At 36.7% G+C, this 61,094-nt stretch overlaps 18 protein-coding genes and 1 non-coding gene across 25 annotated transcripts; 11 read left to right on the forward strand and 8 right to left on the reverse strand.

Annotated features, from left to right (window-relative positions):
* Window positions 1-1,416: 1,416 nt before the first annotated feature.
* Window positions 1,417-1,488, forward strand: TRNAQ-UUG. Its single transcript has one exon. It is a non-coding gene; the product is annotated as a tRNA-Gln (tRNA).
* Window positions 1,489-1,754: 266 nt separating this feature from the next.
* LOC17881075 (long chain base biosynthesis protein 2a) lies at window positions 1,755-5,445 on the forward strand. Its single transcript, XM_006287551.2, has 12 exons — window positions 1,755-2,110; window positions 2,235-2,300; window positions 2,501-2,589; window positions 2,784-2,929; window positions 3,005-3,129; window positions 3,236-3,329; window positions 3,420-3,583; window positions 3,783-3,944; window positions 4,231-4,357; window positions 4,480-4,646; window positions 4,761-4,868; window positions 5,029-5,445. The coding sequence occupies exons 1-12, from the start codon at window positions 1,985-1,987 to the stop codon at window positions 5,122-5,124; spliced, it is 1,470 nt and encodes a 489-aa protein (XP_006287613.1). The 5' UTR covers window positions 1,755-1,984; the 3' UTR covers window positions 5,125-5,445.
* Window positions 5,446-5,481: 36 nt separating this feature from the next.
* Window positions 5,482-6,868, reverse strand: LOC17881422. Its single transcript, XM_006289579.2, has one exon. The coding sequence runs from the start codon at window positions 6,518-6,520 to the stop codon at window positions 5,663-5,665; it is 858 nt and encodes a 285-aa protein (XP_006289641.1). The 5' UTR covers window positions 6,521-6,868; the 3' UTR covers window positions 5,482-5,662.
* A 770-nt stretch (window positions 6,869-7,638) lies between these two features.
* Window positions 7,639-10,802, forward strand: LOC17881300 (poly(A) polymerase I). Its single transcript, XM_006287430.2, has 14 exons — window positions 7,639-7,824; window positions 7,892-7,985; window positions 8,122-8,223; window positions 8,315-8,412; window positions 8,490-8,573; window positions 8,679-8,815; window positions 8,927-8,999; window positions 9,095-9,140; window positions 9,225-9,334; window positions 9,427-9,534; window positions 9,603-9,662; window positions 9,754-9,815; window positions 9,915-10,230; window positions 10,305-10,802. The coding sequence occupies exons 1-14, from the start codon at window positions 7,744-7,746 to the stop codon at window positions 10,512-10,514; spliced, it is 1,581 nt and encodes a 526-aa protein (XP_006287492.1). The 5' UTR covers window positions 7,639-7,743; the 3' UTR covers window positions 10,515-10,802.
* Window positions 10,803-11,166: 364 nt separating this feature from the next.
* LOC17881322 (coiled-coil domain-containing protein SCD2) lies at window positions 11,167-14,859 on the forward strand. The gene is made up of 17 exons (XM_006287370.2): window positions 11,167-11,701; window positions 11,780-11,952; window positions 12,098-12,179; window positions 12,267-12,308; window positions 12,386-12,448; window positions 12,691-12,740; window positions 12,838-12,865; window positions 12,968-13,042; window positions 13,122-13,232; window positions 13,313-13,373; window positions 13,496-13,612; window positions 13,711-13,823; window positions 13,944-14,004; window positions 14,103-14,147; window positions 14,249-14,289; window positions 14,402-14,531; window positions 14,621-14,859. The coding sequence occupies exons 1-17, from the start codon at window positions 11,390-11,392 to the stop codon at window positions 14,755-14,757; spliced, it is 1,641 nt and encodes a 546-aa protein (XP_006287432.1). The 5' UTR covers window positions 11,167-11,389; the 3' UTR covers window positions 14,758-14,859.
* Window positions 14,749-15,790, reverse strand: LOC17881112 (DNA-directed RNA polymerase III subunit rpc6). Its single transcript, XM_006286495.2, has 2 exons — window positions 15,632-15,790; window positions 14,749-15,551 (listed from the first exon to the last, which is right to left on the reverse strand). The coding sequence occupies exon 2, from the start codon at window positions 15,533-15,535 to the stop codon at window positions 14,843-14,845; it is 693 nt and encodes a 230-aa protein (XP_006286557.1). The 5' UTR covers window positions 15,536-15,551; window positions 15,632-15,790; the 3' UTR covers window positions 14,749-14,842.
* Window positions 15,791-15,883: 93 nt separating this feature from the next.
* Window positions 15,884-20,574, forward strand: LOC17881891 (dual specificity protein phosphatase PHS1). 3 transcript variants are annotated; one of them, XM_006286951.2, is made up of 11 exons: window positions 15,884-16,060; window positions 16,208-16,285; window positions 16,382-16,524; window positions 16,653-16,854; window positions 17,001-17,177; window positions 17,297-17,457; window positions 17,952-19,041; window positions 19,185-19,331; window positions 19,449-19,676; window positions 19,803-19,960; window positions 20,075-20,574. In XM_006286951.2, exons 1-11 carry the CDS (start codon window positions 16,019-16,021, stop codon window positions 20,430-20,432), a joined length of 2,784 nt encoding a protein of 927 aa, XP_006287013.1. In that variant the 5' UTR covers window positions 15,884-16,018; the 3' UTR covers window positions 20,433-20,574. The 3 variants fall into 3 exon arrangements, with proteins under 3 accessions (XP_006287013.1, XP_023635817.1, XP_023635818.1); XM_023780049.1 differs by lacking the exons at window positions 15,884-16,060; window positions 16,208-16,285 and having other exon boundaries at window positions 16,417-16,524; window positions 16,658-16,854; XM_023780050.1 differs by lacking the exons at window positions 15,884-16,060; window positions 16,208-16,285 and having other exon boundaries at window positions 16,433-16,524; window positions 16,633-16,854.
* A 1,219-nt stretch (window positions 20,575-21,793) lies between these two features.
* LOC17884263 (WD repeat-containing protein RUP2) lies at window positions 21,794-23,208 on the forward strand. Its single transcript, XM_006287904.2, has one exon. It carries the CDS (start codon window positions 21,894-21,896, stop codon window positions 23,007-23,009), a length of 1,116 nt encoding a protein of 371 aa, XP_006287966.1. The 5' UTR covers window positions 21,794-21,893; the 3' UTR covers window positions 23,010-23,208.
* Window positions 23,209-24,312: 1,104 nt separating this feature from the next.
* LOC17883894 (40S ribosomal protein S11-3) lies at window positions 24,313-25,745 on the reverse strand. The gene is made up of 6 exons (XM_006288760.2): window positions 25,641-25,745; window positions 25,511-25,551; window positions 25,295-25,395; window positions 24,844-24,988; window positions 24,644-24,733; window positions 24,313-24,560 (listed from the first exon to the last, which is right to left on the reverse strand). The coding sequence occupies exons 1-6, from the start codon at window positions 25,650-25,652 to the stop codon at window positions 24,470-24,472; spliced, it is 480 nt and encodes a 159-aa protein (XP_006288822.1). The 5' UTR covers window positions 25,653-25,745; the 3' UTR covers window positions 24,313-24,469.
* A 374-nt stretch (window positions 25,746-26,119) lies between these two features.
* LOC17884327 (remorin) lies at window positions 26,120-27,835 on the reverse strand. The gene is made up of 5 exons (XM_006288523.2): window positions 27,462-27,835; window positions 27,102-27,143; window positions 26,827-26,914; window positions 26,669-26,750; window positions 26,120-26,533 (listed from the first exon to the last, which is right to left on the reverse strand). Exons 1-5 carry the CDS (start codon window positions 27,745-27,747, stop codon window positions 26,339-26,341), a joined length of 693 nt encoding a protein of 230 aa, XP_006288585.1. The 5' UTR covers window positions 27,748-27,835; the 3' UTR covers window positions 26,120-26,338.
* A 1,187-nt stretch (window positions 27,836-29,022) lies between these two features.
* LOC111830095 (heavy metal-associated isoprenylated plant protein 39) lies at window positions 29,023-30,198 on the reverse strand. Its single transcript, XM_023781198.1, has 3 exons — window positions 30,044-30,198; window positions 29,877-29,955; window positions 29,023-29,377 (listed from the first exon to the last, which is right to left on the reverse strand). The coding sequence occupies exons 1-3, from the start codon at window positions 30,050-30,052 to the stop codon at window positions 29,154-29,156; spliced, it is 312 nt and encodes a 103-aa protein (XP_023636966.1). The 5' UTR covers window positions 30,053-30,198; the 3' UTR covers window positions 29,023-29,153.
* A 213-nt stretch (window positions 30,199-30,411) lies between these two features.
* LOC17883250 (DUF724 domain-containing protein 8) lies at window positions 30,412-33,115 on the reverse strand. Its single transcript, XM_006287221.2, has 5 exons — window positions 32,531-33,115; window positions 31,863-32,396; window positions 31,562-31,622; window positions 31,321-31,472; window positions 30,412-31,170 (listed from the first exon to the last, which is right to left on the reverse strand). The coding sequence occupies exons 1-5, from the start codon at window positions 33,017-33,019 to the stop codon at window positions 30,547-30,549; spliced, it is 1,860 nt and encodes a 619-aa protein (XP_006287283.1). The 5' UTR covers window positions 33,020-33,115; the 3' UTR covers window positions 30,412-30,546.
* Window positions 33,116-33,361: 246 nt separating this feature from the next.
* Window positions 33,362-35,920, reverse strand: LOC17882321 (DUF724 domain-containing protein 10). Its single transcript, XM_006287285.2, has 5 exons — window positions 35,422-35,920; window positions 34,823-35,278; window positions 34,529-34,589; window positions 34,298-34,449; window positions 33,362-34,174 (listed from the first exon to the last, which is right to left on the reverse strand). The coding sequence occupies exons 1-5, from the start codon at window positions 35,890-35,892 to the stop codon at window positions 33,551-33,553; spliced, it is 1,764 nt and encodes a 587-aa protein (XP_006287347.1). The 5' UTR covers window positions 35,893-35,920; the 3' UTR covers window positions 33,362-33,550.
* A 1,375-nt stretch (window positions 35,921-37,295) lies between these two features.
* Window positions 37,296-39,756, forward strand: LOC17884554 (probable amino acid permease 7). 2 transcript variants are annotated; one of them, XM_006286637.2, is made up of 7 exons: window positions 37,299-37,496; window positions 37,586-37,822; window positions 37,998-38,091; window positions 38,222-38,442; window positions 38,634-38,767; window positions 38,945-39,172; window positions 39,323-39,756. In XM_006286637.2, the coding sequence occupies exons 1-7, from the start codon at window positions 37,415-37,417 to the stop codon at window positions 39,728-39,730; spliced, it is 1,404 nt and encodes a 467-aa protein (XP_006286699.1). In that variant the 5' UTR covers window positions 37,299-37,414; the 3' UTR covers window positions 39,731-39,756. The 2 variants fall into 2 exon arrangements, with proteins under 2 accessions (XP_023636948.1, XP_006286699.1); XM_023781180.1 differs by lacking the exon at window positions 39,323-39,756 and having other exon boundaries at window positions 37,296-37,496; window positions 38,940-39,081.
* A 901-nt stretch (window positions 39,757-40,657) lies between these two features.
* LOC17882763 (probable amino acid permease 7) lies at window positions 40,658-43,239 on the forward strand. Of its 2 annotated transcripts, none has more exons than XM_023781753.1 (7): window positions 40,658-40,868; window positions 40,971-41,207; window positions 41,394-41,487; window positions 41,574-41,794; window positions 41,923-42,052; window positions 42,198-42,429; window positions 42,735-43,239. In XM_023781753.1, the coding sequence occupies exons 1-7, from the start codon at window positions 40,784-40,786 to the stop codon at window positions 43,140-43,142; spliced, it is 1,407 nt and encodes a 468-aa protein (XP_023637521.1). In that variant the 5' UTR covers window positions 40,658-40,783; the 3' UTR covers window positions 43,143-43,239. The 2 variants fall into 2 exon arrangements, with proteins under 2 accessions (XP_023637521.1, XP_023637520.1); XM_023781752.1 differs by having other exon boundaries at window positions 40,659-40,868; window positions 41,923-41,981; window positions 42,202-42,429.
* Window positions 43,240-44,101: 862 nt separating this feature from the next.
* Window positions 44,102-46,560, forward strand: LOC17884448 (probable amino acid permease 7). Of its 2 annotated transcripts, XM_006286703.2 has the most exons (7): window positions 44,102-44,221; window positions 44,315-44,551; window positions 44,748-44,841; window positions 44,935-45,158; window positions 45,310-45,443; window positions 45,560-45,787; window positions 46,037-46,560. In XM_006286703.2, the coding sequence occupies exons 1-7, from the start codon at window positions 44,140-44,142 to the stop codon at window positions 46,439-46,441; spliced, it is 1,404 nt and encodes a 467-aa protein (XP_006286765.1). In that variant the 5' UTR covers window positions 44,102-44,139; the 3' UTR covers window positions 46,442-46,560. The 2 variants fall into 2 exon arrangements, with proteins under 2 accessions (XP_006286765.1, XP_023637519.1); XM_023781751.1 differs by lacking the exon at window positions 46,037-46,560 and having other exon boundaries at window positions 45,555-45,651.
* Window positions 46,561-47,032: 472 nt separating this feature from the next.
* Window positions 47,033-50,023, forward strand: LOC17883522 (O-glucosyltransferase rumi homolog). Its single transcript, XM_006287380.2, has 6 exons — window positions 47,033-47,405; window positions 48,030-48,640; window positions 48,733-48,925; window positions 49,031-49,095; window positions 49,175-49,385; window positions 49,490-50,023. The coding sequence occupies exons 1-6, from the start codon at window positions 47,217-47,219 to the stop codon at window positions 49,853-49,855; spliced, it is 1,635 nt and encodes a 544-aa protein (XP_006287442.1). The 5' UTR covers window positions 47,033-47,216; the 3' UTR covers window positions 49,856-50,023.
* Window positions 50,024-51,742: 1,719 nt separating this feature from the next.
* Window positions 51,743-53,748, forward strand: LOC17881521 (tubulin beta-8 chain). The gene is made up of 3 exons (XM_006287676.2): window positions 51,743-52,213; window positions 52,407-52,676; window positions 52,773-53,748. Exons 1-3 carry the CDS (start codon window positions 51,820-51,822, stop codon window positions 53,456-53,458), a joined length of 1,350 nt encoding a protein of 449 aa, XP_006287738.1. The 5' UTR covers window positions 51,743-51,819; the 3' UTR covers window positions 53,459-53,748.
* A 158-nt stretch (window positions 53,749-53,906) lies between these two features.
* Window positions 53,907-58,237, reverse strand: LOC17882885 (pectin acetylesterase 9). 2 transcript variants are annotated; one of them, XM_023780771.1, is made up of 14 exons: window positions 57,862-58,236; window positions 57,501-57,583; window positions 56,684-56,813; window positions 56,040-56,119; window positions 55,841-55,927; window positions 55,544-55,668; window positions 55,388-55,448; window positions 55,233-55,292; window positions 55,067-55,144; window positions 54,872-54,977; window positions 54,631-54,779; window positions 54,425-54,553; window positions 54,249-54,279; window positions 53,907-54,081 (listed from the first exon to the last, which is right to left on the reverse strand). In XM_023780771.1, exons 1-14 carry the CDS (start codon window positions 58,016-58,018, stop codon window positions 54,035-54,037), a joined length of 1,323 nt encoding a protein of 440 aa, XP_023636539.1. In that variant the 5' UTR covers window positions 58,019-58,236; the 3' UTR covers window positions 53,907-54,034. The 2 variants fall into 2 exon arrangements, with proteins under 2 accessions (XP_023636539.1, XP_006287831.2); XM_006287769.2 differs by lacking the exon at window positions 53,907-54,081 and having other exon boundaries at window positions 54,088-54,279; window positions 57,862-58,237.
* Window positions 58,238-61,094: the final 2,857 nt, after the last annotated feature.

Below are 61,094 nucleotides of genomic sequence, written 5' to 3' on the forward strand. Positions count from 1 at the left end.
GTAATAAGTATCATGAAGATATATATCTTCATTTCCATGATAAGGCAAAAACGTACGTTTGAGCAATATGGTTCCATCCTTTGGCGTTTAGTATAGAGTTGGCCGGCAGCTTTGGTGCACCACCATTTTTTCTTTTCCCTCTTCTTTTCAAAAGTTATATACTATTATCATGCATGTTGCTAATTAAGTTTATCTGCTCTATCAAACTTATAATAATTCAGATATGTATACGAAAATCATCAAAGATTTAATTTAATACTTTTATAGGAAAAGTTGTTTGTTTTATCATTTTATGTCTTTCTAGGTGTATGGACGTATTTAAACGATGCTAATTAAGGTTTATCTATTCCTTGATTTTTGTTATATTATGCAAATTAAATTAGTTATTTATTTGGGTGGATGAAGTATAATCTGGATGATCTAATTTCAATTAATGACAAAAAAAAAATTAATTTGGTTCATTTTTTTCTAAACGTACCGGATCAAAATTGAAAACCCAAACCGTTTTTTCCTACATGTTTCAGTCTGTTGCAGCTTTGCAGATATGGTTGGTGTTCATACGAAGAGTAGTAATTATATATACAATTTGGTTATATTGAATATCAAAACTAGCTAAAAGTCATATATAGTAACAAAATCAAAATAAGAGAAGGAAGAATTGGTTTCTCTTTTCAATTCTCTTGGTTGATTCATATATGCACGATGAAAACATTTTTTTTTTGTTTCCAAAAAACCGATTTGATATTGTATTTATTGGACGGATGCAAGTTATGTAGCGTATCTTTTGATAAAGAAGATATAACTCTTTTGGTGTCAACAATGACATATCCTAATTCTTAGAAATCCTTATTTGCATGGCTGCTATAGAGGAGAAATAATATTTTTCTTTCTTCAGTAGTCATTCCAACATCCACATGTATTCCTTGATGCAACATAATGCCATCGAAAACAGTTTGGTACGTAAGAGGGATTTCTAAAATCTTTTAAGAGTTGTTGTTAATTAGAACAAGGTCAGCTCAAATACTATTAGGGCGCCCTAGGTTGAAAATGTTTTTGGATTTTATTTATATAGTATTAAGTTTTAGATTTCTTTTTGTATGACTTCAAAGAGTACTGAAAAATTATTAGGAGCCCTTTTTTTTATATACTAAATTAGTATATTATATGTTATTTTTAACAAAATTATTATTTTTTATTAGATTTTGTGTTAAGATCTCGTATCGTCGTATTTATCGTTTATATTTTAAACCGTTCTTAAATTAGACATTAAATCTATTACCAAATAATTATTTTTATGATTGATGACAAAAACCCGGAAATTGAAAAACAAAATAATGCTATATCTTATTCTAACTAATACAAGACTCACGAAAACTTAAAGGAATAGATATAATTCTTTTGCTAAGTAAAGCATCCGGTTCTATGGTGTAGTGGTTAGCACTCTGGACTTTGAATCCAGCGACCTGGGTTCGACTCCCGGTAGGACCTCTTTTTCATTTTAAATTTTTAACTTGTATGTTTTCTAGCAAATAGCCATTACATTTTTAGGCCTTGGTTTTGTTATTTTGGTCCAATAATTTTTACAACCATAAAGCTGATCCGATCCATTTAAATTCTATTTAGTTAAGTTAGTGGGCTCTAAGGCCCAATGAATTATTTTGTTTTTAAATATTCCTGAATTATCTGTATTGATTAATTTAAATATATAAGTCCTATGAAGAAAATAAAATAAAGAAATAAAAATGGTTTTTAGGATCCGATCCCTTTCTCTATCTGCCGGAGGGGAAAAAGATTCCAATTCAAATCTCTCTGTCTCTGTCTCTTTCTTTCAACTTTTCAATTCCGGAGAGTCGAAAAATCTCCAGATCTCCTCGCTAAATTCGTTTTCCGATTCGGTCTAGCGACGGCGAGCTAAAGGAGGGAGAGAGAGAGAGAGAGGAGAAGACAAGTTGATTGACCGGAGAAGAAGAAGACGAAAGCCGCCATGATTACGATCCCTTATCTAACCGCTGTATCAACCTACTTCAGCTACGGGTTGCTCTTCGCTTTTGGCCAGCTCCGTGATTTCTTCCGCCGTTTCATTGATTGGTGGCTCACTAGCAATCTCCATGTCTGTTTTCTCCTTACCGTCTCATCTTTCATTTCATTCACAATGTTGTTAGATTAGATGTGGATCAGTGTACAAGATTGTTTAACTATATTTGCTTCCGGTGAATTTGTTTTTGTGACTACAGGGATACGCACCGATCTGTTTGGGGCATGAGGATTTTTATATTAGGCGATTGTATCATCGGATTCAGGTAATCTCATCATCATCATCATCATCATCATCATCATCAAATCCATTTCGTTTCGTGGATTCTGTTTGAAATTTGATTTGATTATATTGGCATTGTAATTATGCAAGCTCTAAGAATTGGGAATGTTTCTGTGTATTAGTTCCGTGTGTTGTTTCGTGTTTGCTGTTTGATGTCTAATGTTAATCTCTGTCTGCTTCTAGGATTGTTTTGAACGACCTATATCAAGTGCACCTGATGCCTGGTTTGATGTGGTCGAGCGGTACTCTAATGATAACAACAAGACGCTAAAGTGAGTGTTTCTATCAGCACTTTTAGCAGCTAGCTTCTTTGGTCCTCTTTTTGGGAGAATATGAAATGAATGAACTCGAAGGAGTGATACTTCTTGAAAATTTTCCCTTTAGAATCTTAATTCTGGGAAGCTTTGAAATCTGCATTAAGAGTATGCGAAGAAAGTTTGTAAACTTTGGTGTCAACTCTGTGCAGGCGAACAACAAAGACTAGCAGGTGCCTCAATTTGGGATCGTACAATTATCTTGGGTTTGGTTCTTTTGATGAATATTGCACACCTCGTGTTATTGAGTCCTTGAAGAAATTTTCCGCAAGTACATGTAGCTCTCGTGTTGATGCAGGTATTGTGTCCTTGCCTATGGAGTCTGGAAGCATTTTTGGCTCTGCTTCCTGACAAACTTGTTTTCTGCCATCAGGAACTACATCAGTGCATGCAGAACTTGAGGAATGTGTTACTAGATTTGTCGGAAAGCCTGCTGCTGTTGTTTTTGGCATGGGTTATGCAACAAACTCCGCTATCATTCCAGTCTTGATTGGAAAGGTATGCAAGGGCTTACCTTTTATCAAGGAAACCTATGTTGTTTGTTTTTCAGAAACCCATGCTTAAATTTTTTAATAAATTTTTGCTTGTGCTCTCTTATACACAGGGAGGGTTGATAATAAGTGATTCTTTAAACCATAGTTCAATTGTCAATGGTGCTCGAGGTTCAGGAGCCACTATCCGCGTTTTCCAGCATAACAGTAAGCATTTTTGTCTGGTGTTTTAGCTCCAGAGGTTATTTCCTTAAACTGGATGGCTTACATGTATATTCTCTTGTTTTTGTTTCTTAGCGCCTTCCCATTTGGAACGAGTTTTGAGAGAACAAATTGCAGAGGGTCAACCTAGGACACATCGACCATGGAAGAAAATTATTGTTGTTGTTGAAGGCATTTACAGCATGGAGGGGGAGATTTGTCATCTGCCCGAAGTTGTTGCCATATGCAAGAAGTATAAGGTGAGCCAATATTCCTGCATTTCCGATTGTGAGAATCTGTTGACAACTGAAACCATTTTGTGTGCAAAACCTCCCTGAAAGAGTAAATTTGATTCACTATGTGCCACATTCAACATTGGCGAGCGATTAAGGAACTCTATCGACTAAATTCGAGCTTTCTGGTGTGATACTTCTAACTTATCTTCTGCCCTCGTTTCAGGCATATGTTTACTTGGATGAAGCTCACAGCATTGGGGCAATTGGTAAAACAGGGAAGGGTATTTGTGAACTCCTAGGAGTTGACACAGCTGATGTGGACGTAATGATGGGAACCTTCACGAAATCTTTTGGGTCTTGTGGTGGCTATATTGCTGGATCGAAGGTTAGCAAGTGTTTACATTTACTGATCTTCTATTTACAAATTTCGGAGGTCTAACCTTGTTTTGGTAAATACTGAGATTTTAGTTAACCTCAAAAATAATTTAGATACCCGTAACTTGCACTCAGATGTCAAAACTTTCTTTGAACCTGTCGAAATGACAAAGATAAGTATATAGCTGACAGCTTCGGCCACGTACATACCATGTGATGCTTAAGTAAGTTGTACACTTCTCAAATTCAACAAAAGGCTAATCAATTTATTATTATTTTATCTTCAACTTCTTTAGGAGCTCATCCAATATTTAAAGCATCAATGTCCAGCTCATCTTTACGCAACATCGATACCAACTCCTTCCGCGCAACAAATCATATCTGCTATTAAAGTTATTCTGGGAGAGGATGGTTCAAATCGAGGTACTCTAGTTTCTTTCTCATTATGTCATTTATTGCACTTTTTTAAGTGAAGTGACTGAGCACAATCTATCTAGTCAGGTATACATTACCTAAACACTAACATACTTTCAAATACTGAACAGGGGCACAAAAGCTAGCAAGGATACGTGAGAACAGCAACTTTTTCCGGGCTGAACTGCAGAAGATGGGATTTGAGGTACTTGGAGACAATGATTCCCCAGTCATGCCGATAATGCTTTACAACCCAGCAAAAATTCCAGCTTTCTCAAGAGAATGTCTGCGACAAAAAGTAAGTTATGTTTACTCAAATCTATGTATCATTTGAGAACTCCAGTATTGCAAAGTACAACACAAAGTAAAGAATTAACTTGTGGGTGCAATGTAACCTTGAAACTCTGAACAGGTGGCAGTGGTGGTCGTGGGTTTCCCAGCTACACCATTACTGCTGGCTAGGGCACGTATTTGCATATCCGCATCTCATTCAAGAGAAGATCTTATAAAAGCTCTCAAGGTAAAACCTTGCATTCTAGTTGTGTTTTTTCTCTCACAAGTACATTCAATCACATAAGTCCTAAAGCACAAAAGCAAAGAAAGGGCCTAACCTGTGGTAGAACTCTGTTTCAATGCTAGTCAAAGTTTTGAATCAATGTGTGTCTTTGTGTTGGACACAGGTTATAAGCAAAGTAGGGGACCTAAGTGGTATTAAATATTTCCCGGCGGAGCCGAAGAAGATAGAACAGACGAAAAATGACATCAAGCTGGATTGAAGAATAAAACAATGAAATAAGAGATGCATCCAGGAAAACGCAAGCAATTGCGGTGTTAAGTGTTAACTTCGGCTTTCCGCACAAATCTGATTCGCAGGGTTCAAGCCATTCCCTCTCTTATCAAAAACCCAACCCTAGAGTCAGTCCTCCTTTCCTCAAGTGTTGACTTGATGCAACGGCATTTATGTGATTCTTCTCCATGTTATTCCAAGAGTTTAATTGTATAGTAATCTCGTTGAATGATGTCAGAGTTCTTTTATAACTCCGAACAACAACTGCTGCTTCCTCCTATGTTTGTTAAAAAGATTTTGGAGAAATGGTCACTAAGTTCCCAACCATAAAAGTACACAATAACAATGAGTTAATAATCCTTCTTCATCATCATCCTCTAATATTACAACAACTAACACTACTATGACTAATTGTTACATCCAAACAAAACATCCAAATATTGAAGAAAATAAAGAGCTTCAGACATTGCAGCTTACATTGCCAATGGCTGTCACAAAAAAAAAACAAAAACAAAAACCAAAACTCTTCATGAGAACTCCCTCCCAAGCTTCTGAATCGCACAATACATCTTCCTCCTAGATCCAACAGCATTGATCCCCATGTCTTTAAGATCCTCCAATGTCAACAATGGTAAGACTTGTTCATCAACTTCATGCATCTCAAACATAGGCCAATATCTCCCTAACCCTAACTCTTGTAACCATATCTTAACTCCTTCTCTTCCTCTTCCTCCACTTTGCCAATCTCCCGACAACTCAACCTCGTACCTTCTCCTATTCTCCTGCGTTTGCTCTTTCATCGGACTCTCCGAATCTTCTCTGCTAAAATCCCTAAACCCTTCTTCTCCCAATTCATCTTCATCTTCTTCTTCCTCTTCCTCTTCTTCTCCACTCATTTTCTCACCTCCCTGCTCTACGCCATCGTTTCTCGCCGCCCAATTCGACCGAGCCCGCTTCGCCGAAGCTGTATTCGTCGCAGCCGTCTCTCCACCGGACGATTTGACCCATTTCTTAACCCGCCAACTCCCAATCGCAATCGGATCTTCATCTAGGGTTCCGGTGTTCTCATACCCGGAGCTCAAATTCGTCATAGTTCTCGTCCTCGACGAAGACGTCGTCCTCCCACTCTCTTTTCTGTTACCACCACCACTCGGCCTCCATTTCGGCCGTCGCACGTGCGGCGAATCGTAAGCCGCAACCACGTGTTGGTGGTACTGGTCGCCGCCGATGTCTCCTAACCTAACGCTAGGCCTTCTCAATCGTTTCGATCCGACTGAAACTGCTGCCGCGGCGGATGTTTCCGGTGCTTCACCGGAGGTTATTAACGCCGGCGGGATAAATCCGCCGTTAATCTGGTGACCTTCTACTGACTGTAGCTCGGCCATAGTCAAGTGAGAAACGGAGAGAAATCGATGAAGCTTGGGAGAGAGATTTTGAGTAGGTCTTACTCAGTTTCTTCTTCTTCTTCTTCTTAGTTTCTTACTCTGGAAGAACCATATCTTGCTAAAATGCGCAGTATTAGGTTTTTTTTTTGTTATCTGGAGAAATTGGATTCGCGAGAGAGAGAGAGAGGATCGTCCTCAGAAGGAAAGCAAAAGAGAGAGAGAGAGAGGAGTTCAAATAGTGGACACGTGTTTGTGGAGCTCTTTGTAATTTCGGTTTTTACTCCTTGTCATTTTATTTTATTTTACCTGATAACACATCCTTAATTACATAAAGTTTATCTTTGTTTCTGTATATGTTTTGACTTTTTTTTTTTATAGATTTTTGTAATGAATCCATTTTGTTGTTTCCATAAATATTTAATCATCAATTAATCATCTGTTTATAGATTTGTTTCCATAAATATACAATTTTCTTATTAATTAGGTAATATTGTTCTAAAAAGAACATTCCCTTTTGACTACTAGCCAATTTGGTTGGTTTATTAACCATCTTCTTTGATAAATCCTGCACAAAATTTCGAATTGAGGATTTTTCTATCAACTCAATTTTAATGAGTTTGACATACATACTTCACCAAAATTTATACTTTACAAATCCATGTATTTGATATTTTTAAAATTGCATTTAGGAGTATTTTATGACAAAACTATGAGTATCTTTTAAGCATAAACACATAACTTTCAATGATTTTTGTTTTCTTCTATATTTAAAAGTTGGTTAACAACATGATCAAAGTTGTGAGATCGATCATTAAAAACAAATTTCTACAAAACAACAAACATTTACAATAATAAGATTGCTATGCTGTTTAACCAGCTTAATACCTTTTGGTAAACAGTAAACACTAACCAACCATTATCATTAAAATATAAGTATTTCCTGATAAACATTTACAAGAATAAGAATTCATAGAAACGACAAGATGTTCTATGGAGTAGCATTAAAACGACAAAAGTTTCTTTTACCAATTGGTCACACGGCGCGTGATGAGTGGCGCGTGGAATCGACCAAAAACCCTTCCCTCTCCGGACCGGCCTCAACCTCAGAAAGTAGAAGAAGAACCTCCTCTTCAAGCCTCTCTCTGTTGCTGCTCTTTTTCAATCCACTGAACTGATAAAAGTTTGAATACCCCATGATGAAATGTTGAATCTTTTCAATTCCCATGGTGATTTCCAGTGTGGGTTTCACTTGCAGATCATACAATTTCCCTGTTCGTACTCTCCAGTACCACCGCTTATGGAAGGTGAACTCAGTAACATCATTTCTAAACATTCGTCTTCTTTCTTAATTCCGGTTTTTTTTGCTCTCAGATTCGGTTCAACACTGTTGCTGCTTCAATTGAGACTATTGATGATGGTTTCACCAAAGACGGTGATCGTCAAGACAAGGTTTCTGTTGGAACAAGTAAGCTTAACTCCATGTTTTTACTAGATTTTGTCATGAATTCATTGTTCTTATTCATTTTTCTTGGAGTTATTCTTAAACTAATTCGATTTGTTTCTTATCTTTTGGCTTGATTTGATTGATTTGGCAAATGAAGGGGACTGTGAGTGGAAGCAACTAAGTTCGAAAGACCTTGGAATAAGCAGTTCAATGATTGCAAAACCCACTAGAAAAGTGCTTAATGGCCTTAAGAACAAAGGTTGATGATAGTTTCCAAAGTCCTTAGTTTTCTCTCTAAGTTTCAAAACTTTATCTAACTATGTATCTCATGTTGTTTATGTAATCTCTAGGACATGATGTTTACCTTGTGGGAGGCTGTGTACGGGATCTTATACTGAAACGGACACCAAAAGACTTTGATATACTCACCTCTGCAGAGCTTAAAGAGGTTGGTCCTCTTTTTTTCTCACTGTTTACATTATCTCAATCTGATTCTAAGTATTCTTTGGCATCGATAACGTTTAGGTGGTTCGGACTTTCCCAAGATGTGAAATTGTTGGCAGAAGGTTTCCTATATGTCACGTATACGTTGGAGATGATTTAGTAGAGGTTTGTGTTTTTTAACTAGTCTTTTTATTTCTTTCAAAAACAATATATGCATAGCAAAAGGGAAAAGCTTATGTTTTTGAATTTGACTTTCTTTCATGTGAGTAGGTTTCGAGTTTTAGTACCTCTGCACAGAATTCCCGGGGAAACATGAGAACTGAACTTAAAGAATCGAGTGGCTCAGATGGTGACGAGGACTGTATCCGTTTGAATAACTGTTTGCAGCGTGATTTCACGATTAATGGGTAATCTTGTTAATGCTTCAGTGATTTGTTTTCTCCTTGGCATCCCAAATTCATTAAAGTTTCTCCTTACTCATGTCTCTTTGTGTGTTTACATTGTTTTTCCTACCTCAGTTTGATGTTTGATCCATATGCCAAAGTGGTATATGACTATCTGGGAGGAATAGAAGATATTAAAAGAGCTAAAGTGTGAATGTATTCCACTTTAATTTGCTTTCAGATTAATTTCAGACCATTTTTGGTGACTTCACATTTATTCTCAGTGTGTTTCTACAATCACAGGTTCGAACAGTTATTCACGCGGGCACGTCTTTTCAACAGGACTGTGGTAAGTTTGTTAAAAGAAGATACAATTTTCTTTGTAACCTGTAGAGTGAAAACTTATCAAGCTCATCATTTATGATATTTCCAGCTCGGATTCTTCGTGCAATAAGAATTGCTGCGCGTTTAGGTTTCAGAATGTCCAAGGAAACCGCTCATTTTGTTAAGAACCTTTCTTTCCTAGTACAAAGACTTGACAAGGTAGTCTCACATTGCATCATATATCCTCCAAAGAAATATATGCTTTGCATATTGTGCTAAGCCTATATCGTGTTCATGGATGATTCTGTCAGGGAAGGATCTTGATGGAAATGAATTACATGTTAGCTTATGGATCAGCAGAAGCTTCTTTGAGATTGCTGTGGAAATTTGGGATACTAGAGATTATTCTACCAATTCAGGTAAATGGAATCAGAGAAGCTTATTATCCTCCAAAGTAATGTTTGTCTATCTAACTTTAATTTTACAGGCAGCATATCTTGTACGCAGTGGTTTCAGGAGACGTGATAAAAGGACTAACATGCTTCTGGTAAGAAAGAAAGTGTCTCTTAGATAGTTGTAGATGTGTTTGTCGTTTAGAACATCGAGTCAAGAAACTGAAGCTAAATTCTCTGATGCAGTCTCTCTTTGCTAATTTGGATAAATTATTAGCGCCTGATAGGCCTTGTCACAGCAGCTTATGGTAATATAGATCCTCATTTGAATTCATGTCTTTTCTTATGAATTGCGCATTCCTCCATTCTTCTTAGGGTATTATATAATATCTGAAATTTTGATACAGGATAGCAATCTTGGCGTTTCATAAAGCACTTGCTGATCAACCTCGAAGTCCTTTAGTTGTAGCTGCGTTTTGCCTCGCTGTTCACAACTGTGGAGATATTCTAGAAGCTGTGGAAATCACAAAGAAGATCACTAGGGAACACGATAGAAGCTTCATCGAGCTAGTAGAGCCCGAGGATAATCTCGACTTCGAAACCCTGTTGGACGAGGTCATGGATCTTGATGTTTCTATCAAAGATGCCTTAAACCAGATGACTGATGGGTATTTTATATCGAAAGCTATGGCAGCTTACCCTCAAGCACCGTATTCAGATATGGTAATAAACTCTTGAAAAATCTTAACAAGTGTTTGAAATTGATGGTTGATATTTGTTTTTCTTTTTTTCCTTAGGTGTTTATACCGTTGCAATTGTACCTTAGAGCAAGCAGAATCTTCGAGTGTGTGAGAAAAGAGGAGACACAAATGGGATTTGAGGCGAAGCAAGGAAGCAAGATCGAGTATGGTTCGTTACTTTCAGGGGATTTCCCGGAAACAAGGCATGTCTTTGCGAGGGTCGTGTTCGATACTGTCTTTCCTTTAAATCCATCTCGAGAATTGTAAAAAAAATCTTTTGAGTCCTTAAAAAAGCTTGGGACACCAAAAGACTTCTTGGGAGGTGGAGAAAGTAACCAGGCTTTGATTTTACAGATATCTTTCTTTCACTTCGAGTCTTCTTCACTTTTTTGGCGCGCCGGAGTTCGTTAGGCCGTTACATGAAATGACATATTAGTCCGTATGATTTGCGTTTGTTTCTTTACCATTTCAAGTTTATAAAACTGTAAATAATTGAAACTCCTACGGTAAAAACAGAAAATTTGCTCCATTCAAATGGATTTTCATAGTTTAATATTGTAATCGTTGCAGATAATCTTTTTCTAGGCCTATTTCTAAGACTAAGGCCATCATTATTGGAAGGCTTTTAAGTACTTGAGATTTGTTAAGAGAAGATTTCTCTTAACCTTAAAAGCATTATTTACCTTAAGAGTTTTCCAATAATAATATGTCTTTACTGAATCCTCCATTAAAGGTTAGGTCTTGTTTCTAGATTGTTGATATTATTTATAAGATAATTTAAGTAAATTACTAAATTATTTTAGATTATGTTTCTTAAAAGAAAATAATAGTTTACCAAACTCAAAAATAAAATGTATTAAAACAAAGAAAGTTTGACATCAATTATTTTGAATCCTTGTCCTAAACTAGTTTTAACTTTTAAAGTACGTCAGAAGTAGTCATAAAGTAACAATAAAATCAAATCTTGCAGTTGACTAATAAAGGGTCTCCCCCATATTTTTCTCCGGCAAATCTTAAAAACGCATGTGTTCTTCTTCTTCTCCGCACTAAACGCCGTCGTTTCTTTAGTCTCCAACATTGTTTTTAAACTGCTTACCAAAATCCCTCCCACACGCAAATCTTACAAAAGCTCTTTTACGCTGATGGATCTCACGAGGGCGAGGAGTCCAGTGTACGCTCGTCAATGGAGCAGATCATCTAACGGAACAGAATCGAGATCGCCATCGATGTCTCCCGCTCACCGGAATCAGCTCGGTGGCGGTGTTGGTGGTTTATCCACCGTTAAACGGACTCAGAACGTAGCCACTAAAGCCGCGGCTCAACGGCTAGCCAAGGTTATGGCTTTACACAACAACGATGATGATGATGATGATGACGAATTCAAATTCGCACAACCTTCTTCTGGAGCTATCAACGGTTCCTTCGCTCGCCGTAATCGATCTCAGTCACCTGCGGTAATTAAAATTTAAGAATCGTTAATGGCGGCTTGTGGGATTTGATTTTTCTCATTTGTGGCTTTTATGATTAATTAGTTAGGAAGAAACATAACAGAGCAAGTGAGTTCAGTGCGTTCTTCATCTACTGGAAGACCATCAACGTTTGGTAGATCCTTAGCTCCGAACGCGTCTCCTGTTTGGATGCCGTCGTTGAAACCTCCGGTGATTATTCCTCCAATTGATCATTCATTTAAGGGTAGAGATCAAAGGTGAAGAAGAAAAAAACAAATTATTTCACTTTGAATTTGTCAAACTTATTGTTGTCTAGCGAACATGAGTTTTTTGTTTTGTCTGAGACTCAGACTCTGAGTCATCATCACTCTTAATTTCACAAAAAAAATATGACGTTTTCAGATATTTTGGTGATTTAGCACCACCCGTAGTAAATTCCAGAGATAATGGGTATCAGCGAGAAGCTTCAGCTCTTCGTGATGAAGTATGTAGACATTTCTTTTTGTAGGTTGATGCTAAGAAAAATTTCAGAAAAATTTGACTTAGAGGCTGACTTTATGTTAATTTGCAGGTGGATATGTTACAAGAGGAGAATGAGATTGTACTGGAGAGGGTTAGAATTGTTTTATATATATAATCTATCCTTCTCTGTTTTTTTCTTTCTTTCATAACAGTTGTTCTGGATTACAGCTTTACCATGCAGAAGAAAAACGTGTGGCAGCAGAAGCCAGAGCTCGAGAGCTGGAGAAACAGGTATCTATTCACTTTTCATTAGTATCTTCACTGATATCAGTATCATAAGATTTAGGGACAAACCAAGCGAAGATGCAGACATTTTTGAGGCCATACATACATGCAAATGCAATGAACTTTATACTCTATGTTTAGGAGAATTAGATTCCATGGAATTTGCATACATTTAACTTGGAATGACATGTAGGTATTTGCATCTAGTGACAGATTCATTTGTTTTTTCTTTTTCCTTGTCCCAAAAGGTTGCTTCTCTTGGAGAAGGAGTGTCTTTAGAAGCCAAATTGTTAAGTAGGTGAGATCCTGTGATCTCTTTTTCTTTATTTTTTCTTTTATCTTTCTCTTATTTAGTATATACGACAGTGCTCATGATAAATTGTGATTTTCTTCAGGAAGGAAGCGGCATTGCGGCAAAGAGAGGTTAATTAGTGTGTAGAGTATATATATGAGAAGTTAGAGATAGACATTCTTTGAAGCCTATAAATTTAGACTGATTGGCTGGAATAATGGTACCTGCGACAGGTTGCTCTTAAGGCTGCTAACGAGAAAAAACATGGGAAAAAGGAGGAACTTGATTCCCTCCGCGCAGAACTTCAGGTAAGGTATACTATTACTTTGGTTTCATAGTATGTGTGTTATTCTAATCTGCATGGTGAACTCATGTCTTTGTGTTCAGAGCCTGAAGGATGAGGTCGTAACAGCAGCCGAAAGGCTTCAAGAAGCAGAGTCAGACGCAAAGGCACTTCGTACAATGACTCAAAGGATGGTTTTAACACAGGACGAAATGGTATGTTGAGAAATCCCCAGTCTATCACTCATATATATTAAAAGATGTCTGATTGTATTGAAAATAAAATGATCATCTAGGAGGAAGTAGCCTTGAAGAGATGCTGGCTTGCCCGGTATTGGGGTTTGGCAGTGCAGCATGGTAAGTGATGAATCCATTTTTATAACTTAGTTTTTCTTTTCCGTGTTAAGTTTCTGAACTTAAGAATGTGTTCTCATGGTACAAAGGCTTATATTTGCTTTTCCTGTGGCTTCCTTATATAGGCATTTGTTCTGACATAGCACTATCAAGGCATGAAAAGTGGTCTGCTTTGGCCCCTCTTCCATTTGAGCTGGTCATTTCTGCAGCACAAAAGGCCAAGGAGTTATCTCAGGATGAAGGCTAGTCTAAATATTTGCTATATTTCTAAACCGGACAAGCTTTTGCTGATACTTTTGTCTGCATCATCTTTACTTACCAGCCTTTGGGATTTGATCAGGTGGGAGTGATCAGAGCAAAACTGCCAGAATTTCAAGTGATCTGACTGGAGAAGGAAATATCGAAAGCATGCTTTCAGTTGAGATGGGTTTGAGAGAACTAGCATCCTTAAAGGTATCTACCATTCTTTCTGAAATAACTGATGTCATCTAACCTTACTACATTTATAATGATGAGGTTTCCCTTGAAATCTCCAAGAGCAATTTTAAGTTTTCATATCACAATTAAATTTAGGTTGAGGAGGCTGTTATGCTTGCATTCGCACAAGGGAGAACACCGAGTTTTGTTCGTCAAGGTTTGTATGCTATATTATCAATTAGTACACAGAGACATAGATAGTCATATTTTTTACTAGTCATGGAGATTTTAAGTCTGTTTTCTCCCATCTCACAGATTCTTCAAAAGGTCATGGAGAACTCAGGTTTGTAGAGACATACGGTAAGTGAAGAAGTCTCCATGAGAATTCAGATATACACATAATATCACATCTGCAACTTAATGAAATTCTTACTATGATATCACAAATTTCTCAAATGCAGAGATAAAAGAAGGGGAACAAGAAGATGTTGCCTTTAAGCAGGTAATTTGTTTAGCCAATAATTTGAAGCCATAAGGTTATACTGTCACATTTAGTTGGTATACAATGGTTGGTAAGTTTATTTATACGTATGTGATTTGGTTTATATATGCAGGCGTGGCTGATGTACTTCTGGGGTAGAGCCAAATTGCATGGTGTGGAAGAAGACGTTGCTGATGAACGCCTGCAGTTTTGGATCAGCCGTAGCGAAGGAAAATCCCCGACTTCTCAGGATATCGTTGACGGTAATAAACTTATTCAAATGAAATTTCCCAATTATCCCACTTTGTGATTCTAACATCAGACTAAGGCTAAAAACATATTCCCTTTTCAGTGGAACGAGGTTTGTTAGAGCTAAGGAAACTAGGAGTAGAGCAACAATTGTGGGAAGCTTGTCGCAAAGAAACCGATCAGCTTCTTCCATCTTCTTCTCCTACATCTACTCTCTCAAATCACAACCTCAACTCTTAATTTATACTTTGTAGATATCAATAGCATTCTATTATGTAAACAAAACATCTTAAAGTATTATTAATCCCCAAAAAAAAAGAGAGAGCTAAAACTCTAACCATTTCTGGAAATAAACACATGTAGTAGGGGAGATAACACCATCAGGTGTACAAAGCCCGATATGCGGACAAGCACCGCAAGGAATCGAAGCGAAAGCTCCACCTCGGGCCTCACCATTACCGGATTTTTTCCCGGTCAGCTTGTAGCAAACTTCTCCAATCCTGGTAGAAGCAAACTCGTTCAATCCATTGCTCTTAACCTCCATGATCTGATTATCCAAAACCAAATTCTTAAGAATCTCCTTAGTCTGATCAACACTCAACTTCTCCTCCTTAACAAAATACCCACACATAACATCCAAAGTAACAACCCTATGCCTATGCCTCTCCAAAATCATCACACACTTGGCTTTCAAATCTTCGATCTTGGACACATCAAGCGTCCCATCAATGTACCATTCCCCACCTGTAAGTTCCTTATCAGGCTCAAACTCCATAGCTAGAAAATGTTTGTGACCTTTGTTGTTCATGGTTGGTATTTCTTTGATGAGACCCTTCTTCTTGAGAGATTGGACTAATCGAGTAAACATAGTTGGTGGGATGGTTTTATCGCCTTTCAACTCGTACATAGTCGCGCCCGCACCTTGCTTGCTTCGAATCATATCCAGAAGCTTCTTCTCGTGTGCTTCGTTCGGATCACGTCCCGATAGTTTCGGGTCTGCACGCTTTCGTTTACTCATCTCTCCCAATGTCACACTGCAGAAACGAAAAAAGGATAAATCTACAAGAAGAAGGTGATAAAATCGATGATTTGGTGAAGATCAGATTCAGTTTACCTCTATTGGCGAATTCAGAGAAACAGAGAAAGCCGTCAGTGATTGGGACAGATGAAAAACCCTAGCTCGATTTTTTTTTGGGTTAATAGGAAAAAAAGATATTTATGGTTTGATTAAATTGGGAAATAAGCTTACGAATAAAACATTTAATTTCCATATCTCAATATTAATTAAGATATATTGCGACTTCCTCTTCATAGATAATACAACATTTTGTGATATTTATGGTTCCATATTAATTTGAGAAATAAGCTTACGATAAAAAATTAAATTTCCATATGAAGATTTAATATCTTGCGACTTCCTCTTCTCTTATACAAAGCTGACATTTGAAGAAAAAGACATTTCTAAAATTAAAATCAAAACTGGTCAGACGAAGCTTTTTCAATGGCGGAAGCTGAGAAGAAGCGAGATCATACATTTTCTCAAGTAACCCTTTCTTTTTCTTTCCACCCTAAATTTAATAATCTATCATTAGTCATCCCCACATTTTTTTCTCTGATTTCGTAGAGCCCAGATTTTGAATTTGTTTTCTCTCTGATTTCGGAGAGATCTGATATTATGGTGATATCGCAGGAGAAAGACGAAGAGAAAGATCTCTACCTTGGTCACGACGAGCACGAGTCTCCTCTTCCACTCACCGTTACTTCTCGTGTAAATTGCTAAGATCCTTGATTCGTTTTAGACCCTTTCAGGGTTATAGAAAGCTTCGTTAGATGATTAAGAAGCTTTTGGAATTTTTTTTATCAGGTTTTGTACATGTTGGGAGATATAGCATCTGGTCCAGCTTATCGGTTTACACAATGGTTGGATTTAGTTCGTAAACGAAGTGCTACTTACGGATCCTCTGGCTTCCCTCACCGCCTTCACCGCATCGATGATATGGTCACTAGGTTAACACTAAACTTTGCTATTGTTTTTGGGATCGTTAGAGTATAAGAACAAGGTTTCTAAATTAGGACATTAGTCTTCATGAGAAGAAGTTTGTTTGCATTTGACAGTTGATAGGCGAATTATCCAGTGCAGGAGAGAGGAATGCTGATCCTAAAAGTCCACCAAGCAAGCAGAGTTCAGAAATTAGTTTATGGGAAAGGCTTGGTAAAGCTTCTATTGTGGATATCGACTCGAGCTGTTTTTCGTGGAACATGTTGTCTTCGCTTCACCATACTGAACATAGTAGTAGTACTGATCATTCTGAAGAGGACCAGAGTAAACCCCTTGAGGTATATTATTATTTCCTTATTATCTTGGATTGGTAGATTGAACTGAAAAAACTTCCATCAACCGAATCATACAAGGATCTTTTGGCATCATATATGTAGATGAATTTCTTATGTATGCGTTGCTTCTTTTCTTGTTTCATGCACAGGTTACTGTGAATTCTGGCGGAGTTGTTTTCTTTGCCCTGTTCAATAGTTCCAGCTCTGAAGATGCTTCTCGAAAGGAAGAAGCAGCCGTTATAAAATTTGCTTCATCAAGGATGGCTACGCAGTCAGAACGTCTAGGTTATGAGTTTTCCAAGTGGCTAGGGGTGCAGATTCCCCAGGTGCTTCTTTTCTTTTATGTATTTCAAAATTTGTAGCATTAGTTCCCTCCTTTCACTTCCTTAAGTTTTCTTTACTACTTTTTCGTTTTTCGTAATGTGGATCTATCATCATGAGACAGGCTAGAGTAATTCATAGCTGTAACCCTGAGTGGACACTAATCAAAGAAGCAACCGAAAAGGCACAAGCCAAAGCAACTTCGGAGGGAGATGAAGTTGGTGAAATGACATGTTCAGAACTTCTGGAAGCCCTTGAGCTCAGCCGTTGTCTTCTCTTAATGAGGTGAACGCACAAGATTCATCTTTATTCTTTTTATCGTTTCTCCATTTTAGACTTCGACCATCAAACATACTATTGACTGTTTTCTTGTTCCTTTGCTTTAGTTTTTTACGAGATAGTTACCCCGACCACGTCCGGTGATTTTAAAAAAGCTTGAATATACCATCTAATTTTAGATTTTTCAGAAAAATTAAAGCTGGTATGTTCATTAGACAAAAACATTATATTTATAAAAAAAAAATATGAGGTGGAATCATTTAATTGGCTATAATTTGATAACAATAGTTTAACAGAAATCTAGTCTTGTCTTAAATGATAATAAAGATGAGAGAAATAATTGAACAGAAATCTAGTCTTACCTAATAGGATAATGTGAAAATCTAGTCCTACCTAATTGGATAATTTAGGCATTGACCTTATTCCACATTTTCAAATTTACAATGTTTGTATAGAGTCCCTCTTTTAAGCACTAGATTCTCAATTTTTTTTTATGGCAGTTATGTTCATGGATGTCCAATGCTGGAGAGCATGAGTAGTTTTGAAACTGAAGAAAAAGCAGAGAGAGCTGCGGCCGCTCTAGGGAGAATTTTGGTCTTAGATCTAGTAATTAGGAACGAAGACAGATTACCTTGTCGTCAGCTGAGGTGGCGTGGCAACCCGGCAAATCTGTTATTAACAGATAGAATTGTGTCCTCCACCAAACATCTTGAACGCTCATTTGAAGAAGCTTTTGATTCCGCCATCAAACGGTACCATCCAAAGGACTACAGATCCATTCAAAGGGAAAGAAGAGCTTCATCCGTAGATAGCAGATCAAGGTTGAGTATCAGTGATCAAATGTTAGTCTCACAGTCGTCTGATTTTTCTGATATAACGGAATCACCTAAATCATATGACACTGGTTTAATGAGTCCAATGTCTGATAGATCAGTAGCTGCTGATTTTCACCTCGTTGCCATAGACTCGGGTGTTCCACGACGGCCTCCTGCTGGAAAACGAGCAAGCGACCAGGAAATTTATCCAAGATTAGTTGAGCTACTCCTCAATAGTAGCCAATATTCTTCAAATTTGTTACATGAAATAACAGAAGGAAATTTAGGACATCCACTGGCTGAAGTTGGTGAAGAAATATCTAAAGTTCGATCAGTAGTAACACCAGTTGTACGTGAGTTCCGAAATGGTTTTCTTGCTGGTGTCAGGGATTTGCAAGAGTTTCACATCTTCCTTGTTACCCTTCATCAGAAACTAGATGTGTTGCTTCGGGCATTCTTTAGTATGATGGACAAAACAATGTATGCAGATTTTGACAGAGAGGATTATGCTGTTCCTGAATCACCTTCACAAATTCATGGGCATGAGATGACTCATTATCCATCTCCCTCTAAAGATCGGGTGCCTAGTGATATTGATCACAGTGAGGCAGATATGCAGAAAGCAGTACCTAGGACACCAACTTCAGAAAACAAAGAAGATGCTTGTTCGCCTAAGTCACGAGAAAGTTGGCATGGAAGATACAATAAAGGTGGAGAATCTCTTAGCAGTCAGCGTTTGGCAGCAAAGCTTCGCGACTTTCATAAATTTGCAAAGGTTAGTCTCTTCGAGCTATGATTACTATGTTTAAATCAGTAGATTTGGTTCAGTTTTTAAAATATAAAAGAGCTTGTCTTCTTGGATGGAAATTCTTAGCAAATTTCTCTTCATTCAGTCTGATAGTTTTCGTGGTGGTTCAGATTGATGCTGAGTCTAATAAAGAACTAGACCAGTGGAATGAAACATTGCGGAACGAAGTTTTGAAACTCTGCCAAGAGAACGGTTTCAACACTGGTTTTTTTGAGGGCAGTGATAATAACAGTTGCACTGATGCTTACGAGCTAAAGGTATGATGGGATTTTGTTATTTCCTTTTTTCCTGAAAGTGATCTTCATTTTAGAATATGTTTTTTGGCAACCGAACTTAAACTTTGTTTCTCTTGTTTGCATTCTCATTTATAACAGGTTAGACTTGAGCATATGCTTGAGAGGATATCATTGATTTGCAAAGCGGCTAACACAGAGAAACCATCAATGATACAAGGTAATCTTTTTATCGGGGGAGGATTAGCTGCACGGTCAGTTTACACTCTTCAGCATATAGGTATAACTCATATTCTATGTTTGTGCGCAAATGAAATCGGGCAATCGGATACTCAATACCCCGATCTGTTTAAGTACAAAAATTTCTCAGTAAGTGAACCTTTCTTCTCTGACGCTTGATTATGTGATTCGTTACCAAGGCATTGCTAAAATGAATTTATAAAAAATGCATCTATAAAGATGAGAGTTCTCTTCTTGTGTCTTCCCTTTGACCAGATAACCGATGATGAAGACGCAAAGATCGAGAGCATCTTTCAAGAAGCTCTCGATTTCATCAACCATGGCGAGGAAACAGGTGGCAAAATTTTGGTTCATTGCTTTGAAGGTCGGAGTAGAAGTGCAACCGTAGTGCTTGCTTACCTAATGCTCCGAAAGTAAGTTTTTGGGGACAATTAGAATTTGTTGAAACATGATTCAAAGTATGAAAATCAACAAAAAATTCTCCAATTCTTCTTCTCATTTGTTTTGCTGGTGGGATTAACAACCAGGAACCTCACACTTTTAGAAGCATGGAGCAAACTAAGAAAAGTACATAGACGAGCTCAACCGAACGACGGATTTGCCCGGATCTTACTTAACCTCGACAAGAAATGTCACGGGAAAGTGTCGATGGAGTGGAGACAGAGGAAACCGACAATGAAAGTGTGTCCAGTTTGTGGTAAGAACGCAGGTCTAAGCAGCAGTTCTCTGAAGCTGCATCTCCAGAAATCTCACAAGAAACTGTCTTCGGGAAGTGTTGACAGTGCAATGAACATGGAGATTCAAAAGGCTTTGGAGGCTCTTCAACTCAGCACTGGCCGTGGGTCAAGTGCTAGCCCCAATTCTTTTCAGTCCCATTCTGGTTAGAGAGTTCGATTTAGTTTGTTCCGGTCAAAGTCTCTAATCGAACATATTTTACTTTCCGAGAAAAAACTGATCTGTTTTGTTTCTTCCTTAAACAGATCTTTGTATTTGGTAAACAACTAAATAAAAAGTAACTTCACCTGAAGTTAACAAAACAAATATTAAAAAATATTCTGTGTAAACAAAACCCAGTAGATTTTTTTTTGGAAAATTTCTACAAAACGAAATAAAATTGAAATGCGAATTTGTAAGTTTTCATTCATCACATTTCATTTCATTAAGTATAAAGTTGTATGTACCCACGTAAACAAAAAGAGTGTAGAAGACCACTTGTTGGTGAGTACTGAATTAATAATTTAGGTGGCTACTCGTTTTTTGGAGAAGTATTAATAAATAGCATTGGAATAGAGAAATCGAATCCAATTCCATTTCCTCGAAGAAGCGTGGGTCCAAAAATTGCAATTCCAGAGCTCAAGTAGTCAAGTGTGTGTGTGTTTTAAAGACGTGAGGCTGAGAAGTAACGAAGAGACAAAAGAAAAAAGAGAGAGGACAATGACCAAAGGTGGTAACATAACACACGTATGACTCCTCCTCACTTTGCTGTCCACAAAATTCTCTTACATTTTTCATTTTCTCTTTGGCTTACAATTCATCGCTATATGATTCGTGTATACGATATGTAAGTTTTAAGCGAATATGTCTACTTCTAAATTTAAAACTTGATTTTGACAAAAACAAATTTGTGTATAATTAAATGCTGTAAAATAGCTAGAGAAGATTGTATAAATGCATTAAATGGTTAGGGGGGAAAATATGCTAACGTCTTTATCAATCACATCGTCAAAAGTTGTATATAGTTTCAAACAACAACCAAATTGAAAATTTACATCAAACAATACAACACCTAACGCCATTGTAGAACCAACTTATAAGATTATCAAAGCTCGAACATCAGTAAGAATCTCTATAAATAATATCTTAGTTTCTTCACCAATCATCACCGCTACATATTATATATATCTTAGTTTATGATGTAGCATAACAATCAATACTAATTAGTTCCACATTTATAGGTTCAGTCGAAAACTCGAAATGTTAACTCGGATTAACGTTATAAATTAACGTCGTTTCGCCTACTAGATGGAATGCATGAATTAAATACAAGTTTCCATGTTTGGCTATATAAGTAGCCACGACGACTCACTTCACATTTTCTTACCTGAAATAGGATTTAATATGGGACCTTCTCTGTCCTCCTTTGTATACGAATGGATAAAATTATTACGTGGATTCGTAAATAAACCCATTTTTATTTACCATATTTATTTATAGTGATACTTTTTTAGAAACTATATTTATAATAAAAAATGTATTAATAAAAAATTCTTTGAATGGGATTGGTTCTCGATTGGTCCGAATCCCAAAGAAGAAGCTTTACAAGAACAGTGATTACTCTGTTTTCATATGAACACTCTTCATCCTCCGCATCAAGAACAAGAAGAAGAACAAGAACAAGAAGAAGCTAGATACGAATGGGATCTTTCTCTCTCCACCGTCGTCTCTTCCTCTTCCTCCTCCGCCTCCGACGTTATCGGTGCTATTGAGTTCGACCCCACTGATAACATCGTCGCTACCGCCGGTATTTCTAGAAAGATTCGTTTTTACGGCCTCCCTTCTCTCTTACGCACCAGCGCCGCCGTCTCTGGAGGAGGAGGAGGCGTTTCTTTCGTCGATCAAGCGACAGCTTGCGAGTATTACATCTGTACGCCGGCGAAGCTCAGTAGTCTACGGTGGAGACCCGGGTCGGGCGGTCGTGTCATCGGGTCGGGAGATTACGACGGCGTAGTGACCGAGTACGATCTCGAGAAGAGAACGCCGGTTTTCGAAAGGGACGAGCACGGAGGCCGCCGCGTATGGAGCGTGGATTACACTCGCAACGGCGGCGGTTCTGTGGTGGGCGCGTCGGGATCAGACGACGGGACTATGCAGGTATGGGATCCGAGGTGTCCGCCGGAGGAATCTGTCGGCGTAGTACGACCGGCGGGGATATGCCGGAGCGCCGTTTGTTGCGTGGAGTTCGATCCATCCGGCGGACCGGCGGTGGCCGTGGGATGCGCTGATCGGAAAGGGTACGTTTACGATATGAGGAAACTCGTTGACCCGGCGTTGACTTTGGAAGGACACACGAAAACGGTGTCGTATGTGAGGTTCCTAGACGGCGGTACGGTGGTGACGGCAGGCACGGACGGGTGTCTGAAGCTGTGGAGCGTGGAGGACGGGAGAGTGATTCGCACGTACGAAGGGCACGTGAACAATAGAAACTTCGTGGGGTTATCGGTGTGGAGAAACGGCGCGCTGTTCGGATGCGGATCGGAGAACAACAAGGTGTTCGTGTATGATAAGAGGTGGGGGAAGCCGGTATGGATAGACGGGTTCGAACCGGTAGGGATGAATTCGGGTTCGGATAAGCGGTTCGTGAGTAGCGTCTGTTGGAGGCAATCAGGTGTGGACCAGTGCACCCTAGTGGCTGGGGGATCTGATGGAGTACTACAGGTTTACGTGGGCAAAACAAAGCCATAGTCTTCTTTTAATATTATTATTCCTCTTCTTGATTTTTATCATTACTATATGTTTTTATGAATTATGATGATGATGATGATAATGTTGATGCTTCTTGATTTCTTTCTTTTTTTTTTTCTTCAAATTTGATTTACTACCTGAGGTTGATTTTTGTATCAGTTGTGAGAGAATTTTATATATCGTTCCTTTCTTTTTTTTCTTGTAAAGGATTTATTTTTCATTCAATATTTTGAGAAATAATAATGTTCATTATTAGCTAGCTACTAGTTTTGTTGGCAGGCATATGATAAATTTTATATCGCATCACGAGATTAGTTATTTTTGCTTTTTTGGGAGCTTCACAATAGAAAGAAAGAAAGAAAAAAAATGAAATTATGACTGATGGAATGAGAAAAGCCTAATCAAAACTAGCAATATGGTAAGCTGTAAAGTCGGATGTCGATGGGAAAGGCCATGTTCCTGTGGTTTAATCCTAAAATAAAATCGTCTTAAAGCCATTTAATTACTAGTAGCTTATTTACAACACAAAATGTGAACATATAATTTATGCATTTGTTGATTCCAACATTCATAATTGAGAGCACGAGAGAATATAGTAATCTACAGTTGCAATCACAATCAACTAAAATATCTATGGACTATGGAACACAACACCAACAACAACAAAACTACTTGCTAATTGTTATGCGAACGTGTAACGCCTTTCTACGTATCATTGTATATACAAGTTCACTATTTTGTATTTAACTGCAGAAACCAAAACCAACAATAATATTAGCTTTGCCAAGGAAAAGTAAACAACGATATTACAGATTCCGATTGTGACAACGGAACAAACAACTTAGAATTGGCAGTGAATGTAATTCTACACAGACCATACTAATTACATTTTCTAATTCTTAATGTTAATGTTAATGGTATTCTAACAGAAATATAATTATTAGCATTTAAATATGTATGTATATGCTGGGTTCTTATGTACATGGAGATCGCATTCACCAATTTCAATGTCTTGATGTCTTCATCCTTTTATCACTGGCTCGTTAGGTTCCTTTAAAATAAAGTTAACCCATATTCAAATACACCATTTCGGTGGCTTGGTTAAACTGATAGCTCAAAACCCTTTTCTTAATGGACCAAAAGACCTCTGTCTTCTTTCTTAGTCATCCTCTAAATTCCTGCTCAGTATCGAATAACACCATTTTGCTGTTGTTCTCAAATAACAACACCTGCCTGCCTAAGTATGAAGACTAAACTTCCGAAGTTCCACTTTTCTACAGACCTTGATTGCGATATGGTGAAATAGTTTTTGCCCAACAAAATTTAGTAGATTTTGGTCAACGAAAGTGCGTAGATTTTGTATTTTCGTCTATGATAATCAAAGTCTCCAAACAAAAAGGGATCATCAAACAAAACATTAAAACATTCCCAAAACCAAAATCTCCAGACTTTGAAATCTCTTAGACTCCAGTGAATGCCTTCTTTCCAAAAGCGGATGCACCAGCTGGGATCACCTTCAGCACATTGAACCTAACAGTCTTAGACAACGGCCTGCAAAATAAACCTCAAACAATCAGATATTGTTTTCCCAGCGTTGCCTACATCTATAAACAGAGACAACCCAAATTTTCTACCTGCATTGGCCAATGATGACATGGTCACCTTCCTTGACACGGAAGCACGGTGAGACATGGGCAGGGATATTGGAGTGTCTCTTCTCATATCTGATTAAAATAAACAAGATAATAATGTAAGTTAAACTTAAAAACCTTAAACCATTTATGCTATACCGAGAACAGAGATCACAATGTGGATTTAGATGAACAAAACTTACCGCTGATACTTCTTCACAAAGTGGAGATAATTCCTACGAACAATGATGGTTCTCTGCATCTTGGCACTGTGGCAAGTACCAGCTAAGATACGACCTCTGATAGAAACAGTTCCAGTGAATGGACATTTCTGGTCAATGTAAGCTCCTATTCCACAGAAAAAAAAACAGAACATGACTTAATATTTCGATCTTAAACTTCAGTATACCATTTCAAATCTCATAACAGCAAGCAATCTGACACAATTCTCTACTCCACCACCAACCAAAAAAATCTATGCCTAAGCTAGATATATGATTATCACAGTTTAATAGTGAAGTGAAAAATGCAGATTTCTAGATAGGAAACCTTAGATTACACACTGTTAGTCACCTAATTACTTAATAGTTACACTAAACCATCCATTTCAGATCAATCAGAAGAAACAGAACAAAGAAAGAAAAAAGGACAAACCTTCAATGGCTTCACGAGGAGTCTTGAAGCCCAAACCAATGTTCTTCCAGAATCGGTTTCCACCCTTTCCAGGTCTCTTTCCTTTCCCAGATTTCTTCGAGCTGAAACACAAAAACACCATTAAAACCTCTCAATCATATGAACCACCAATTCAGAATCAAATGGATACATAATAAGTAAAAAGATGAGATTTTTATTGGTTGTCAAGAATTATACCTTAGGAAAACCTTGGGTTGCTTAAGAAAAGCTTTCTCAGTCTGCAAGTGAAGAAATAAGAAGAAGATTAGAATCGTAATAGAGTAAGAGAGTGTTGAAATGAATATAAAGAGACGGATAAAAAACGAACTTGCTCAGCCATGGCTACTGATAGCTGCTCTCCGCGGAGCTCTGAGAGGGGCAAAAGGCTGTAGAAAATGCGAGAGAGGCAAAAGGAAGAAAGACTGAAATCTCAAGTAATGAAGCTCCTCCGGATGAAACCCTAGTTTCCGAGTTCTCTCTCTTTAGTTGGGTTTGGGCCTTAGTATTTCTTATGGGCCGTGATTTACATTTATTGATATTGTTTAGGGCTCCAATATTGGTTTTTTACACTTACACGAACCAGTGACATTGTTAAATATGTTGTCATAAACCGCTCGATTCGTGGCTTAAATATTTTATTTTGTTTGTTGTGATGTTTGGTATTATCTTATGTTTACATTAATATGATTTGAGTCTTATCTGTTTTTGCTGCAACACATATGAAGCTATGGGACCTTGTTCTTTGTTTTACATATCGTACCACTTATTACCGCATTTAGAATAGGGGCCGGGGAAGGAGATCAAAGGTTACGCAATAAAGAAAGAAAATTATATCATTTCACGTACCAATTCATAAAGCTAGGAATAAGCCTTTCAAGTTTCAAATGAAAAAAGCTGAACAAACAAATACAAATTAAATTAACAAACGCACCCCAATCAATATAAGTTGTTTTCATTTTTGACCTTATAACTTTCTATGTTGCCATATTAATCCCAACAAGTTTTGCTATGGATATGATTTAGAGATCATATGCACCCAAAAAGCTTTTTGGGAGCGGTTCCGGTGGCGCGGTACTTGGCCGCTAATTCCTCGGCTTTGAGGATCTCTTCTCCACGCTTAGCTTCGATCATCGCTCTTTTCTCTTCTGCCTCTTTGTGAATTTGAGCTATTTTGTTCTTCATAACCTCCACATACTCTGCCTTCTTTTTCTCTAATTGCTCCTGTTTTCCAAATTCCAATTTCGCAATTAAATAAAAGTCAGGGCTAATATCAAAGATGTGTCAAAATCTTGGACAGAGTATGCAAAATATTTTAAGCCTAATTTTTAAACACAAATAAGAATCCAGAGTGTAAACCTCCATTTTCTTGAGTTCAGCTTCCACAGCTGCTTTCTTGTTGTTCTCCCATGACCCAATTGAAGAAAGCTTCTTCTCAGCTCTGTTTCAAACATTTGCTTCAAAACCTTAACCATAATATTTATCATGGATTAAGTGATTAGGATGAAAAACGTTACTTGTTCTCCACTTTGCATTTCTCAGCCTCTTCCCAAGCTTTGATAAGTGACATCCTCTTCTCTGTCTCAACTCTAGCCAGAACAGCATCTTCACTCCCAATATTATTTTTGAGCAAATTACAATCACTACTAATCAGAGTTTATATATTGTATGTACGGAAATAATTAAAGACATTGATAAACACAAACAGAACCCAAACGAAACGACCTAATTATTTACTTCTGAATTTGACAACTAATTATTTAATTAACCATGTATTTAGCTCGTTAATTACCTCGATTAACTGATCCTTCTTTCTTTTCTTCCTCTACTTCCTCTGCCACACACGAACAAAAAAATATAAGTACTACTCCTAAAAAAAGAACCTTAAAATTGATATTAATACAGAACTTTCACTTTAAATATTATTAAAGGAAAAATTATGTTCTTAATCTTGAAATAAAGAAAAAATATATTTAAACGTTATCAGTAAAAAAAAAAAAACTTTAAGAAAATCAGGTAATTTTGACTCTTATCAGTTAATTTATAGAAAAAAACAAAGAAAAAATATTTGCCTAAGATTTTCATGATCGTTCAGCAAACTTGACTTATAATCTTTCTATATATATTATGAAAAAAGATATGAGTAAATTACTAGCGACGACGGGAACAAGAGCCTTGGAGTCCTCTAGCTTCTCCTCCACGGGCGCAGGAGATGGAAGAACCGGTGGTGGAGCCACAGGCTTCTCTTGTGGCTGTGGAACAACAACATCCTCGGCCGCAACAACAGGCTTCTCCTGTGGAGCAACAACAACAGGTTTCTCCTGAGGATCAGAGACATCCGTGGCAGCAACTGCAGGTTTCTTCTCCACCGGAGCTTGGGGTGATGGAGCTGGTTCCGTAACGGTCTCTGTCACCTTCTTCGATTCCTCTTCAGCCATGACGACGTTTTAAGTTTCAACAACTAAATATTTACAAGAGAATCAGAATGATTCACAACTCTTTTTTTTGGTTATATAAGAGAGAGAGATAGAAAAAAATATATATATATATATATATATATTTAGAAAAATGAATTGTCGTATTTTCAAGAAACTGAGCTGGGGAAAGAAATGTTTGGTAAGTAAAATGATATATATGTTCTGTTCCTCGTTGTCATAAAATGACTCGCCTCCTTCTTCCCCTATTTATATATTTTAGTTTTCTTCCTTTAATTAGGATCATTGATGCACGATCATTAATCATTTTATAAAATCCATCCAATATGTTATTTATATTTTCAATTTCCACCCCTATTTTCTTTTGAATTACTTCAATGACGTTACTATATGGGGTTCATTTCATATATGCTAATAAGTTTTGGTACTCAGATTGAAATGTTTTCGAAGTATAAGGATTCAACGGCAAATTCACAAGTCTCAGAAATCATATAGGAGTGTGACCTTTTTCGAATTTTGTTGTTTAAAAGTGGACATCAGTAAGACGGAACCGGTTCGCTACTCAGCTCAAAATGTTATCAAACCGGGTTGTATTATAGAAATTTCAAAATTATCATCTAATAAACCGGATAAATATGGGAATTATCTTAAACCGTTTTTAACTTCTTTTTGATTGTTTCACCAACTCCCCCTCCCCATGACGTCATATAAGGTTAATAAAAAATAAGTTAAGAGAAATACAACTGAGAAAAATAAAAGATAGGATACTTTACGTTACGCTACTTTAATTTATATAGATAGCCCTAACCTAAAAGAAACTCTTTATAAACTTGTAACATTTCTTTCTTTGCGCGATTCTTGTTTTCTTATCGAAACCGTAAAGTTTTATATCGTTGGATGTAAATTTGGTAAAAGTTAATTAAGTGAATGAATCCAATTAATCATTATATATATTATAGAATATGCTAAATCAAGAATAATTAGTATTCACAATTTTTATAACAGAAAGGTAGCTAATACTTGCTATTTATAGTAAAAGAAAGGTGCAGTAAACAAAAGGTAAATCACAAGTAAATCGCCATTATCGTTAATATTGGTTTAAGAGTCATTTGATGTTAATAATTGTTTATACGATTTACTAATTAATAATAGTTGATATTTAATTCCATGAGTAATTAAGATTCTGATAGCTTTGAGTATTTTGATTATCACAATTGTAGTACACTTGTAAAAATAGTAAACTTGTTGTACTCGTTAGTTTGGTTGTTCCCTTATAAAAAAATAAAAATAAAATGTCCAATGTACTTTAATTTTATTACAAAGTATTGAACAATTACTTTTACACCATAAGATTATTCAAGATGACAAAAAAATTTAGGGGTTTTCAATATATGGAACAATTACTCATTTTATTTCTTAGGTTCTTCAGCCTTCTTCTCTTCCTTCTTCTCCTCTTTCTTTTCCTCTTTCTTCTCTTCCTTCTTCTCTTCTTTCTTCTCCTCTTTGGCCGGTCCAACCGATATCAAATCGACTTTACCTACCTTCTTCAACTTCTTCACCACCGCAACCGCATCCATCAGACCGATCACCGTCAGTTTTTGCTCCTTCATATCCGCTGCTATCGAATCAACTCCTGCTTAAACACATTCCTCTTTAGCATATACTACAAACTTGTATCATCTTTGATCATTTACACTCGTCTATAGTTTACCAATAAGGCCGACCACAATCACACATGCCCACATCCATTACTAGTGAAGAAGGCCTTCAATCACTAGCCTATCAAAATATGGGCCTCCAAATAAGTGCACCCATTACACTCACTCACACTATTTGTTCTTCACTGCTAAAAGCCTAAAAGCATCTCGTTGACAAAATGTGTCACAAAAGGTCAAATAACCCAAGCTCCCCAAAATTGACGCAATTATATACAATCGAGCCAGATTCAGTAACACGATTGTTTCGTATCGTTTTAGCTAGCAGCAACAAAGCTGTTTAATCTTTCTTGTAACTTTTGAGAAATCCTAAGAATCTATAATAGTTTAGAACTACTAAGGCAATGATACCCAGAAACAAGAATTGAATGTTTTCAATCGAAAAGTAATAAAAGAAGAATTAGTAAGGAGAATCACCAAAGATATCAGCTGCAGCTTCTATGGCTTTCTGTTTGGTCTTATCATCAGTCATGGTTAAAACCTTCAACACCACTTTCTATCAAACCAAAAGTAAAAAAAGATTTACAATTTAGGAGAAAGAGCTATGAATCAATTTTTCTAAAGACTGATATGAGAAACCAAACCTGAGCCATTTGGTCTGGGGATCTTGGAAGAAGTTCAAGAAGAGAAGAGATCGAGAAAGGAAAGAGTTTCTATGTTTTTTTGTTTTGTTCTTCTTTAAAATAAAAGAGAGAGAGAGAGAAATGGGGTATTTTGATTGAGAGAAATTGACAAAAGTTTGTGGTGGCTTTTGGTAAAAGGATTGAGTATGTGACGTATGTAGAAGTCTCAATGTTAATGGACAGCTCTGCAATATTCTTCTTATTACTTTGCCTACTTTCTCTTAAAGTTGTTTTGTCTTTTCTCGTAATCATTCCATTAGTGTCACTAACAGAGTCTTAACCGATTCAGACGTAATCTCTCTTAGTATATTTAAGTACACAGACACAAATTAATTAAACTAGTTAACACTAAACATCATCATTCATCATCAAAAGGGCCAACGAAGTCTTTTCCAATTACATATAATCTAAAGTTTTCATATACATACTAGAGATTAGCTTAGATTAGAGGTCATATTAACTATCTACCATGGAGCTGATGCAGTTGTCTGAATGTCAAGCTTCACATCATCAAGCTGTTGGACAATCTTTGCTGCACATGATTTACTCTCAGCTATCTCTTTCTCCGTGTTTTCATTCAGCCTCTGCAGCTCGCGAATCTTGCGCTCATTCTCAACCAGTACCCTCTCTTTCTCTACAGCTGCTTTCTCGGCACTTTTGAGTTCATCCGTTTTCTTTGACTGCCTATCTCTGAGAGACAGCAGCTTACTGATCCGTAACTGAGGTGCTTTTACATTGAACCCGTGTTTCTCTAACTTGGAGAAGGAATCACTGAGGCTTAATAGTGAGCTTATGGGATCTTCTTGTTGCAGAGCTTTGACTTCATCAAGTAAACCAGAAAAGGTAAGCATCATACCAACTGCAGACATTTCACGGTAATCTTCTCTAGACTCTGCCAATGGGCTGAAATGAGGACTTTGTGGGACAGTTTTAAAAACCTCCATCGACTCTAGTGTCTTCCAAATTGGTAACTTCTTCTCAAAAGGCAAAACCATTGTTGTATCCTTCGCTTTGTCTTCCTCAGCACAAGCAACAGAACAAAGCTCCTCTTCTCTTTTCCTCTTTCGATTAATATCTTCGCTACTTCCCTGCATGGAAGTTGATAATCCCAAATGTGAAATATCATTCAATAGATACATAACAGTAAAGAGGATTAAGATAATAAGTGCAGTGCCACCAGCTAACAAACTACATAGAAAAATGGGAATTATAATGTTAAAGTGAAGAATTAACTTTACATTTTCTTGTATTGACTCGTCTGCCGAGCCATTCTGATTCCTTGGAAGTGTCTTCTTGGGGAGTGCCTTTCTTTGAGTTTCAGCCTCTACTTGTGTCAACTGTGGTGTAGTGATGCCCGGAGGTGGAGTTAAAGGTGGATCAGATTCATTTGCTGGAATTTGGAAAACAGTGACATCACATACAGAAATTGAAATTGGGTTTGAAAAATCCGTTAGATTTCAGAGAGTGTTACCAACTTACCATTCATCACAGAATCACCCGTATCATCTCCTGATCCCTGTGTTAACGACGATTCCCTTGTCTGCAACATCTAAAACAGATCAAAAACCACAACAGGAAAATAGTAATACAAAGACTTCCAATGCAGCCTATCATTATACATCTAAGAAATGCAGTCAAAAGAGCAAGTTTTCTTACTGAAGTTTAAAAGCTGAAATGGCAGATTTCATATTTTCAAGATTCTTTGCAGACAATCCACACTGATTAGTCATTATTGACAATAATATATTTGTCTTGACTAAAAAGAAAACGTTAAAAATACCTTCCAAACACCATCTTCCCACACCTTTAAAGGTCTAAGATCCCAGTGATTGAATGCCAATTCCATTTTGGTAGCCTCTAAAAGCACTGTATACCGTTTCTGAGGGAGAGTTCGCATCACTCGTCCTTGACGCCATCCCATATCACAATGAAACACCTCTACGTGCTCCTCAGATTGATACTCATCAACCGAAATAGAAGGCGGAGTAGGCCTAAGATTACGGAAATCAACGATTTTGTTGGGTCTTGCCTTATTACTCAAGGACTTATCACAGACCCTGATATTGACAATATACTTATACTCATCATCATCATTTTCAGCGTCATGATTTTCATCATCATCAGCATCATCATCGTCATCATCATCATTATCATCATCGTTATTATCATTGGCATCAGCATCACCGTCATCACCCTTAAACTCTTTAATAACCATTGCAGGAAGCCAGACGACTTCAGTTTCATTAATCTTAGAGCTCACTTCCACCATTGTTCCAGGACTAAACATAGGCTGCTTAGCTAACCGCCTCAAGAACTGACAGTAAAGTTGAGTTATTCACACAACCAAAACATACAAAAACATTAGAAACAAAAATAAAACCGATAACATAGGCAAAGGAAAGCAACAAAATTGAGAAGAAATTTCAGACAAAAAAATCGAATTTTTACCTCATTATTAAGTTTTGGTTGTATGAGCCAACATTTGTCTCTCCTCTGATCGAGCCAATCAAGATGAAGCCTCAAATGCTTTCTATCAAACTGAATGACATCAGGCGGTGAAACAAAACACACCAAATAGTTGTCGACATCAATCTTCTTGACTACAAAACCAGTCACCCACGCATTTTTGTAATCAGCCTGGACGATGAAGCCTATACCAAAATCATCTCGGCAGCTTCTGGGAGGAACCGGTTGAATCACTGAAGATATTGTCCGAAATTGCGAAAGAGGAGTAGAAAAATCATCCTTGAGCAACCGAACGCAGAGTACACGGCCTCTAGATTTGGAATTCTTTGGCGCTTCTTTCACGACAGCGGCTTTATACCAAACTTGTTGTAAGATATTTCGACTTCCATGAAGACATTTGGTTTTGGGATAACAAATTTCGAATTTACAATTTTCCACCATAGAAGGACTGTCACCCCGAGCGTACCTCATTGCTTGATTACTTACTCTCAGTTAAAAAGAGAAGGAACAAAAGAAAAAAACCTAACTTCTTTATAGAAAATTATTTGGAACTTTTCTTGTTTTTTTTTTTTTGGTAGAAAAAACCCTAAAACTGAACCCGAAAACCCCAATAGATAAAGCCACTGAAGCAGCTTCTCTTTAATGTGGGAATCACTACCGATGGGAGAAGACAGCGTTTTTTAACAGTGGCAAAACAAAAAAAATGTACGGTAGCCCTTTTTTTTATTTTTTTATTTTAGTTTTGGGGGTTTATTTAGAAGAATAAACAAATTAGATAACTCTTTAAGAATTGAGATGAATAAAGAAGAAAAAAAATAAAAATTTCATCCACTCACAGAGATACATAAACCCCTAATAAGCATAATCATTCCATTTGTGTCACTGAACAACACAAAAAGTTGAGACTAAACATCCATTCATCATCCAAAAGGGCCAACGAAGTGTTTTTTGTCTGCATATAATCTAATTGCATTATAGAGAGATGATCATATAATGCTTTTTCTACCACGGAGCCGATGTAGTTGCCTGGAACTCAAGCTTCACAACATCAAGCTGTTGGACAATCTTTGCTTCACATGACTTACTCTGAGCTATCTCTTTCTCCATCTCCTCATTCAACCTTTGCAGCTCGAGAATCTTACGCTCGTTCTCAACCTTTGCACTCTCTTTCTCTGCGGTCGCTTTCTTGGCGCCTTTGAGTTCCTCCTTTTTCTTTGATTGCATACTTTTAATTGTCAACAGCTTATAGATCCGCAGCTGAGCTGCTTTTACATTGAACCCGTGTTTCTCTAACTCAGCCAAGGACTTACTGACGCTTATAAATGAGCTTATGGTCTCGCTGAGTGGCAGAAGTTTAACTTCCTCAAGTAAACCAGAAAAGGTAAGCATCATACCAACCGCTAACATTTCACGGGATTCTTCTCTAGTCTCTGCCAATAAGCTGAAATGAGGACTTTGTGGGACTGTTTTAAATACCTCCATTGATTCAAGTGTCTTCCAAATTGGTAACTTCTTCTCAAAGGGCAAAACCATTGTTGTATCCTTTGCTTTGTCTTCCTCAACACGAGCAACAGAGCAAATGTTATCTTCTCTTTTCCTCTTTCGATTAATATCTTTGCTATTTTCCTGCATGGAAGTTGTCAAATATCAACCAATAGATAAATAACAGTCAAGAGGATAAGATGATAAGCCACCAGCTAACAAACTACAGAGAAAGTGAGAATTATAAAAGTGAAGAATTAGCTTTACATTCTCTCGTGTTGAGTCGTTTCCCGAACCCCTCTGGATCCTTGGAAGTGGCTTCTTGGAGAATATCTTTCTTTGAGTTTCAGCCTCTATCTGTTTCAACGGTGTTGTAGTTATCCCCGGAGGTGGAGTTACAGGTGGATCGAATTCATTTCCTGTAGTTATAAGGTCAATTTTTTCATGATACGGAAATTGAATATGGGTATAATACGTTGGTTAGTGTTACCAACTTACCATTCATCACAGACTCACCCATCTCATCTCCTGGTCCCTGAGTTGAAGACAATTCCCTTTTCTGCAACATCTTACACAGATCAGAAGCCACAATAGGATGATAATAATAACACAAAGACTTTCAATGCAAACCATCAATACACATCTAAGAACGGCAGTCAAAGGAGCAAGTTTTTTGCTGAAGTTCTAAAACTGAAATGGCAGTTTTCATCTTCCCATTCTTGCAAACAGTTCACAGATTAGTCAATTTTAACAATAATCTAGTGTTGACTGAATCCAGTGAATATAAAATACCTTCCAAACGCCATCTTCCCACACCTTCAAAGGCCTAAGATCCGATTTTTTGAACATCATTTTCTTCTTTGTAGCCTCCATAAGCAATACACACCATTTCTGAGAGAGACTTCCCATCACTAGTACTTGATTTTCCATAAATCGTCCTTGACGCCAACCAATACCATCATTATACACCTCTATGAATTCCTCCAACTGATACTCTTCAACCCGAATGGAAGGCGGTATAGGCCTAAGACTACGCAAATCGACAGTTTTGGTGGGTCTTGACTCATAACTCTTGCCGATCAAAGGCATATCCTTGACAATATATTTATAGTCATCACCATCATCCTCTTTAAACTCTTTAATAACCATAGCAGGAACCCAAACCACCTCATCTCCATTTCTCTTAGAGCTCAATTCCACCATTGTTCCAGGACTAAACATAGGCTCCTCAGCCAACCGCTTCAAGAACTAACAGTAAAGTTAAAGTCTTTCAATAAGCTTCAACAACCAGAGTATCCATACATTAGAAAAAAACAAAACTTTCGATCATAATAGCATTAAAGACAAAAAAAAAATTGAGAAGCAAATCTTCACCTCAAAAACTCCATTACCTCTGAATTTCGTGTTGATTCAGTGAACCACCATGAGGATATCTGCTTATCGACCCACTCAAGATGAGGCCTCAAATGCTTTCTATCAAACAGAATGATATCAGAGAGTGAATCAAAGAACACAAAACACTTGCCATCACTAATCTCTTTGACCACAAAACCAGTCCACCACGCTTGTTTATAATCAGCGTCGACGATGGTGCCTATCTCGATATCGATGAGAGCTTGCACACTTTTTGGGGGAATGGGTCGAATCGAGGCTTTGTGTATGATTTCGCAAAGAGGAGTGGAAGAGTCATCCTTAAGCAACCGAACAAAGAGTTCCTTGGATACAGAACTGGGATTCGTTGGCGGTTTTGCCTCGATAATGGCTTTGAACCAAACGCCTTCAATGACATTGTTATTGTAAGAGACTTCGACTTCACAGCCTTCTCGCAGGGATAGCTTTTCACTTGAGAACAGTCTCCCCATGCTTGATTTTACTCACAGTAAAGAAGAAAAAATCGAAACTTCTTTTTTGTTGTAGAAACCCTTAAAACTGAAGAAGACGGCAAAGTAACTGTGAGGGTAAACTAAAGTTTTGAGTTATTTCGAAAAAGGGAAAAATGTCTAGTACACAAATTTTAAAAAATCAATAAATTTTGTGGGAGTTTATTTAAATACACCGGTTGACTACTCGTTTAATATATTAAATATTGTTGATCAAACCGAAATATATGTGCAGTTAAAAAGGATAATTGAACAATTTCTAAAACAAAATACACCGTCTGTTCCGTAATATAATTTTTTTAGCTAAAAGCACAAAAATTAATAAAATTGTTTAAAATAAATAAATATTATTTAATAATTAACTAAAAATAAAATTTAACCAATCATACAAAAGCCCGCAGAATTTAAAGAGTCAAAACATCAAAACAACATTAAAATCTATCAAAAAATTTGTAAAACATCTTATATATTGATACAAAACAAAATTCCTTAAACAGTTTATATTATGAAACGGAGGGAGTAATAATTAAACAATTAATGTTGTAGTTTAATAGAATATCGTTTTTAGTTTTGTCAACAATATTTGATGTGTAAAATGGTTAGTTAACAGAACTTAGCATATTATATGACATACCACAATGTTTATGAAATTTTAATGACATTTTTTCAATATTATATAATCTTTTGAGACAATATTTTGCAACTAAATAGCATCTCCATCAGCTAGTAATATAGATGGTTTGTCTTAAATTATATTAAAAAAATAAATAATATTAGAAATTAAACCAATAAGAAAATGACATCTAGAATACAAAGTGTCTTCTTTAAAACACTTTTGTCTTCTCTCTTCAAAAGGGTTTTAAAATTATATTTAAACTATAACTTAAGATATTTATGGTATAACCAATGAGATGGTGTAAATATTCTACTGTTTATACGGCAGACAATTCCAATCGACAATCATCTTTCATGAAAAAAACAGTACTTACAAATTCGTCTACCATTCTACCACCGACATGGTCTTAGAACATGAATAATGGTGGGTTCTTAACCTAAAATTTTGTTAATAAAAGCTTTAGAGCCCTTCTTAACAAAATCAAGAGCTCATCATTAAACATATTCACACGTTTTATATTTTTTTCTTTCGATAAATAATCAAAATAATGTTTTCATTTATTTTAGATACCGAATCATGTTAGGCTAAGCTCATTGTTGTTCTTTATGGCTTTTTGTATACTAAACAAAATAAAGATTTGTTAAACCATTCCAATCAAATGACTAAATTGGTAGATGTGATGTGACCATCCATTATATAAACCAATAATAGAATGGTAAATGACAAATTTTCTCTAATGTTTTCTTACCACCGTTCACACAATAATTCTCTTCTCGAGAAGATAAAGCATTTTCATGTCGTCTTCCCCGCATAAGTATACACGTAACATAAAAACTATACATCTTCGTCTTCGTCTTCGTTAACAAACAAAAATCGTGGGATAAAAACATGGACACTAAAGAAGATGAAGAGTCTCGTGTTATGAGTCCGACCGAACTTCAACTTCATGATTCAGTTTCTGTAAGAACTGGTAATTATATCCGTAAAGTTTATCATTTAGTTTGTAATTCAATGTATATTTTTAGTTGCTAATAGTGTTTTCTTGATTATAATATGAAGGAACGTTGTGGACGGCGGTGGCACATATAATAACAGGAGTGATAGGAGCAGGAGTGTTATCTTTGGCTTGGGCCATGGCCGAGCTTGGTTGGATTGCTGGTCCAGCCGCCATGATAGCCTTCGCCGGAGTCACACTTCTCTCTGCTTTTCTTCTTTCCGATTGCTACCGTTACCCTGATTCTGAAAACGGTCCCATCCGACTTAACTCTTACTCTCAAGCCGTTAAATTGTATTTAGGTTCGCTTCAAATCTCATATTCCGACCAAACATAGTAAACTAGTTTAATTGGTCTGATGGTGTTGGTCGAGTTGTACAGCCGTAGAGGATACCTTTCTAGAATGAGCTTATATTTTTAGTTACCAGAAATATATACATAATTGGTAAGTATTCAGTTTGTGATTTCAATTTGCAGGGAAGAAGAATCAGATCGTATGCGGGGTCTTTGTATACATTACCCTTGTTGGTTGTGGCGTTGCTTATACCATTGTGACAGCTACTTGCCTTAGGTAATAGTTATGTTAAGCCTACTATATATACACAGTTTTTCTCTCTTAGACATGTTGTGATTTTCAATATTGATATTTTTTTCTTTCTTTTGGGTGAAATTAATTTTGAGGTTCTTCCATTTCATTACAGAGCAATCATGAGATCGAATTGTTATCATAGAGAAGGACACACTGCAACATGTTCATTTGGAGACAAAAACAACTACTTCATGCTTTTGTTTGGTTTGCTTCAGATCTTTATGTCACAAATACCTAATTTCCACAACATGCTATGGCTCTCTCTTGTCGCTGCGATTATGTCTTTTGCTTACTCTTCCATAGGCCTCGGCCTCGCCTTTGGCAAAATCATCGGTAAAGATAACCATCTCTCGTTTACGGATCAATTTTTGCTTTCTTGCTTCTGACACTAACCAATTATTAAGCGTTAAAGTGTTCATATGTTACTATACATTGTCTATGTAACTATATATCGTCAATTTATTTTGAGATGGAAGATCATTTGAATGATTTAAATCTTTGTTTTGTTTCTGAAACTAATTAAGAAAAACGACAAATTGAGGGAAGCTTAAAGGGAAGTCCAGCAGACAACATTGGTTCAAAAGTATGGTTAGTGTTCCAAGCTCTTGGGAACATTGCCTTTTCATATCCTTTCTCAACCATACTTCTTGAGATTCAGGTAAATAATTTAAGTTCATACACATAATGATGCTAATTAAGTAAGTAAGACAAAAACATTAACTACTCCAAGAGATTCTAAAAATTTGTACATTAAATCACAAGAGCCTAAGAAGTTGATATATACTCTGCTGATCAAGAAACCTTTTCATGTGGACTGAATGAAAATTAAGAACAGGACACATTGGGATCCCCACCAGCGGAGAAGCAAACGATGAAGAAAGCCTCTCTGGCCGGGGTAATCATCACAACATTCTTCTACCTTTGCTGTGGATGTTTTGGCTACGCGGCCTTTGGAGATTCCACCCCGGGAAATCTCTTGACCGGTTTCGGATTCTATGAGCCATTCTGGCTTGTCGATTTCGCCAACGCTTGTATTGTTCTTCATTTAGTAGGTGGATATCAGGTATCGTACAAACAATCCCCTTATTAGTCCCATGCATCTAACCAACACATCTTTTATTGACATGCACAATTTTAATATTTTAGGAAATACTATTTTTTGGCTAATTATATATGCAATTTTTGTATTTTAACATATGGGATGTCATTGTAGGTCTACAGTCAACCAATATTTGCGGCTATGGAGAGATGGCTAACAGAGAAATACCCACAAAACAAGTTCGTCGCCAGATTCTACGGTTTCAAACTGCCAATGTTACGAGGAGGAATGGTGAGAGTGAATCCAATGAGGATGTGTTTGAGAACGATGTATGTGGTTATCATAACGGGAGTAGCAATGGTGTTTCCATACTTCAATGAAGTACTTGGAGTGTTGGGTGCACTTGGGTTTTGGCCTTTGGCAGTGTATTTCCCTGTGGAGATGTGTATATTGCAGAGGAAGATCCGAAGTTGGACGCGACCATGGCTTCTACTTAGAGTTTTCAGCTTTGTTTGCTTGCTCGTCTCTCTCTTGTCTCTTGTTGGATCTATTCATGGACTTGTCGGAGCAAAATTCCGATGACTAACCAATAGCTAATTATTTTGATATATTTGATCTATAATAATAGAGAATTTTTGAGAAATACCCCTTTTGGTGTACCCATTTTTAAAAATACCACTCTTTTCTATCTAATTTCAAAAATACCCCTTTTCAAATATGAAAAATTATAAACTTTTATATGCTTAATAAGGTACATCGAGGTCATCATTACTACTAGAAGACTAAATCCAAATATTTATAAGGTTTTAAAAGGTCCTAAACGGCATTTATAATGTTTTTATAAGGTTTTTAAAAGGTTTACACAGTTTTATAAGGTTTTTAAATGATTTTTAAAATGTATTAATACGGTATTTATAAAATATATATAAAAATTTACACACATATAAAGATAATTTGTGTCTATAAATATAAGTTTACACATATGTTTTTGATAAATTTCAAATTTTATAGTGGCTTTTTGATAAATATAGGAATAAGGGTATTTTTAAAAAGTGATATTGGAAAAGGGGTATTTTTGAAATTTCCCCATAATAATAATTAAATAGCCTATTCAATAAAAACGTGATGGTTTACGTTAACGTATTTTTTACTTTAACATATGCTGGTTGAGATGGGAATAGCAATCAAGACTATTAGAGTTAACTCTAGCAAACAGAATATTAGAAGAAAAATTCCTAAAAGAATAAGTTGATTATAAAGTTAATATCGATGGATACAATTAAAAGTAGTGAGATATATGAACACATATATTATTCTTTTTGCATTCTAAGCAAAAACTAATGGACCACCCAACTGTTTAGCTTCGACCATTTCCAATTTCCAATCAATGTCTACTTAGATGTGGCCATAGACTATAGAATATCTTATATACAATTTACATGAACACGAGTAATATAAATTTAGCTACACGTAAAGTTATAATAGTAGTAGTAGACAACCATCTGTCTTCCAATTTACTTAAACAAGGTTTCTTTCCCCAAGAAGATTAAATGTATTCATATCCTCCTTCTGCATACACCTACTAAATATATTCATCATCATCGTCATCCAAAATATATCAAGCAAACAAAAAAAATGATGGACACTAAAGAAGATAACGAGTCTCGAGTTATAACATCAACCGAAACTCAACTTCGTGATTCAGTTTCCGCAAGAACAGGTAAAATTATTCCCTTTAGTAATCATATAATCAGGTTATATATATAGTCGCTAATAATTAATTACGTTGTGTGTTTTCTTGAATAAAAAATAAAAAAAAAAGGAACGTTATGGACGGCTGTGACACATATAATAACAGGAGTGATAGGAGCAGGAGTGTTGTCTTTGGCTTGGGCCACGGCAGAGCTTGGCTGGATCGCTGGTCCGGCCGCGATTTTTGCCTTTGCGGGAGTCACACTTCTCTCTGCTTTTCTTCTTGCCGATTGCTACCGTTACCCCGATCCTGACAACGGTCCCCTTCGGCTTAATTCTTACGCTCAAGCCGTTAAAGTGTATTTAGGTCAACTTCAAACCTCATACTCTAATTTCATTATGCTCAACTTGCCATGTATATGACAAAAAGCTTTCAAAATCAAGAATTTGAATACATGCAATGTGACAAGAGACTAATTATTTTGCTCCCCTACCAAAGCTATTATGGGGTTCAAGCTTTATATTATGTTAAGATGGTTAGTTTAATTTGCAGGGAAGAAGAATGAACTCGTATGTGGGGTTGTTGTATACATTAACCTTATGGGGTTTTGCATTGCTTATACCATTGTTACGGCTACATGCATTAGGTAAATATATTTTAAACTGTTGTTTATTTCTTTTTTTGGAAAACTTTCTAACTGATATGTATGAGTTTCTTTCATTTTCCTTACAGAGCAATTATGAAATCGAATTGTTATCATAGAAAAGGACACAATGCAACATGTTCATATGGAGACAACAACAACAACTTCATGGTTTTGTTTGGTTTGGTTCAGATCTTTATGTCACAAATACCTAACTTCCACGACATGTTATGGCTCTCTATTGTTGCTGCGATTATGTCTCTTACTTACTCCTTCACTGGCATAGGCCTTGCCCTTGGCAAAATCATTGGTACCAGATAATTCATCGTATTTCGTTTTTTTAATGTTTGGCTGTTGATTGAGTCTTCGCTTAAGATCATTTGATTATGAGATAAAAGACGACCAGTACTTAATTTTTTCTTTTTTTTCGAAATGAAGAAAAACGAAAAATTGAGGGAAGTGTGAAGGGAAGTCCAGCTGAAAACAGAGGTGCAAAAGTATGCTTGGTGTTTCAAGCTCTTGGGAACATTGCCTTTTCATATCCTTTCTCAATCATACTTCTTGAGATTCAGATAAATAATTCACCTTTAGATACATCATTATGATACTAATTAGTAAGACAACTTAAAACATTATTAACGACTCAATTCTAAAAATTGTATGTTATAGTTTCTGATCAGAAAAAATTTATATGGGTTGAATGAAAATTAAGAACAGGACACATTGAGATCACCACCTGCGGAGAAGATAACGATGAAGAAAGCCTCAACGGTTGCTGTATTCATCCAAACATTCTTCTTCTTATGTTGTGGATGCTTAGGCTACGCGGCCTTTGGAGATTCCACCCCGGGAAATCTTCTGACCGGTTTTGGATTCTATGAGCCATTTTGGCTTGTAGATTTCGCCAATGCTTGCATTGTTCTTCACTTAGTTGGTGGATGCCAGGTAATCTAAAAACCCTTGTGCTAATCTAACCAAAAGGTTTGCCATTATCTCAAACGTCAATATGTTTTCCATGACATCTGAATTCACATTTTATTAAACAAACCACAATTTTTAGTATTTTAGACCAAATATTTTTGGCTGGTAATGTATATGTTTTGACATTTTGAGTTACAATGATCAAAACAAAAATGTTTACAATACCAAAACATTAGATTAGATTTGATACATGCTCAAATGCAAACATATAACTGAGAGTTAAAACCATACAATTTCACGTTTGTAACATAAATATAATGTCATTTTAGGTTTATAGTCAACCTATTTTTGCGGCTATGGAGAGATGGTTATCGGAGAAATACCCACAAAACAAATTCATCTCCCGATTCTATGTCTTAAAACTTCCAATGTTACGAGGAGAAACAGTGAGATTGAATCCAATGAGGCTATGCATGAGAACAGTGTATGTGGTGATCACAACGGGAGTGGCAGTAATGTTTCCCTACTTCAACGAAGTATTAGGAGTGTTGGGGGCAATTGGATTTTGGCCTTTGGCAGTGTATTTTCCTGTGGAGATGTGTATAATGCAGAAGAAGATACAAAGTTGGACGCGGCCATGGCTTCTTCTTAGAGGTTTTAGCTTTGTTTGCTTGTTTGTCTGTCTCTTGTCTCTTGTTGGATCCATTTATGGACTTGTTGGAGCAAAACTAGGATGATCAACTAAAACTGCATGTGTGATACATGAAGGGTCTTTGGTAAATAACTGAAGAAAACTTTTGTGTAATCCATTAGCATTAAATATAGAAAGTTAAAAAATTTAATACACCAACTCTATTGAAGTGTGTATTGCACAGAGACACGCTTGTAAGTTTTAAACTTTAAACTCTCTGATTTCATGTGTTCGTGTTTGGCTACGAACGAAGATAAGAAACAGAGCAAGTGGCTAAAAGTAAACGGCACAAGAGATTAATGAGTTCAAATGTCAATTTCACGTCGAGATAAGGACACGTTTACGATACAAACATCGATTGAAAGGTTTGCACATCACATACTAACCAACTTAGTTTTGATATATTTTTATGATTTTTTATCTTTAATCAAAACCTTTTCAATTAAAAGTGATGGTTAATTAACGTATTTTTACTTTTAACATATGGTGAGATCTGATGGGAATACCAATTACAGACCATTAGAATTATTTCTAACAAACAGAATATTAGAAAAAATCCATTCCTTAAGAAAGAAAAAAAAAGTTGATAATAAAGTTATTGTTGATGGATAGGATTAAAAGTATCGAGATAAACACATTGTATTCTTTTTGTATTCTAAACCAAGAAAAATGGACCACTATTCCAATCAATGGACTAATGGTATACGTTGATGTGAGACGTGTGACCATCGACTAAACTATCTTATATTATTCACATGCACACGAGTAATATAAATTACTACACGTAAATTACAATAGTAGTTATAGACGGTTTAAAAATAGAAATGGACAAATCCCATGAGCATATCCAATGAACATAGTCTTAAATTTTAGACTATTGTCCATTACGAACCGTCCAAATATTGTTCTGTGGACACGCCCAATTAGTCCATGGACGACCCCGACACATCTAAGAAGACCCCATTGTCTTTCCAATTTAGTCAAACAAGGTTCCCATAAATATCTTTATCTCTGTCATCCAAAATCAAGAAGAAGAAAAACTAATGGACATTAAAGAAGATAACGAGTCTCGAGTTATAACACCAAACGAAACTCGACTTCAGGATTCAGTTTCTGTAAGAACAGGTAAAACTAAAACCCTGTAGTAATGTTAATCAGATTATATATAGTCGTCGCTTATAATAATTACGTTGTGTTTTCTTGAATTTTCTTTAAAAGGAACGTTATGGACGGCTGTGACACATATAATAACAGGAGTGATAGGAGCAGGAGTGTTGTCTTTGGCTTGGGCCACGGCAGAGCTTGGCTGGATCGCTGGTCCGGCCGCGATTTTTGCCTTTGCGGGAGTCACACTTCTCTCTGCTTTTCTTCTTGCCGATTGCTACCGTTACCCCGATCCTGACAACGGTCCTCTCCGACTTAATTCTTACACTCAAGCCGTTAAGGTTTATTTAGGTTAGTTACTTCAAAACTCATATTCTGATTTCATTTAATGGAAAGAAAAAAAGATTTCAAAATCAAGAATTTGAATAAATGCAATGTGAAAAGACTAATTATTTTACTCTTTTCCACCCGACCAAGGAGATTATGGCTTGGAGCTTATACTATAGTTGTAATTGTAGTTTGTTAAGATGGTTAGTTTAATTTGCAGGGAAGAAGAATGAAATCGTATGTGGAGCTGTTGTATACATTAGCCTTATGGGTTTTTGCATTGCTTTTACCATTGTTACCGCTACATGCATTAGGTAATTAAACATATTTAAACTGTTTTTTTTGTTTTTTTCATTCTTTGGCATTTTTTAATTGATATGTATGAGTTTCTTTCATTTTCCTTACAGAGCAATTATCAAAACGAATTGTTATCATAGAGAAGGACACAATGCAACATGTTCTTATGGAGACAACAACAACAACATCTTCATGCTTTTGTTTGGTTTGCTTCAGATATTTTTGTCACAAATACCTAATTTCCACAATATGCTATGGCTCTCTACTATTGCTGCGACTATGTCTCTTGCTTACTCCTTCATTGGCATCGGCCTCTCCCTTGGCAAAATCATTGGTACATATATATGATTCATTTAGATTATTCTTTCTTTGTTTTGCTTTTCAATATAATTTGATATACTGAGTCTAACATTTCAATAATTATTAATTATTTGATTATGAGATTAAAAAAAAGACTATTGAATATTTATGTTTCTTCAATGAAGAAAAACGAACGATTGAGGGAAGTGTAAAGGGAACTCCAGCTGATAACAGAAGTACAAAAGTATGGTTAGTGTTCCAAGCTCTTGGGAACATTGCCTTTTCATATCCTTTCTCAATCATACTTCTTGAGATTCAGGTAAATAATTTATGTTCATACATAGATGATACTAATTAAGTAAGTAAGATTAATTACTCTAAGAGATCAAGCTAAGAAACCTTTTTTTATGTGGGTCGAATGAAAATTAAGGATAGGACACACTGAGATCACCACCGGCAGAGAAGCAAACGATGAAGAAAGCCTCGATCGTTGCGGTATTCATCCAAACATTCTTCTTCTTCTGTTGCGGATGCTTAGGCTACGCGGCCTTTGGAGATTCCACCCCGGGAAATCTTTTGACCGGTTTCGGATTCTATGAACCATTTTGGCTCATCGATTTCGCCAACGCTTGCATTATTCTTCACTTAGTTGGTGGATACCAGGTATCATGAAAGAACCCTCATGTCCAAACTAACCAAAACGTCTATGTTTTTCTTTACATGTGTACTCACATTTTAGAAAACAAACCACGATTTAATAAATATATAGATGTTTTTGACATTTGAGTTTACAATTACCGAAACAAAAATGTTAAAATACCAAAACGTTATATTTGATTTTGATATAACATGTTTCAATGCAAACAAACAACTAGGGAGATAGTAATAACATATAGATTAATGCCATTTCAGATCTTCAGTCAACCGATATTCGCGGCTATGGAGAGATGGCTAACCGAGAAATACCCACAAAACCAATTCATAGTCCGATTCTACGGCTTCAAACTTCCAATGTTAGGAGGAACAATGAGACTGAATCCAATGAGGCTATGTTTGAGAACAATGTATGTGGTGATCACAACAGGAGTGGCAGTTATGTTTCCCTTCTTCAACGAAGTATTAGGAGTGTTGGGGGCATTTGGATTTTGGCCTTTGGCAGTGTATTATCCTGTGGAGATGTGTATATTGCAAAAGAAGATACAAAGTTGGACGCGGCCATGGCTTCTTCTTAGAGGTTGTAGCTTTGTTTGCTTGATTGTCTGTCTCTTGTCTCTTGTTGGATCCATTTATGGACTCGTGGGAGAAAAATTAAGATGATTAGCCAATACCATGCCTGTGTGATTCATGGATGAGGGATCTTCCTACTCTAACTAGTAAATAAATGAGTGATTCATGTAATCCATTAGCATTTGATATAGAAAGTTGAATTTTTAATATACTAACTCTAAAGAAGTGTATTGCTTTAGAGACATGCTTGTTAGGTTTGAAGTCTCTGATTTTGCTATTGTTTGGCTAAGAATGAAACCAGATTTAGAAAAGAAACAGAGCAAGTGGGTTATAAAGTAAAAGCTACAAGAGATCAATGAGTTCAATCAGATAGAAAAGGACATGTTTTGCGATACAACACATCGATCCAAACTGTATATGAAATATTCAAATTGAATAAATTCGTTAGTGTTACTAAGGATAATAAAATTTTGAATTTATATAGCCTAACACTAATTTAGTAACTTTTGTTAATAAGGATGATCCGAAAATTTTAGAATACCTCAAAACCAAATAAAACTACTAAATTAGTGTTAGGCTATATAAATTCAAGATTTTTTTTAAAAAAATTTTCGTTTCCAAAACCTATTAGGTTTTGGCTTTTAATGTGACTTTTTGAAATTAATATCCCTCAAGGCTTGGGGGAGCACTATTACGAAAAAAGGTAAGTTGAAATTTAATGAGCACTACTACATAACTTCACATTCCTTCCTTAACTCACAAGATTCTCTCTTCGTCTCTTTATTTTTCTTACTTATTGTTGTCCTCCCTCTCTCTCTTTCTTTTTGTCTTTTTGGGTTTCCCCAGCCGGGAAGGTTCGTTTCCGATGAGAAACTCGCCGTCCAAGAACGGTTCATCGGGAGGGCATTGTCGTTACTTCATCGACGCAGTCTGGTCTCCCTTTGTAAAGTCCGGTTTCGGCTCATCTCCCAACAGATCATACGCCCTAGTCTCCCTCATCATCCTTCTCGTCGTCGGCGCGTTTGTTTCCACGCGCCTCCTTCTCGACCCTACAGTAAGTGTCCATCCCACGAAACGACACTCCCTCCTGTCGTTTTCCTTTTCTCAGTCTAATTAATTCTTCGGTGTGATTTGTGTATATTTCTTTATGGAGTTTGAGTTTTTGTTGTGAGACTTTTTGTCACGTGAGAGAATTTTCTATTGTTGTTGGTTGGTTGGTGTTGTCGGCGAATTAGACAGAACACGACACGTGTTCCATCATCGGACCCTATGTATGACTTTTATTTTCAGTTCCATTAGCTGTCTCCCGCTACTGCTCACAAGTAGGCAAATTGTGGAGTTCTTCTTCGGGTTTAAAACTATTTAAAGGTTTTTACCAAAAAAAAAACTATTTAAAGGTTTTTGGGGTTTAAAAACAAAAAAAGATTGGGATTTTTAACCGGGTTTTTTCGATTCCGGTTTAGTTTCGTTTTTAATAGAATTCTCGATTTTGTAATAATGATGTTCAAAACTAAGCTAACTACAGTTCATCAAATCAAAATTAAGCTAACAAAAGTTCATCAAATTATTAAAAATTTGGTTTGGTTTGGTTTGATTGATTATTTTTGTTTTGGTTCGGTTCAGTTTGGTTTAGGTCTGTTAATCTGCTAACTTAATGCAACTCGTTTCACAAATTTAGGTTCTGATAGAGAAAGAAGCAGTGGCGGCGACGCCAAAGACTAAAACCCAAACCAATACGATATCCCCAAAGTACCCTCGACCAGCGACAGTAATTACACAAAACCCAAAACCCCAGTTCACACTACACTGCTCCGCCAACGAAACAACCGGGAATACATGTCCGAAAAACAAAGACCCAACGACGGCGAGCTTCAATGATGACGATACAAACCATCCTCCGACCGCCACGTGTCCGGATTACTTTCGTTGGATCCACGAGGATCTCCGTCCATGGGCTAGAACGGGAATCACGAGGGAAGCACTGGAGAGAGCCAATAAGACGGCGAATTTCCGGTTAGCGATCGTCGGCGGGAAGGTTTACGTGGAGAAGTTTCAAGATGCGTTTCAGACGAGGGACGTGTTCACTATCTGGGGATTCTTACAGCTTCTAAGGAAGTACCCTGGGAAGATCCCAGATCTTGAGCTTATGTTTGACTGCGTTGACTGGCCGGTCGTTAGAGCTGCGGAGTTCGCCGGAGTTGACGCGCCGTCGCCTCCACCTCTGTTTCGTTACTGTGGGAATGAGGAGACGCTTGATATTGTGTTTCCTGATTGGTCGTTCTGGGGGTGGTAATTAATGAAGCACCCTTGAATTTATCAAGATCTCTCAGTTACACCCTAATAGTTTCGAATTGATCAGTAACACCCATGACATTTTGTAGGGCGGAAGTGAATATAAAGCCATGGGAGAGTTTGTTGAAGGAACTAAGAGAAGGGAACGAGAAGATCAATTGGATAAACAGAGAGCCTTATGCTTACTGGAAAGGGAATCCAGTGGTCGCAGAGACACGACAAGATCTCATGAAATGTAATGTCTCTGAGGAACACGAGTGGAACGCTCGTTTGTATGCTCAGGTAATAATAATGTCAATGTCAAGTTATCTGATTCTGCTGGTTACAACTGCAATTCTCAATACAGCTTTTACATCTGTTATGTTTACTTATGATTTTATCTTGTAGGATTGGATCAAAGAATCCAAGGAAGGTTACAAGCAATCAGACTTAGCGAACCAATGCCATCACAGGTAAGTGTAATTTTTTTTGTAGACTTCAAAGTTGAACTAAGAAAGGGATTGTAACGTTTTATGGCTTTATGTAACACAGGTACAAGATATATATAGAAGGCTCGGCGTGGTCGGTGAGCGAGAAGTACATTTTGGCGTGTGACTCTATGACTCTGCTGGTGAAACCTCATTACTATGATTTCTTCACACGAGGCCTGCTTCCAGCTCACCATTATTGGCCCGTTAGGGAGAAGGACAAGTGCCGCTCCATCAAGTTCGCCGTTGATTGGGGAAACTCTCACATTCAAAAGGTACATTGCTTAATCAACACCACTAGAGCTTCCACTGTGAAGGTCTTGGTCTTCAAATAGGTACATTGTTGTAAATCTATAATGAAACACAAATATTGACGCAGGCACAAGATATTGGAAAGGCTGCGAGCGAATTCATCCAACAAGAACTCAAGATGGATTATGTATATGATTACATGTACCATCTTTTAAACGAATACTCAAAACTCCTCCAGTTTAAACCTGAGGTTCCCCCGAATGCCGTGGAGATTTGTTCGGAAACAATGGCGTGCACGAGGAGTGGGAACGAGCGGAAGTTCATGACAGAATCACTTGTGAAGCACCCTGCAGAGTCTGGTCCCTGTGCCTTGCCGCCTCCGTATGATCCTGTATCGCTTTACTCGGTTGCGAAGAGGAAACAGAGTACGACTGCGAGAATCCTACATATGGAGATGAAGTATTGGAGCAAGCAGAACCAGACCGGTTCTTGAAAGTTTTGGTTGTGTAGAGTATACCAAATAACCTACCGGTTTCAACTTGTTTTATATCCGGTTCCATGTTGTTGTAGATGATAGATATGTTTCAAGTTTAGGATATTAACAAGAAAACTCAAAACGAAAAAAAAAACTTCATATAATTACAATATAAGGTTTAGATTAGTCTTTTATTGTTTTTACAAGAGTTTATGCGTCAATTGTCAAAAATGATAAGTCTGTGTAAAGCACCGGCCTAAAATGTGAGTTTGAAATTACTCAGTTAGTTTAAATTTGGTAAACAATAACAATCCCTTTAATCTCAAAATGTTTAAGCGTAGTAGAGTTTAGAAGATGGAGTTGGTTAATGAAGTTGATGGTGTAACTTGACGGCTACTACTACTCATCACTGACACCACAAGTTGCTCTAACTTTGATTTCTTTTGGATTACATACATTGCTTCTGAAATAGGCCATAATCATTATTAAAGCTGTTTTTGCTGTCTTCTTCTCTAATTTTCACGTCACCGTAGGTCCTCAAATTCACCTGTTTTTAAATATATCTAGTTGATCATAGAGTGATTTGCACGTTACTGTTCAGATTAGACCCACCCATCGCACTACACTACTGTATGATGATAATAATAACATATATATATATAAAGCTTAAGCTACATCCACACAAAAACTAGACTGCCGTCAAACAAAATAACACCTTAATTATTAAATGGTGGAAAAAATCAACTTGCACATGTGCATCTTTTGTAAGAATACTAATTAACCTTAGACTAATATGGCCATAACAATCACTGATTAGTGATTACACATCTCAGATTTTATACGAGTCACGTGAATTTTTTCCGGTTGGGTATCACGTGTCCGTCACGGTTCGGCTTCATGTGCAAGAGAAAAAAAAAGAATAAAAACAAAGTAGAGAGAATTGTTATTTGTTCAGATCTCGCAGCCTTTTTTATCTTCAACGGTCAGTATTCTCACATGCATCATGTAGAGCGTGAGAATTAATACCTGATCATCCACTCTGTATCCATCTGTACTATACCACTGCACTCTCACTGTCTCTGATCAGATCATTCTATTGTTTTTATATAGCAGTTTAATGCATCCCAAACAAAAAATTAAAAAGAAAACATTATGTTTGACCAAGTAATATAAAAGTTCGAGACCGCCGGTTCGGCTAGCGCTTGAGACGAGACCATATAACATGTTCTATTTTCGGATATGAGGAAATATATGAGCTTCGGTCCAGAACCTCTTTGATTATTCAAAAAAAAAAAATATAAAGGTAAAAAAAATTAGCTCTACAATATATATTTGAAAAATGTATATGATTATTATTACAAAAGTTAAAGAAATTTACTATTTAATTTTATTCTATTTCTTTTAACTTTTCTTTGTTTGCAGTAGTATTAACTTCTTTTTTTTCAATACTGACAAAAATATACCGAATGTTTTTTTCTTGCTTTGAGGAAAAAAATATTCGAAATTATTTGCAGAGTGATAAAGAATTTTTCATTTTGTTTATGTCGTGGGCCAATGGACCCAACAGCCGTTACTTACCTCCGTCATTCGTGGCGGCAACAAAGAAGAATGCCGGTTTGAATCTATCCGGCATAGTTTTGGCTTCGGTTTATCGGTTAAGTTCGATTAAGTTGAAATTAATATCTAAAAATCTAAATTTTTCGATAAACCAAATAATCAAATCATATATGAGATGGAAAAACTGAAGAAAAGTAAGGTATTGTAAAAATTCAAATCGTTGGTTTATTGGTTAAGTGTGGAACGGTTTATAATACCGATACAGTTAGAACCGGCAATAATGAAAAAGGACCGTCTCCGTTATCTACGTAGTATAAAACCAACCACCTCGTTCTTCTTCATTTCTTCGCAAGTCGTAACCGTTCAAACTCTCTCTCTCTCTCTCTCTGAATTACTCAGTTCTCTACTTAGCTTAGTAATCGAAGATGCGTGAGATTCTTCACATTCAGGGTGGTCAATGTGGAAACCAGATCGGAGCTAAGTTCTGGGAAGTAGTTTGCGCCGAGCACGGCATCGATTCGACGGGGAGGTACCAAGGAGAGAACGATTTGCAGCTCGAACGAGTCAATGTCTACTACAACGAAGCGAGTTGCGGGAGGTTCGTCCCACGCGCCGTCTTGATGGATCTGGAGCCAGGGACTATGGATAGTGTCAGATCCGGTCCGTACGGTCAGATCTTCCGTCCCGATAACTTCGTCTTTGGTCAATCCGGTGCCGGTAACAATTGGGCGAAAGGACACTATACCGAAGGTGCTGAGCTTATCGATTCGGTTCTCGATGTTGTTCGCAAGGAAGCTGAGAATTGTGACTGCTTGCAAGGTTAGAATCATTCTCTTCGTTCCTGGGGTTTCTAAATTTATCGATTTCTAAAGTAATTCTGGAACTGGATTTGTGAAATTGTCATAGTTAAGATTTTGTATGTCTTGATGTGAATAATATGCATGGTTAAGGTTTTAGGGATTTGTGGAACGTGGTTTTAATTTTTGTGTGTGTTGATGTGAATGATGTGCAGGATTCCAAGTGTGTCACTCATTGGGAGGAGGAACTGGATCTGGAATGGGAACTTTGTTGATTTCAAAGATCAGAGAAGAGTATCCTGACAGGATGATGCTGACGTTTTCGGTCTTTCCATCTCCGAAAGTGTCTGACACTGTTGTTGAGCCTTACAATGCAACTCTCTCTGTTCATCAACTCGTGGAGAATGCAGATGAGTGTATGGTTCTTGACAATGAAGCTCTCTATGATATTTGTTTCAGAACTCTTAAGCTCACCACTCCTAGCTGTAAGCCTCTTCTTCTCTTTGTATTATTAATTATCCCATTATATAGTTAAGTTTCAAAGTTCTAATGGGATTGTTTGTTTTTTTCTTCTTGTTCAGTTGGAGATTTGAATCACCTCATCTCTGCAACCATGAGTGGTGTTACTTGCTGCCTCCGTTTCCCTGGTCAGCTAAACTCCGACCTGCGCAAGCTTGCTGTGAACTTAATCCCATTCCCTCGTCTCCACTTCTTCATGGTTGGGTTTGCACCCCTCACATCTCGTGGATCACAGCAGTACAGAGCCTTAACCGTCCCTGAGCTTACCCAACAGATGTGGGATTCGAAGAACATGATGTGTGCAGCTGACCCACGCCACGGCAGGTACTTAACCGCATCAGCCATGTTCAGAGGCAAAATGAGCACCAAAGAAGTGGACGAGCAGATGATCAACGTTCAGAACAAGAACTCATCGTACTTTGTTGAATGGATCCCCAACAACGTGAAATCAACCGTCTGTGACATTCCGCCAACGGGTCTGAAAATGGCATCCACTTTCATCGGGAACTCAACGTCGATCCAGGAGATGTTCAGGCGTGTAAGCGAACAGTTCACAGCTATGTTCAGAAGAAAAGCTTTCTTGCATTGGTACACTGGTGAAGGAATGGACGAGATGGAGTTCACAGAGGCTGAGAGCAACATGAATGATTTGGTTTCAGAGTATCAGCAGTACCAAGACGCAACAGCTGATGAGGAAGAAGGTTATGAGTATGAAGAAGACGAAGAGGAAGTGCAGGAGGAGCAATAACAACAGCTTCTCTCTTTTTCTTTATTCTTTTGTGTGAGTTTAGTATCTTCTTATGTTGATGGCTTGCTTTTTTCTTTTCTGTTCCGGTCTTGGTTTTCTTGTATTCGCATTTGGCTATGTGTGATGGTGATTTTAGGTCTAATGATTAGGAAAATATATGTTTATAAGTGTTTTCGGGTGCTTGGATTTGAGACATTGTTTGTTAGTGTTACGTTTGTGATTCCCTCTGTTTGCAATACAATATGATTTACGCCATTCACGGCCCTATGTTGGCAGAAATGGTTTTATCCCGTTGGTCAGATGATATTTTTTTGCCTCTTCAGTTTAAAGTTTATCGTTTAATGGCTTTATGTGTACTCCTGATGGATCGTATATCTACGGACTACCTCTAAATCTCTAATTGGGTCAACTGCGTTCTAGTGTTTGATAAATGAGAAATGAATATGGATTGACAAAAGTTAAACATTGCGTTTACTGTATTACTTTCATTACTAGAAGTATTGTAGTTATTGAATTATTTGTCACATTTGGGCATATTTTACCACTGCAATCTTGAATTAACATCAACTTCTAAAGTCAATAGATAAGTTCATCTAGATCAACTTGGCGTCGAATTAAAGTCCCTGATGTAACAAACATAACAACAACAACAACAACAAAAAAATGAGAGTTGATCTCTTTGTTGCTACATAACAAAATCATTATCCAAAGGAAGATTCTAAAAAGTTTACTAACTATAAACAAAAAAAATTGATAAGAAGAAGAAGAAGAAGAAAGGTCAATTGTGTACCAGGATAGTTATGGCCTGGAGCATTAGAAGCCTTGAATGACAAAAAGAAAAACATATATATAACTACACAACTCAATTGGGATGTAATCGAACCTTTACAAGTAAGACTTTTGGAGAAAATGTAAATGACTATATAGGAAACTGTAATTAAAAAGTGATTAAATATCTAGATTTACCAAAAAATCTGAAGTAGAAGCTGGAATGAGATTATGACAAGTTTTATCACATGGATATGGGCAATCAATTTCTTTAGCTTCTTCTTCTCCTCTCCCGAAATACCAATCTCCAACCGTCTCAGCAATTGTCTGAAACCCAAACCGAATCCAGTTTTGAACCGGATAGTTGAAAACGAGTTGAGAATGAAATTCAGGTTTAGCTATACCTTATCGTGGATTCTTGGTGAAGTAGGAGAGAGCCAAGTCTCTTCTAAAGCACTTTGACAATGATCGAAGCATGAGTTTATAAACATTCCTCCTCTACTTGAATTCCTGAAGAAATTCATCAAAGCTTCCAACATATCTTTCCTAAACCCTGTCGACAACAAAACCGAAACATCGGTTAAAGTTATGTTTGTTTTGTTTTGCCGGTTTTCTCATTTGAACCGAACCATTTGAGTTTCGAACCTTGGAGTGCATCGAGCTGATGTAGATTACATGCTGTCACATTAAGCTTGCAACGATTCCAACGCCCGGTTCGATCAGCAGAAGGTGGAACCAGGCCATGATGGAACTGATTTTGTAAAACAACAAAAGGTTAAAACATACCAAACCGCCGGTTAAAACTAAATTGAACCGGTGTAGTTAAGGGGAAAAGCATACCTGGAATACATCGTAAGCTGAATTTAAGATGAAAAATGGCGTTTCGATAAATCGTAATGTGTATTGCGGGAAAAAACACTGCAAAAGATGAATTTACAAATAATATTAGAGATTTTATATTTAATTTTTTTAAGAAATTATTAAAAATGTATTTGAGATATTGTACCAGAGATGGCTCAGGAAAAAATGAGTGTGTGCAATTTGGATCGAGGTTTTTTTGTATACCCTGTAAAGTTTGTTACACGAAATGTAAGAAAATTAGAAACTTATGGGCAATAATTGAGATATTTTTTTAACTTTATAAAACTCATTTAGTAGTACCTGTAGAGACACAAGCTGTTTGTAAAAAGATCTCATTGTCCGGTTTGCTGCTACATCGATTCTGTTAAACCAATACAAACCATACATGTTGGTTAAACCGTGTAATAAATTAAACAGAGATCACCACAACAAACATTTGATTGAAGAAAAACTTACGCGTCAAGGAAGAATCCAGCGTCGCTCATGCACTTAACGCTAGCGTTTTCAGGCAAATAGCTCGTGAAATTGTCACAATGCAGAAACGTAGACAAACCACCAGCTGAACAACCGGTCAGAAGAGCCTGTGTACCGGTTAATATATGGAATTGACCGGTTTAGTATCGAAACACATCAATCAGACAAATTTAAACTAGAAGGGAATATCACAATATCATACTTAATCGATGGTTATATTTGGTAAAAACATTTGATTTGGGTGATGAAAACTTAAAAACGGGTTATAATTTTTCTTACCTTGTGGGCTTTTGCTAAGCCTTTGGGAAGAAGGTCAAGAATAATGGCATTCCATATTCGTTGTCCTCTGAAATAAAGCAGTGACGTCTGTCAAATTCATCAAATCGGTAAAAATCAGTAAAAAAAACAAGAACAATAAACCAGAACGTATTTTTCCGGTTATTAAAGTCGGTTAAAGAAAACAAATTGGTTTAGTTACCCCATTGCCATGTTGTGAATCTCCCGCAAATGATGCTCCGTCGCAATACCTCAGCCTCACTTTGTTCCAGTTGTAAAAATCTGAATCACCATAAAGTATATATATTTTTTTATGTCAGTCCAAGTCCAAACCAAAGTGAATGACGTATTGTGTGTGAATGTGATGTTCTAATAAAGCCACAGCAATGTTTTTTGTTTCTTTTGACTCAAGACAGACCAAAACTGGACTTCACATGTCACAGATGTAAAATGACAGTTTAACCTTCCTGTAGTTACATATCTAATCTCGAAGAAGGTAGGATAGATGTGTAATTTGACATGGGTTTTGAGGTTAGATCGATTTCGATAGCGTGTTGTTCTCTCGTTACAAAAGGGGGACAAAGACAAATAAAAAAGCAAGTATGGTGAAGAAAGCTATAAAATTAAATAAATATATAGGAAGAGATAGAGCCAAAATTATTATTTCTAACGATTTATAATTTTATTTTTAGAAAAAGCTAAGGATTTTTTATTTTCTCTTAAACAGAAACATTTGAACCATCACGTGAAAGAGAGACCACAACCACAAGCAAACATGTTCTTTTAATAAATTTAAATACTCTATATATAATGATGCATGAGTTTTTTGTATTAAGCAAAAATGACCTGGATTTTGAGTGGCGTTGTTACTCAAGATACCGGAGAAGACGACGGTCTTGCTCATGTAACGTGTAGAGCCTCGACGGGTCTTTGCTCTATCCACGCATGATGCTATATCATTGCACCATCCTCCTCCCTTTATATATAAAACCATTTTGTATCATCAGTAACTTGCATAGACAAATGAGACTGAATAAAAATAATAAATGTGTTTATTACTACTAAAGAGAGAATGTTGTTATAAATGCGCGTCATAAAGTGAAAGGCATGAGACATGATCCAACTAGCTCAAGACACGATGCGTATTTGCGATGCTCTAGTGTTCCCAAAACGGCGCCGTAATTAGTACTAGTAGATTTGTTGTTATCTCGAATTATAATCTTTAGTCATTACTAGAAGTCAAGTACTCCTATCTACATCACATTTTTAATCTTTGATTTTCAAATCGTTATCAAGAATTATTATAATAGTATTTCATAAGATGATGAATAACACAGAAAAATACTTTAATCTTTACTTACATAGGATATAGCTGGATTCAATTATTTTTGCCTACTCATGGAGTTGGTTACAACAGCAATACTTTGACTATGCAGGACCAATTAAAAAGAGAGACTAACAAATTCACTAACCAGGATGATTTGTTCCCAGCAAATTATTTCTTCGAATATTATTATATAATTTTAAGAATAACGACTGTTGTGTGTTCTTTTATTTAAACATTTTCCAATCACTTAGAGAGACCTTTTCTTTTTTAAATCTTATTACTTAGAGAGGCTTTTATAGAGTAAAATATGTAATAACAATAATAATATAATTTTACCTCAAACTGTAAAAGCCAATTGTTTGATCCAGCACCGAAGCCTCTGTCTAAATGATACGCCGGTAAGCTCCCGTCCAAGCAAACTATACCAAAAAATCAAAAAAAATAAATATTACGAAGAATCAAAATTTCAACGTATGTAATGATAGCTAGTAAATTAGAAAGAGTGGTTCATGTGTGTTTAAGAACATGTTGCGTGACATGCGCTTACAAAACAAAAGTTTTAGTGAATTAACTCAGCAACCAAAATAAAAATAAAAAAACAAAAAAAAACTATAGAGAAATATCAAAAGCTAATTCGATTACTCAATGTTATATGTTATCAAGAAAATGATTAAAGGAGAAAGAAGGAAGAACATACAAGCACCAAGAGCGGCGGCGTCTCGAACCAGTGTCATGCTAACTCGCCGTCCAGGGTCGCCGGAAACGAGCGGCGGAGAGAAGGCCACGTAGAGGAGGAGGAGAAGAAGAGCCATAGCAGCCTTTAGATCAAGAAGCCGCGTCGTCGTCGTTTTCATTCTTTTAACTTTTCTTCTGAGGCTTTCTTTCAATGGTGAATGAAGGAGAGACTTTGGATTGGAAACGATGTCGTCGCCTTTTTATTTGTTATTCTTTGTAACACAGAGAAATAAATAAAGAAAGAAATAAATTGATTTTGGAGAGATTTTAAGAGGGAAATGTGGAAACGTTTTTAGACATTTATAGATAATAATGATTTATGGGAAAAAGAGAGAGAGAGAGGCCAAGTGGGCAAGAGGTATGTAACCAAGAGATGATATTTGATAGGCACAACAAAGAAGCTTTTGTTATCTTATTTTTTGGTTTTCCTTTGTATGAATAAGATTGATTGTTACTTGTTATAAATCTCTTATTATCATCTCATATCATATATTATACATTAATGCATTTGTAAATATATATTATATATACTTCCCCCCACATGGAGAACTCACTTATTTTTCATGTGTGTGTGTTTGTAAAGAGAGACATATCTGACCAAAAAATAATAATGTTATTTCCGCTTTTTTATATGTTTATTTTCTTATATAAATGTTTCTTTTTTTTATACTAAAGGTAAAAGTCCACATGATATCTTATTCATTCAATAGGAAATTGATTAAAAGAACATTTAGCATTACAAAACTTTAGATGGGAGAAACATTTTTTTAAAAAAAAATTCTGTTCAACTACAATATTTATTTCCTAAATTTCACATTCATAATTTTGATTTCGTTCAGTCAATATTTCCAATTTTTTTTCTGAATTTAGTATGGTCAAACCATTTAAAATTTATCAGTTTCTGGTTTTGTAAGATTTCTCTTTCTATAAACTGTATTAAAATCCAATTTAAGTTACAGTCAAAGACTCACAAACACAGTTCTCTATCACTTATCAGTTTCACATGAGAGTTAAGTTTAGTTATGTTGTGCAGAACAGGCAGCATAGGGCCAAAAGCAATTTTATTTTCTATTTTTTTGTTAAAAGGAAATGGATGGTATTTTTACAAACAAGTCTTGGTATAGAGATGGGTCTTGATGGGTGGGTGGGGATCAGCAACAGATGGTTTAGAATCGAAAATCAAACCTTTCTTCAGGTGTCTTTTGGTTTAGGTTCACCGAATCTTCTTATTAAACCTCTCTCTCTTTAAAGTACAATAACAACTATCAGTTCAGTTGTTTGACCCAAAAAAAAAAAAACTATCAGTTGTAAATGATACATTTATACAGACTCGTTCGTTAACTAATCAAATATATATATATATATATATATATGTTTGATTCATCAACCTAACTTCAACTTTGGTATTCATATCAACAAAGAAAAGTTTGATAGTTGGTTATGGTTGTTAGCCTTTAGCCTCGGGCCATCATGATGATTTGGTCCTAGCTCCTTCACCAAATGTATGGATATGCTTTTCTTGTTTGCCTTTGAAGTGAAGCTATATATCAAAGTTCATAAATCCAAAAGAACTTGCTTTCTTATCGGTGTCGTTCCATCATATTCCTAATTAACACAATCTTTTTATATTAGCTCATTTCGAACTAATGGATCACTACAATATCCATATTGTGCAACACACATATATGCAGCATATGCTAACTTGGAATAGTATTTTTACTTGCAAAACATATGCTCATTGATCTAGTTTAAGGAAATGTTTGGATTTCGCTTGCACGATCATGCTACTACTATAGCCAATATGCCCATTAACTTGACCTTAGCCTATTTATGGCCACTTTGCAAATTATTGAAGTGGTCAGTGAGTTCATGATCATATTAAGCACATAAGTTTAACTTACCTACATGTATATAGAGTTATAGACGAAAACTCTATATTATAGGGGAGGGTACAATCGTTGCCTCGATAATCGAGCTTCTCTCTCTTGAAGACGATTTCCGGTCAAGCTCCGTTTGTTTTCCTCTTTCTGTTTCTCGATTGGTGCTTCATTTAAGGCTTAGCCAATCGTTGTTGATTCAAGAGTGAGTAGCTTTTCTTCTCTATTGGCGGTGGCGGGAAGTCTCCTCCGATGTGGTTGTGGCTCTGGATTTTGCGGTGAGGTTTCTCTGCGGCTGTGGTACCCGTTTTGAAGACGTCAGGGAGCTTCATGGATCCTCAAGGCTCAGCCGCTAGTTCTGGATGCTGTGGCTACGGCGGAAATCGGTGGAGGCTAGGAGGGTTCCGTCGTTTGATGTGGAGGTTAACGGTAGATCTTGGATCTTAGATGGCCGTGATAGAGTTTTGGGTTAGGAGGTTTGTGTTGAGCCACCGCCTTCTATTTCCGCCGTCTCTCGGCATCCTCCCGTCCAGATCGAGGAGGAGATACTCGGATCTACGGCAAGCTCCGGTTTGAAGGAGAGAGAATAGATCTGAGTGTGACGAGTTGCTAGGTCGGGATTCGCCATCGCGAAACCGTGTTGTCTGGGTGATTAGCTTTTCGGGAGGTTTGTAACTAATCACCGGAAACCGGTCTCTTTTGGTTTTGGTCTCCGAACCTTCGTCGAGGCCGCAAAGCCGTGGACTTTGAAACCGCCGGATCTCAGGCTCCGATCACTCTTTTGGATTATAGGTTTCTGTTTTTCTTTTGCTTTTTGGATCACGCGTGTAAGGCGGCCTAACCCATTTGAAATTTTTCGAAATAATATATTATTGATTAAAAAAATAAAAAAATATAGAGTTATAGACCATAACTATAAAATCATCTGTCTTCGTGCACATATGGTTTGTTTTTGTAATGTAGGATTTTATATGATGCAACAATATTGTTAAATGCTAGCGGAACACTTTGTTAATGCTAACGCCTAACTAATTTCACAAATTCATATACGTTTTCAGTTTAAAAAAATACATATTTTGCTTAAATCAATCTCATGTAATAGTTATGATAATCATAAAACTCGCCCGCACAGCAGTGGTCCAGTAGTAAGGGAGAATTGGGGAAAGGTTGGAAGGAACTAACTCAGGTTCGATCCACCCTGGAAACAAAAGTCATTGTTGTGTGGGAAGTCTGTCAGTTGGGCCTTGGCCCAATTGGTTTACCTGGTAGTCAGAAATGCAGGCGGCCTAACTACCCCTGGCATTAGTCGGAAAGCATT

Source organism: Capsella rubella, unplaced genomic scaffold, assembly GCF_000375325.1.
Source record: "Capsella rubella cultivar Monte Gargano unplaced genomic scaffold, Caprub1_0 scaffold_6, whole genome shotgun sequence".
NCBI classification, from domain to species: Eukaryota; Viridiplantae; Streptophyta; class Magnoliopsida; order Brassicales; family Brassicaceae; genus Capsella; species Capsella rubella.

What these genes read in the sequence shown, in the direction of transcription:
- LOC17881075 (XM_006287551.2), top strand. Translation starts at nt 1,985, where the DNA reads ATGATTACGATCCCTTATCTAACCGCTGTATCAACCTACTTCAGCTAC. An exon ending in GATTGTATCATCGGATTCAG is followed by an intron (nt 2,301 to 2,500) that starts GTAATCTCATCA and finishes GTCTGCTTCTAG; the next exon opens with GATTGTTTTGAACGACCTAT. An exon ending in GATAACAACAAGACGCTAAA is followed by an intron (nt 2,590 to 2,783) that starts GTGAGTGTTTCT and finishes AACTCTGTGCAG; the next exon opens with GCGAACAACAAAGACTAGCA.
- LOC17881422 (XM_006289579.2), bottom strand. Translation starts at nt 6,520, where the DNA reads ATGGCCGAGCTACAGTCAGTAGAAGGTCACCAGATTAACGGCGGATTT.
- LOC17881300 (XM_006287430.2), top strand. Translation starts at nt 7,744, where the DNA reads ATGGTGATTTCCAGTGTGGGTTTCACTTGCAGATCATACAATTTCCCT. An exon ending in AGTACCACCGCTTATGGAAG is followed by an intron (nt 7,825 to 7,891) that starts GTGAACTCAGTA and finishes TTTTGCTCTCAG; the next exon opens with ATTCGGTTCAACACTGTTGC. An exon ending in AGATTATTCTACCAATTCAG is followed by an intron (nt 9,535 to 9,602) that starts GTAAATGGAATC and finishes TTAATTTTACAG; the next exon opens with GCAGCATATCTTGTACGCAG.
- LOC17881322 (XM_006287370.2), top strand. Translation starts at nt 11,390, where the DNA reads ATGGATCTCACGAGGGCGAGGAGTCCAGTGTACGCTCGTCAATGGAGC. An exon ending in CGGCATTGCGGCAAAGAGAG is followed by an intron (nt 12,866 to 12,967) that starts GTTAATTAGTGT and finishes TACCTGCGACAG; the next exon opens with GTTGCTCTTAAGGCTGCTAA. An exon ending in CAGGTTTGTAGAGACATACG is followed by an intron (nt 14,148 to 14,248) that starts GTAAGTGAAGAA and finishes TCTCAAATGCAG; the next exon opens with AGATAAAAGAAGGGGAACAA.
- LOC17881112 (XM_006286495.2), bottom strand. Translation starts at nt 15,535, where the DNA reads ATGAGTAAACGAAAGCGTGCAGACCCGAAACTATCGGGACGTGATCCG.
- LOC17881891 (XM_006286951.2), top strand. Translation starts at nt 16,019, where the DNA reads ATGGCGGAAGCTGAGAAGAAGCGAGATCATACATTTTCTCAA. An exon ending in ACCAGAGTAAACCCCTTGAG is followed by an intron (nt 16,855 to 17,000) that starts GTATATTATTAT and finishes TTTCATGCACAG; the next exon opens with GTTACTGTGAATTCTGGCGG. An exon ending in TAGGGGTGCAGATTCCCCAG is followed by an intron (nt 17,178 to 17,296) that starts GTGCTTCTTTTC and finishes ATCATGAGACAG; the next exon opens with GCTAGAGTAATTCATAGCTG.
- LOC17884263 (XM_006287904.2), top strand. Translation starts at nt 21,894, where the DNA reads ATGAACACTCTTCATCCTCCGCATCAAGAACAAGAAGAAGAACAAGAA.
- LOC17883894 (XM_006288760.2), bottom strand. An exon ending in TCCTCGTGAAGCCATTGAAG is followed by an intron (nt 24,989 to 25,294) that starts GTTTGTCCTTTT and finishes TCTGTGGAATAG; the next exon opens with GAGCTTACATTGACCAGAAA. An exon ending in TTTGTGAAGAAGTATCAGCG is followed by an intron (nt 24,734 to 24,843) that starts GTAAGTTTTGTT and finishes TATTTTAATCAG; the next exon opens with ATATGAGAAGAGACACTCCA.
- LOC17884327 (XM_006288523.2), bottom strand. Translation starts at nt 27,747, where the DNA reads ATGGCTGAAGAGGAATCGAAGAAGGTGACAGAGACCGTTACGGAACCA. An exon ending in AGAAGGATCAGTTAATCGAG is followed by an intron (nt 26,915 to 27,101) that starts GTAATTAACGAG and finishes TTGGGAGTGAAG; the next exon opens with ATGCTGTTCTGGCTAGAGTT. An exon ending in AAATGCAAAGTGGAGAACAA is followed by an intron (nt 26,751 to 26,826) that starts GTAACGTTTTTC and finishes TGTTTGAAACAG; the next exon opens with AGCTGAGAAGAAGCTTTCTT.
- LOC111830095 (XM_023781198.1), bottom strand. An exon ending in AGCTGCAGCTGATATCTTTG is followed by an intron (nt 29,378 to 29,876) that starts GTGATTCTCCTT and finishes GTGTTTAAGCAG; the next exon opens with GAGTTGATTCGATAGCAGCG.
- LOC17883250 (XM_006287221.2), bottom strand. Translation starts at nt 33,019, where the DNA reads ATGAGGTACGCTCGGGGTGACAGTCCTTCTATGGTGGAAAATTGTAAA. An exon ending in GGGTGATTCTGTGATGAATG is followed by an intron (nt 31,473 to 31,561) that starts GTAAGTTGGTAA and finishes TCCAAATTCCAG; the next exon opens with CAAATGAATCTGATCCACCT. An exon ending in ACGAGTCAATACAAGAAAAT is followed by an intron (nt 31,171 to 31,320) that starts GTAAAGTTAATT and finishes ACTTCCATGCAG; the next exon opens with GGAAGTAGCGAAGATATTAA.
- LOC17882321 (XM_006287285.2), bottom strand. Translation starts at nt 35,892, where the DNA reads ATGGGGAGACTGTTCTCAAGTGAAAAGCTATCCCTGCGAGAAGGCTGT. An exon ending in AATCAACACGAAATTCAGAG is followed by an intron (nt 35,279 to 35,421) that starts GTAATGGAGTTT and finishes CTTTACTGTTAG; the next exon opens with TTCTTGAAGCGGTTGGCTGA. An exon ending in GGGAAGATGGCGTTTGGAAG is followed by an intron (nt 34,590 to 34,822) that starts GTATTTTATATT and finishes AAGATGTTGCAG; the next exon opens with AAAAGGGAATTGTCTTCAAC.
- LOC17884554 (XM_006286637.2), top strand. Translation starts at nt 37,415, where the DNA reads ATGGACACTAAAGAAGATGAAGAGTCTCGTGTTATGAGTCCGACCGAA. An exon ending in CGCCTTTGGCAAAATCATCG is followed by an intron (nt 38,443 to 38,633) that starts GTAAAGATAACC and finishes AAACTAATTAAG; the next exon opens with AAAAACGACAAATTGAGGGA. An exon ending in CCATACTTCTTGAGATTCAG is followed by an intron (nt 38,768 to 38,944) that starts GTAAATAATTTA and finishes AATTAAGAACAG; the next exon opens with GACACATTGGGATCCCCACC.
- LOC17882763 (XM_023781753.1), top strand. Translation starts at nt 40,784, where the DNA reads ATGATGGACACTAAAGAAGATAACGAGTCTCGAGTTATAACATCAACC. An exon ending in AGCCGTTAAAGTGTATTTAG is followed by an intron (nt 41,208 to 41,393) that starts GTCAACTTCAAA and finishes TTTAATTTGCAG; the next exon opens with GGAAGAAGAATGAACTCGTA. An exon ending in TCAATCATACTTCTTGAGAT is followed by an intron (nt 42,053 to 42,197) that starts TCAGATAAATAA and finishes TGAAAATTAAGA; the next exon opens with ACAGGACACATTGAGATCAC.
- LOC17884448 (XM_006286703.2), top strand. Translation starts at nt 44,140, where the DNA reads ATGGACATTAAAGAAGATAACGAGTCTCGAGTTATAACACCAAACGAA. An exon ending in TTCAGTTTCTGTAAGAACAG is followed by an intron (nt 44,222 to 44,314) that starts GTAAAACTAAAA and finishes TTTCTTTAAAAG; the next exon opens with GAACGTTATGGACGGCTGTG. An exon ending in CTCCCTTGGCAAAATCATTG is followed by an intron (nt 45,159 to 45,309) that starts GTACATATATAT and finishes TCTTCAATGAAG; the next exon opens with AAAAACGAACGATTGAGGGA.
- LOC17883522 (XM_006287380.2), top strand. Translation starts at nt 47,217, where the DNA reads ATGAGAAACTCGCCGTCCAAGAACGGTTCATCGGGAGGGCATTGTCGT. An exon ending in GCGAACCAATGCCATCACAG is followed by an intron (nt 49,096 to 49,174) that starts GTAAGTGTAATT and finishes TATGTAACACAG; the next exon opens with GTACAAGATATATATAGAAG. An exon ending in GAAACTCTCACATTCAAAAG is followed by an intron (nt 49,386 to 49,489) that starts GTACATTGCTTA and finishes ATATTGACGCAG; the next exon opens with GCACAAGATATTGGAAAGGC.
- LOC17881521 (XM_006287676.2), top strand. Translation starts at nt 51,820, where the DNA reads ATGCGTGAGATTCTTCACATTCAGGGTGGTCAATGTGGAAACCAGATC. An exon ending in GAATTGTGACTGCTTGCAAG is followed by an intron (nt 52,214 to 52,406) that starts GTTAGAATCATT and finishes AATGATGTGCAG; the next exon opens with GATTCCAAGTGTGTCACTCA. An exon ending in TAAGCTCACCACTCCTAGCT is followed by an intron (nt 52,677 to 52,772) that starts GTAAGCCTCTTC and finishes CTTCTTGTTCAG; the next exon opens with TTGGAGATTTGAATCACCTC.
- LOC17882885 (XM_006287769.2), bottom strand. Translation starts at nt 58,018, where the DNA reads ATGAAAACGACGACGACGCGGCTTCTTGATCTAAAGGCTGCTATGGCT. An exon ending in GCTTAGCAAAAGCCCACAAG is followed by an intron (nt 55,669 to 55,840) that starts GTAAGAAAAATT and finishes ACCGGTACACAG; the next exon opens with GCTCTTCTGACCGGTTGTTC. An exon ending in AACAGCTTGTGTCTCTACAG is followed by an intron (nt 55,293 to 55,387) that starts GTACTACTAAAT and finishes CAAACTTTACAG; the next exon opens with GGTATACAAAAAAACCTCGA.